Below are 72,089 nucleotides of genomic sequence, written 5' to 3'. Positions count from 1 at the left end.
AGTGGAACTGACCGGCATGTTGCCATACATGATATAGTCAATAGGACTGACCGGCATGTTGCTATATGATATATTCGGTAGGACTGACTGGCATGTTGCCATATATGATATATTCAGTAGGACTGACCGGCATGTTGCCATATGATATATTCAGTCGGACTGACCGGCACCTTGAAATAATATATTTAGTAGGGGTGATAACTGGTGCATGTTGCCATACTATTGATATTCAGTAGGACTGACTGGCATGTTGCCGTATGATATCCAGTAGCCCTGATGACCGGCATTGACTGTTGACCTATAATCAAATAATTCTTACATTATCTTTCAAAATCTGTTTGCCTTACTTGGAAGTTTGTTTGTTTTATTCGATTTATACAGTTCGTCTGACATGAAGATCTAATTGTGGTTGCAATTAATGGTAGATGTCTCTGTCTGCTCCAAGAGTGAGAGACTTGGAGCATATCGAAACTCTCCATTTCAGTACACTAATGAAACGACTGTTGTGTAAAGTCTAATGAGTAGATCCGCTCGCGCACGTACTGTACTGTACTTGTGCGTTTAATATGCAGCATGCATGCGCATACCACGTACTTGCCGCCGTATGCCGGTCCAACAGTGAACTTGTGGTATAATATCTCATTCGGACCACTAATTTTAGTGTTGTATCGATATATTTGTACTTGGTATCTGATCCAAAACCAGGCTTGATTTGCTTAGAATTCTGTTTTGAATCCTTTAAAATTGTACGGTTGCAATTATTGGTAATTCGCCGGGGATTCTACGTACGGGATCGCACTGTTTTCGTGCTTCCGCACGTCCCTAACGGACCAATGAGAGGATGGCACTCCGTCGATCGCTAACGGACAGTCCCACACAGGGCGCAGCCATCTTGACATTATTAGTCTAATATACAAACGTGCAAAACGTGAATGAACTGTTTAGTAAAAGAAATGATATGATAATGATATCATTGTTATACATTAGAGAACAAGATGTCACATTCGCTCAAATTGAATACATGAATACTAAAAATACTATATACTTTACAGTACTGTGTTTGTATAAAAATTATAGTTTGATTCCAAAAGGGTTGTGCAGACTGGATTCTATACTAACGTTAGGCATTTACTAGTAATTGACCGGACCATGGTCATTGCTTTTACACAACACGCGCACTACACTGCTGCAAACACCACGCGAGATCGACATCGCCAGCGCCGGAGGCAGGGTTAGGGCTTCATCGGTAGAGATAAGGTTATTTCGGCTGTTATTTCAATGTTCAGTTACTCCCTGATTCGTTGACTAAAGCCTACAAAGTTTGGTTGACTGTTAAAGGTAATATCGAAGAGGCTGTGAGAGAAACTATCGTTAAATTTTAATTTGATATGCAACAGTGTATGAGGATGACTATGAGGAGTATGATGAGTGTTCTTTGTGAAATTGTGTGTTCGTCCCTTTTCCCAATCCCATTGGCATTAGTTGAATTTTCTGTTGTGATTTTTTTTTTTAATGCGTGGCGTCTTTAGAAATTGTAGTTACAGTCTATACTCACTAGACAGTGCCAAAGCAACTCTACAAAACTCAAGTTGTTCACCAACCGGGAAAGGGGGGACATTCCATCAGTAGAACTAGAATTAGTATTTAATATAGTTTCAAGGAACTGCTGAAAGGGATTACTACTTCAAGGTTCAAGGTTCAAGGAAATGTATGTTCATGTGTCTGTAAATTAATTACAATTTAGGCCCTATGTTCTGTTTCATTATTCAGTCTTTGAAGAGCATTCCAGCTTGCAGGAAGAAACAGAATGTCATCAGATTCAGATTCGGATCCAGGTGAAGGCACACTGGAGGATGGAGGCGAAAAGTGTGGAGACAATCTGAATGACGACAGCAGTAAGGATGTGCCTGGTCCATCTACAAATGGATCGGTGAGTCTCACACGTGACCGGCGTGTGTAAGATAGACCAGTTTGCAGTTAGCGATAGTTTAATAGCCCCAAGTTTTAAAGGTATGGTAAATTATAAATTTACTAGTGGTATTGATTGAGGTGAAAATTCAGCTTTTAACATTTATCAAGGTAGACCTACTTAGAGACCACTCTATCATAATGTTAAAGAGGCCAAGAGCGTACGATTCAAAAGGGAATTGAAAGTTTATTTGCTGAAAATTGGTTTTGAAATGACTGAGATATCAAAAAGAAGGTAAAACCAAGACATCCTGATAAAAGTTGGGGCCTGTTATCATTTCATTAGGATTACTTTTTTTGATATCTCGGCAATTTCAAGGCCAATTTTCATCAAATTGTTAATTTCACTATTAAAAGAATTACCTGTTCTTTCATATTTCATAAGAGGTTTCTCATTATCACACAAACACATACACACACAAAAAGTTGGAAACCTACAGTCCCATCTCAACCAAAAATGTAACATCCCTTTAAACCACTGAAATGAAACAGTGATAAAGCTAAGTGATTCAACTTGATTTTGGTTTTATGTTAACTACTTTCCTTGAATGTTCGGAATTTTCTTTCACTGCAACATATAGAAACTGCTCAGCGCTTTCCATGACATTACTCATCACAACTCTGTTTCTCTATATTTTTTTACTTGACCTTTATCTGCGCATGCACAGAATGTCAATTTGAAGTGGCTTATCATCAGCCTACAAAAGAGAACTGTGGCCTTTATTTTGTTTGATGGCTATGTCATAATATGTTCATAGTACTGAATATATCTTGCTGATTTCATTCAGCTAACTTTGTTTAGTGCATGCTAAAATTACATTGTCTCCTCTGTTGCAGCATGATTTGTTTATTACCAGCAGTCATCTTGGAAAAGGAATGTTGTGTGCATTTTGTGAAATTTCCTTATAAGTTTCACTCCTCATATACAAAGTGACATAAGTCATCTTTGAAATATGTTATGATTACAATTGCTAGAGAGGATTGCATATAAACAAGAATTATGAAAGTTATATTTAACTTTAACTTTTTTTGTAGAGTACCCTGAAAACATCACAAGTGTTCAGAGACAGCAGAAGAATATCTCAAGAACACCTTAATTGTTTGCGGTAAGGCGGATGACAATTCGGTGTCTTATTTAATACAGTGCTGGTAAAGGCAGTTAAGGATTTTACAGAGTATTTAAAGTTTGAATCCTCACTTTCAAATATTTTACTCATACAGGCAGGGCAGAGTGTGTCAGAGCCTGGGACATCCAGAAATGGGCACCAGTCTGAGGAGATGGATAGCAGTGATGATGATGACGACGAGGATGATGATGATGATGATGACAGCGATGACAGCGACGACAGTGATGATGACGCTGACAGTGACGATGAAGCAGATGAAAATAGATTTTTACCAGAGGTGCAGTATGATCAAATCTATCTGAAGTATTATGTTAAATGCTGATTATAACATAAAAACATTGCGACTTTTGGATTTCCAGGAAATCAACAGGTTGGTTATCTGGTAGACTTGAAATGTATGAAGTGTTTTTGATACACGTTAAGGAAGCATCTTTTTAGTGTTCATAGATAGTGTTAGGCAATAGATTGTGTTAGGTAAGAGATATTGTTGAATAAAGAAAAGAATTACAAATCATTTTGAAATAACATTTATGCTTGCAGAAGCCAGTGATCATTTAAGTGCTATAAAGTGTGGATTATAATTGTAATGGACTATTGTTATGAGTAGCTCTCCGTGACATTTGTGTATGTAGGTAAAGCTACCAAAGACCATCACATGTGAAGAGAGTGTGACGTGCTTGAAGTTTCACCCAAAGGGAAATATGCTGGCAGCTGGCCTCATAGATGGTTCCATCAGTCTGTAAGTATGTCAAATTGTTAGCGTGGCCGTTACAGACTTGTTTGATATGTACCTATCACAAAGAGTAAAGTTGGCAGTTCTGTAGACTTTGTGACTTTTCTTTCTCTATACGTGTGTGTGTGTGTGTGTGTGTGTGTGTGTGCGCATTGTTATGTTTTTGTTTTTTGACTGCAGGAGAGATTCTTAATCTAGCGTACACTGTAATGAAGTCTATTGTATGGAAGAGCAAAAATGCCAATTTTGATTACACCATTTTACTTGTGAGTGCAAACATGTCAAAATTTTCTCGTTTGTAGACAGTCGCCCATTTGCATTAGCGTTTTCTTGTTTTAATTTTTATGCCTCCGCCACGAAGTGGTGCCGGAGGCATTATGTTTTCGGGTTGTCTGTCCGTCCGTCCTTCCGTCCGTCCGTCCTTCCGTCCGTCCGTCCGTCCGTCCTTCCGTCCTTCCGTCCGTCCGTAATGAATTTTGTGGACAGGGTAACTACCAAAACCTTTTGAGGTATCCTAATGAAACTTGGCATGTATGTGTATTAGGGGGTGAAGTTGTGCCTATCAACTTTTGGGTGCACATGCTCAAGGTCAAAGGTCAAAAGGTCAAGGTCAAATGCTTAAAATTTTACTATTTCCCTCATATCTATGCAATGCCTGAAGATATTTTCTTGAAACTTAGTGTATACATGTACTACCCAATTAAGATTCTCTGGTGAAAGTTTGGGGTCATGAGGTCAAAAGGTCAAAGGTCAAAAGGTCAAGTAAAATGTTAAAATTTCACTTTTTTCTCTGTATCTTGGAAATTGTTCAAGGTATCTTCATGGAACATAGTGTATATGCATCTACTGACTGGCAGTGGTTATCTAGGGAATTTAGGGTTCATGGGGTCAAAGGTCAGGGGTCAAAGGTCAAGGGCAATACTTCAAAATCTTACTATTTTCCTTATATTTATGCAATGCCAGCAGGATATATTTTTTTTTAAACTTGATGTATGCCTGTCTAACCCAATAGAGATTCTCTGGGATTTTTTTTTTTGCCAAGAAGGTCAAAGGTCAAAAGGTCAAAGATCAAGTGAAAGTGCTGAACTTACTTTTTTCTCCATATCTCGGAAGTGGCTCAAGTTATCTTGAAACTTAGCACATGCTGAATTTATGTATGTTCTGCCTGACAGTGCTTCTCTTATAAATCAAAGGCCAGATGAAAATGATAACAATTTACTGTTCAATACAGAAATTGCGCTTTTTCTCCATACCTTGAAAATTACTCAGTGCATAAACTTATGAAATGGTCAAAGTCAAGTTAAAGTTCTTAAATCCCCAAATACATGCTCTCCTATTCATCCAATTAAACATAGGTCAAGGAAGGTAAACATTCAATACATTTGTGACAAACATGTCATTTTAATATTTTGCCAATTTTGTGAAAATGTAATCACACATTGTCCACATGTACTATAGACCTATTAGGAGAATCATGCATTATGGCGGAGGCATACCAGTCGCCATAGCGACATTTCTAGTTTATTACTACTTTGTGACAATATGGAGGCATCTAGAAATTCAGTGCACTCACAGAATGCACTCATGGCTTTACTCACCTTTCTCTGGTCCTGTGTGTGTTTCAGCTATTCCTACTCGGCTGAGGAGCCCAATGAGGAGCTTCTACTTGAAGAGGTTCACCAGAAGGCATGCAGGGCCTTGGCATTCTCGAACGACGGTCAATGTAAGAGGGCTCTCTTCATTACGAGTAACTATGTATGTGTCTCCCTTCGGACAGGATCCTTAAACAGTAATTACATAAGGGCAGTGGGTACTGCAAAGGCGGGTGTAAAAGTAGCTGCCTAGTGCTTTTTGTTCTGGTACATTTGATCATAAGGACCACTGAAAGCTAGAAGTGTGTGACACTTGTGGCTTCAGTCAAAATTTCTTTCACCTTCTGAATATGATATCAAAACCAGATGCATTCACAAAGTTCCTCATAAAACATATTAAGCTGCAAGATCTTCTGTTTTTAAGCTGATAGAATTTGACTTTCAGTACCACCCTTTCTTAAATTTCTTTTATCATTTTCACAACGATACCTGACCATATTTCAGACTTGCAACGTCCTTGTTTTATGGATGAATTATGCTGTGTGTATACATTTGTTCTCTTTTCAGCAATCCTCTCAGTGTCCAAGGACAAATCTGTCAGTAAGCTTGACATTGCATCCGGGAAAGTGGGCCAGTGCATAGAGAAGGGGCATGAACATCCAATCTACTGCCTGGCTCTGGTTGATGAAAATCTGGTCGCTACGGGAGATGATGATGGCCATCTCAAGGTAGGGAGGAGGGATTGTTTTGCCGTCTCTAGAAATATAGACAAAAAGAAATTGACTTGATTGTTGGTGTTGTCTGAGTTTAGTCGTATACCCAGTGTCTTTTTTCTGAATTTCATTCCTTTCACTCAAATTTAATTTTAAAAAGGTGTGAAATAAGAGACCAAATCTTAGGTTACAATATATTCCAATTCAATACTTTCTTCAAAGATACTCAATATTTTCAAGTCCCATTGATGTTTTGTGTGATGAAGTTACCACTAAACATGCACACGTTTGGTAGTAGTAGCCCTTCTTTTTTTTTTCTTCCAGTTTTTTTACATTCTACAAAAGCTATTGTAGAGATGACAACAGAACAACTAATTGCCCATGAGAAACTGTGTGCCCACCCCATCCCCCATCCCCTTCATAATTTAGAATATTCCCTTGCGTCCAAGTAGCCTCTGCTGTGGGAATACTTGACTATGTGATTTCACTGAAGATATATTACTATGTTGCAATCACTTTTTATATAAACAAAAACTTCATGCCAGTATTTATTTCCCTCTAAACAGGAAAATGGACTCCTATTTTAGTGTTGCATGCATGGTCTCTGTTGATTAAGTTGTCCTCTGCAAGAAAAAAAAAAAGGAAAAAAAAAGAAATCAAATGAAATCAAATGAAATCAAATGAAATAAATAAATGAATAAATAAATTTTAAAAAGGTCACAGGGTATTATTGGTCAATTGATGAGCACTGTATAGAGGGAGCTGCGATACTAAATACAGGCGACTCCCATTGTACCGAAGTTCTCGGGACTGGCTGTTTTTCTTTCGTTAGATCAAAATTTCAAAGAATATATAAATGATCATTTCACGTGAGCATAAATTCTTACTTTGTTGTAACAAGATTTTTGTCATAGCACTGTATGTTATAATGGTAGTGCACTATATCAAATATTTGTGCCTGTCCAGGTGTGGGACATGAGGACACCAAGGGCTGTCATGGAGATGAGAGAGAACGAGGAATTCATCAGCAGCCTGGCTGTTGGTAGAGACAAGAAGATTCTCCTTGCAACAAGGTATGACCACAGTCAAAGGTCTGTCTGCATTTTATTTGTTGGTTTGTGTGATTGTTTTTTGTTTACCATGTGGGATGAGGAGTAGGCAGTGCTATTGATTTGACTATTTTGCACCCTCTGATCATCCCTCTGAAATTCACCCTCTGAAATCTGATAATACTATTCTACCTTTTTTGCACAGTGTATGAGATTATTATTATTTCTTCCTTTTTTAATCAGGCACAATGAATCCTATTTAGATTTTATGCCGTGAGCATTGCTTTGAAATACTTGTTTGTTGGTGATGAACTTGGCCTCTGTTAACGAACGACCGGAGTTTGTGCATGCAATTGCGCAATGCCAGACTAACGTGTGGGACAATGCTGCCACTGACCAGGGAGGTGAGGTCTCACCTCCCTACACTGACACACGTGTGTATGTGTGTGTGTACGCATCATACACAAACATTGGGCCGAATGCATAAACGCTAGCAATTGCTTGTGCTAGCCTTTTACTCCAATCCGTATCCATAAAAACAAGCAATTGCTTGCAAGCAGAAGCTTTTGCTAGCAAGCACAAGCTATTGCTTGTTGCCCGCAAGCAATTGCTTAGAGACCAAACATTTGCTTTAAAACGTATGCATAAAACATACCATTTGCTAGTTCTTGCTAGCAATTGCTTACGATTTTCGAAGCTCTGTAAAATGAGCTTGAGCTTTTGCTTAACCGGAACGTTCCCTTTTAAGTATCATTTTCACATTTATGAAAGAAAGACCACACTTGTGAAGGAGTGGTATAAATCTACAAGAAATTACTCATAAGTAGTGTAAGAAACTTTTTCATTTCAACAACGGGAATGTCCAGTGGTTAGCATGCAAAATGTGACGAAAAACAGGTAGGATGTCTGACTTCAGTGGAGAGCGAGGAGACCTCTCTCCACTTGCGATCTGGCAGATCCGGGCTGCTGTAAGCTGCAGTGATGGGAATCAGCCAGTAATACGTGTGTGTGTATAGATGTGTGTGTATGTGTCTGTGTGTGCATTTCATAGCTCTTCTGCTATGTCAGGAAACGTTTCCACACACACATGCCCTTTCAAATACATGCTGCCACACTCGCCTTTGTTCTTGTGTTCGCACAGGCGTGACATCCCTTTTGTTGAAATCTCAAGCAATTGCTTGTGCGGGACAAGCAAAAGGTATTGGCATAAGCAAAAGATTATGCCTATGGATTTAAGCAATTGCTTGAGCTAGACCTTTTGCTAGACGAGCTTGTGCTTTTGCTTGAAGCAATTGCTTACAAGCAATTGCTTGTTTTATGCATTCGGCCCAATGTGACCGCGAGCTGCGGTGATTGGAGGAGAGAGGCCAGAAGACGCGTGGCTCTTTTGGCCTCTCTTCATGGGCATGCCCACTGAGAGTGTGCGTCCATTCGGAAGCTCTTGTGGCTCGCTTGGACAGCCATTTTGGGTCAGGAGATTTTGCAGCACAGAACTCTTGTAGTCTAGCATGTTGTTCGCTGACCCATTGAGCCAACGCTATTCTCATTCGGGGTCACTACATTTGATACAGAATGGGAGAGGCAGCATGTTGCGTTCGTCTCCGTGCCGCACAAACCACTTGCCACGATTGTGTGTCTTTAACCATAGATCTAGGCTATCGCTCGTCTGATCACTGCCAAATTCTGCATACACATTGCGTCTGAATTGCTCTTCAAGAATGCATACTCAGATTAGGTAGAGCATTAGTGATATTCTAATTTTATAGAGGGCATTAATTAAGCAAATGTGGTGATTTTATGCATCTTTTTTGTGCTTTTTTTTTCAATTATTTGAAATAGCTTTAAAGGCAATTCCTTCTATACATGTTACTTTATGATTTGTGCACTGTGTGATTGTTTGTTGCCAGTGGCGACGGGACACTTTCATCATTCAACGTCAGGAGGCGGAGATTTGATCTGCAGTCCGAGCACGTGAACAGTGAGCTGCTGTCGTCTGCACTCATGAAGGTTTGTCATGTGACCCAGTGAGGTCTCATGCTAAATTTCTCAAGCCATGAGTGAAACAAAGCATGTTTTACATCTTCCATGACAAGTCTCTTTGGAAACTTCATCTTTATTTGTATGTTAGTTATCATCCTATTTGATTCTTGGATAATTCACAGATTATAGTCTGAAACTTCTCATTTTAACAGTTAGTCTACCAGGTAGCTTAAACTTTCTAATCTGATTTGAAAAGTGTGCTGCTACTGTAGATTTATACAAACTTTGAAATGACCACATGATTCTTTCTGGTGTGAGAGAGTCACTACAGCAGTAAAATTCTCTCTTGATAGGCCTGTATTGCATCAGTGGTACATCGTACCCACGCTTTCATAGTTCATTTGATTCACAAGTCTGCTAATAACACAAGTAAAGCTTGAAAAGGTCATTTTTTTTATTGGTTGGTATGATTGAGGTGGTTGTCTGATGTTACCATTCAAAATGGCCACATGCCTGTGGTCATGATGCTTGTACGTCACAATTTGATTTTAAGAAAATCCCCATAAGATGTGATGGTGGGAGATATTACGGAATTTTAGATTTTGACGCGCGGACGTTTGAGACGATGAGTGCGCTGGACGTTCTCCTCTCCCCTGCGTCGTGTTGAAAAATAGCTTTAGATTACGCTGGGACGCAACGTATAAAAAACAAAATCGCGCCCCCATATGATCAGTGCATGAAGAAGCTCTCTACATTGCAAACTGTGCGGACGTGAAAATAGCCTAGTACGCGTAGTGAAAAACTCAGGCAACGCAAGCTAAATAGATCGACTTGACGTGCGCTTCTGCACACGCTCAGAACATGTTTTTTCCCTCTGAACGTCCGCGCGTCTAAAATCTAAAGCTCCCTATTGCTGTGGTAAGGACTGAAGGAAAAGTTTCTTGCTAACATGTTACAAAGAGATAAATAGATGAATCCTGCAAGCACTCTAATGTAGTCCTATCTATATGTACAGTATCTGTGCTGGTATTGTTTGGTTGTTGTTGTTTTTTTTCTTTTAAAACAAGAAAACTTGGGAACATTTATTTGCTCTTAGCAGTTAAACTTATCTGAGTTTTTTTTGCTGCATGTCATGTCCTTTTCTTCTATTTTTGTGTAGAAAGGGCAGAAGGTGATATGTGGGGCCAGCGATGGAGCTTTGAACATTTTCAACTGGGGCGAGTTTGGGAACATCAGTGACCGATTTCCTGGGCACCACTCATCAATTGACTGCTGTGTGCCAGTCACAGATAACATCCTCTGCACTGGATGTATTGATGGAACGATAAGGTGAGCTCGTTGTATCATTAGGAATTCTCACAATACAGAGGCATTCACAATAGGTCCATTCACACGCAAGATTTATTGGATATTGGATTTTGATACCAATTTTAATTGGCTGCTGTTCACACATGGCCGAGAAGAACCCAAAACTTTTAAAATCTCTGACCTGAGCATGCTTAACCAATGACCAGAGCATGACTCTGGGCACCCTCACCTTGACCTAGTGAGGGAAGTTGCATGATGGGATTTTTTTTTTTTAATTAAAAAATCTGGCTTTCTTTCTTTTTTTGCATGCCGTTCACAGTGGCTGCGTGAGGCAAATTATGTTCAGGGTTTCCAAAAAAAGTCAAGATGGACAGATTTCTGCATCATGATGCAGATTGCAACAGTTCTGTGTGCCCTGCGCAAGAATTATCAGCTTCCGGTTGGAAAAACGTTAGTTTCGGGTGTGTGTGAACAGACCCAATAAGAAAGCATTCAAGTAGGGACTGTACACGCCTTTAACTCGACAGTCACTATCGATATTCAACTATGTTGTAGTGATAATGATAATAGAACAAAAGGGAGGTTGTTTGTTCATGATGAAATGTTGTTTTTTCCATATTTCAGGCCATTGAATCTAGACTTAGGCCAAGGCAATGTATTTGAGGAAAACAAAACAGCTTTATGCAGGCTAAAAACACCCTGTTAATGACACTTTGGCTTTGAGTGCAATAAAAATTCAGCTTATTTCTTCTCACATGGAACATTGTATCCAAGCTATAATGGTGAGTGTCATGATGTAACTAATAAATGGCATTCTAATGCCGAGTTTTGCAGGAACACTCTTGTATAAGGAGGATTTGTGGAAATCAGTTACAACTCAAGAGACAGTAAGAATCATTAATGAGATAAGTACATGTATATGTCATGAATGTTTTCCATGGGGAATTGGGTATTCTATTGTATGAGACACAAGCAAAATAAGTTGAGTAGTGTGTGTATGCTGGAGAATTTCAAGAAAAGCAAGTTTCTTTGTCACTCAATCTCATTGTCTGGTCCCATACCTTGCTACCTTCACTCAGAGCCGTCCACGTGCTACCAAACCGCTTCTTGGGCATCGTCGGGGATCACAACGAACTCCCGGTGGAGAGCATGGCCATCTCCTTTGACTCGGCCTACCTGGCCTCGTGCGCACTCGAGGAAAAGATCCGATTTTGGGGTGTGGAACACCTGAAGAGAGCAAACGTGGACCCACGGGGCAAGGCGGGCAAGCATGACGCCTCGAGAAGACTGACAGAATCCGGGAAAGACGACAATTTCTTTTCCGATTTATGACTGACACCACCTTCTTGGCATGAAGGGCATCACAGAAAATATTGGACACTCTGTACAGTGCAAGGGATTTTGTGTATATTTTTGATCAGCATGTGCCTAACCACCGACAATAATACTCTGTGACTGTCGCATTTGACTGTTCTGTGCTGCTTGGGACAGCAATCAGGAATCCATCAACCTTCAGTCAAACCACCCGCCACAGTCATGCTGTATTTTATGTACAGTGTATGTTTTTGTAATGAGTGAAATGTAGTACACTCTCCATTTTAATCAATGGATTTTTTTTTCATTTCATCCAATCATTCAGATAGCATGACTGTTTTGGTCAAACTCCTATCTCCCCCCCCCCCCTTGATTTTTCCAACTAGACTGTACACTCTTGGTGACTTGTAGTCGCAGAAAAACATAAACATAAATCTGTGATAGAGGGCACTACCAATGGATTCATTTTCATGATAAGTCGATTTCAGTTTGTTCTGTCAAACTGTCGGTAAATTTGCAGGGATGAGAACCCAGTTATACAAGAAATTAGCTTTCTGGAAGTGATACAGTTACTGTGCATGGGTAAATGTCTGTAATGGAAAGGAAGTACCTCCACAGTGGTAGTTTCACTGAATACTCAACCTCCAGCACGGCCAGTAACAAAAACAAAAAATCTTTTTTTGTCATCATCTATCCTACTCTGCATAAATGCCTCTGTTACCATGTCACTATGAAAATACATACTGGTCAATAAGTTTTGTGAGGTGGTGACAACAACACTTAAAGGTGCATAGTCCCGGTAGTGTAGAGGGCGCTGTTGAATGAAAGTGCCGATCACCGTTAGCATCGATACGAAGATTACCGAAATTGAGCTGTCATCAAGAGTAAAGTGTGTAGGTGTTGCTAAGTAACGTTGCCTTCGTTGTCTTCTCTGTGCATCACGCAGTCTGTAGTACATGTAATGCCAGGGTGCGTGCATATGTGCTTCTTATTATGACATCACAAAAGAAGTTTACTAAAGCTGTCATCCCCTCAGCCGAATCATGAGCCGAACTGTGATCGGACCACTGACTACAGTGGGGAAGGGGGCCACAGCGTAAGCGCTAGAGGAGTCGATAGCGTAGGTCTCTATAGGAAACTTGCGCCGTGCACCTTTAAACACTCATGTGGTGCGTCATCACATTACCTGTATGAAGTCTGAGATCAGAAAAGAAAGAAAAATGCATGTAAAGCATACTATGGTAATATAACCTGAACAGTTTTGTAACTTTTATCTTTTTATTAAATATTATCCTTATAATGAAGTAAGGCAAATTATATATCCATTCAAAGCTTAACATCCGACAAATTCACGTCTGCCAAAAACCAAAAAATTATTTTCCTGTCATAATATGGCTTTTGTGATGACGCATCACACATGTTCAAAAAGTCATTCACAGTGGGAAGAACACACAAATGCCTTTCAGAGATCTGGTGAAGTTCACTTTTATTATGAAAACTGGCTTGCTCAGTGTAGTGTATGATATAACAAACAAATTAACAAATAAACATACTCAGAATGACAAAAACCTGTAAAGTTTCATATGGTCGTTTTCTATCTTGGTATAGCATACTTTAAACACAAGTCTTGCAACAAATTGCAGTTAGTGCACTCGGGTTATGATATAGTAGGAAACCACAAAGTCAAATTTCACACTTAAATTAGATTTAGTCGCAGCAGAGGGATATATGAAATATATTGAAAAAAATGGACGACACTAGATAAAAATACTGTTGTTCTGTATCACAGACAAGTGTTTGGGCACTAATTACAGATTTTCAATGTTGATACCTTAAGCCAGCAAAGATAACCAACAAAAATGATCACACTCAAATCTACCTCTTTTTGCAGATAACTCCCAACACATAAAGACAATTTCAGTGGAAAGTGCTTGTAAATGGAAAATTACTGTACTTCTATTTGTGCACATTGGCTTTGTCCTAAAAAATTCCTATCTGTGATACTTTTTTTTGTTTTGTTTTTTGTGGATGAATAAAATATTTATTTTGTAGTACAAAAAATCACTTGGCAGTTTCTTTCAAAGTGCTGTGTAACCAATCATGACTTCAGGATTCAGGTAGATCTCTAAGTATACACAGGTTTGAACATAACTTCTGACAGTCCTGTGCAAAACATTGCCAACAAGTAGCCACAAATGCTTCTAAATGTCATTAGTTTCTACACTGTTTCTTCTTTTGAACTACACTTGTACTCGTTGGATATTGCATTACACACAAAAAGCTTTACAATGATATGGAGGGTTAGACAATGGAAGAATGCTTGGCAAAAATAAACTCCAGAAAACCAACAGTGGAAGAAGATGGAGAACAGACTAAGGGTAAGCAATAATAAATTACTGTAAAATGTCTACAATGGCTCATAAGAAGATTAAACTTTACATGCAAGGCCGTTCATTATCATTCGCTGATTGAGTGCCAACATGGCATAATAATTCAATGATTTTGTTCTCCCGATACATCTTGTAGATTATGGATGCTAAAAACTGCTGCGGCCAAAATTACTTGTGGTTCTAGAATGGGAGCCTCTTGAATGAAGAACAGCATGTTTTAATCCACACTATCCTAACAAATGTACTGTTGGATTTTCTTCTTGCCACTGGAAATAATGTCACGTAAATAGATTAAACTCTACACGGCATTTATACACACTCATACTTTAACACACAGATACATAACGAGAGTAACAATGCAACATTCAGTGTCAAACTGAAGACCAACATAAAACGTTGGCAAGTGTTAAACTGCTCCTCCGGTTAATTCAACCAAACAGTATCACTCTGGCGTGTGCAGCGACATCAGCGTTTCATCACAACACCAAGTGGATGTATACTTCATGCGGAACCACGACAAAACACAAATTTCAGAGCAATCCCTCTACACTTCATAAAAAGAATCTCCTACGCATGCCAAAGGTTCATAAATTTGAGAAGAATCTTTCATTCCATCAATAACTATTCCCACTATGCTAACTTCAAGACAAGGAATCCAAACAGAGAGCCTGTTTACTACTGTACACTAACAATGATGCCTTTTATATCGTGCATATTCCATGTACATTCATATTTGCACTGATGAAAATTCTTGCTCTGAGAAGTCACAGGGAATGGAAAGGTCCACATTCTTTGCCCCAAAAATGTTTACAATGAAAAAAAAATATATATATGACTGATTGCCATTTACAACACTTACGGAAAATTTATGATTCTTGGCATACTCGATTCAGAACAGTGTTGCTTTGAATGTAACAACGCTGAATCAATCCCATGCCTTTGATGTAGGAAAGAAAACTTTACCATGCAGATCTAAAGCTTAAGATTAAATGTTCCCACATGAATGTATGAGATGATGCGAATGCCTGGGGGGTTTCATCAACGTTTGTCAGCGCTGATAACTTGAATCACCATAGCTGATAACTTGAATCACCATAGCAACAGTCAGTGACCAGAGCATCTCAGCCAATCAAAACCAAGGATTTTGCTGAAATTGTCAGCGCTGACAAACGTTGATGAAACACCCCCCCCCCGGACTTACCAGACACAGGACGGAGGAAAAATCCTGCAAAAGAAAACGTTTCTCCAGTCGGGGACCATCAATAAAATCACAAAAGTATTGTCACTGGTCCAAACTCCTCCTGAAGAATGAGTGATGTGCCCGATGTCAAAGTTTGATAACTGTCTTCACATCTTCAAAAATTCCAAAGACCACAAAGGACAAAAATTATTTAGAAATGATCAAAACAGCTGATGGTACATGTAATCTTGAAGAGCACACAACTATTTACAGATCACACTCAACATTGCAAAACAAAGGACTCGACGATACTATAACTGAAATATTCCACTTTGCATACTGTGAATTTTCAAATTACTTCTATGAAGTGTGCACAATAAATAATCTATAATTGATGTTGCCAGCATGATAAATGGTTTTGACTTTCAATTCATAATCCATGCTGTAATTTTGCAAATCATCCACTTTGTTTTTTTCTTATCCAATTACAATTTTTACAAAGTGGGCAGCACACATTCAAACTTAAAGATTTATATACCATCATGTAATCAAATAATTGACATAATCATAAAGATTCTTATGTGGGTTATATATTTTTACAATTACTACCACATGGTGATTATAACAATATTGAGTGCGCTGTACAGTATTTAGTGATTGCTGTCCAAGTTTCAGCCGCCTTGGAGTGCCCGACAAACAGAATATAATGTCCGTAGTACGATCATGACTGCGAGGCAGTGAGTAGCAAGCTCACCGAGAAGCCTTCCAAGCGTCCTACATTACTACTGATTACGAAAAGCCTTGTCCATAGAAATTTACACTGTACAACTGGTGTGGACTGCACTCTCAACACCAACGCCCTCCAGCTGAAGGGACGGCCTCGGAGCATGAGAAAATACTTTGCAACAATTCACAGGCGACCCTTTTTTCAACGCCACTTTATTAAACTGCCCATTACACTTCAGAGTCTTATCTGGATTTCTGTACCGAGACATTCGATTTTACTGGATTACATAACCATGTGAATGATGCACATTAGAGTTTATGTATTACAAGCCAATGAGATCATGGGTCACACTTTTGAATATGACTTGATAGATACAATCCTGCAGCATACAGAACAAAGGGTCATTCTCCGCATACATCTGGTCTGATTGCATAGGCACTATAATATATAACAATAAAAATAATATGAATTTATATTGCCCTAAATTCACTCTGTAGAGTGCTCAAAGCGCATACATACTATCATTACCCCGGTGTCTGGATACCTTATTTCCAACCAGCACTGACAGTGCTCACACTCTCCACTCCCTGGGGAGCATTCCAGCCAGTCGCCATTTTACAGGCGCGCACATGCTGATAAACCAACATTAATATTCTCATCTTACCGGGTACCCATTTATACTCCTGGGTGGAGAGCAGCAATGTGGATAGAGTGCCTTGCTGAAGGGCAAATGTGTTGGGCTTCGTGGGACTCAAACCCACACACCCAAACCACACCCATGTGATTCAGAAACAAGCGCCGTTACCCACTTGGCCATGACACCTCCTATATATTATCAAGTCTATCGCAACTGCTGGGTCGGTGGCTAATACCGACAATATATTTTGATGAATAATAATAAGACTGTCAGAGGAATCCTTTCTCCACTTCTTATTTGGCATGACACATTTTAAATACAAATGCCCTCGGATGATAAGGACCAACTGGACCAATGTGCAACAATTATCAAACATATCGTTGGCTGATACAATGAATTACATAGCGCACTATATAGATCAAAGCGAACATTTATTTTACCGAAGGCATTTCCTTGTTACATAGTACTATGTTTTATAGACAAATCATGTACAGATAAATATTCCTACTCTTTTGAATTTATACTCGGTGTATCAAATATTTTAGGACAAAACAGGAGGTTCTAATGCATATCTACAAATCATCAATAGATGGGAAATGTAAATTGCATATTTAACGACAACAACAACAAAAAAGAAGCCATAACAAAGGATCCTATCGCACGATGTACAAGTGCACTGGGGTCTCAAATGTAGTTTGTTTGGAAGGACACACAGAACTTTCTCTTACCACATGACTGTGACGAATAAATATAGGGTGCACGGGTTGTGGTGAATGAAGGGCTATGGAGGTTTTCTACTCTTACATGCACATACCCTGTGGACAAAACCCTGAATGCAAGAACTCTCAGCTCATCTCTATACTCAAACAATTTCCTAGTCTTGAGTACTCAGCACTGCGTCACATCATTGAGTTTGGTCCAAGGTTACAATCAACCTCTTTAACAGTCTCACATACTTGCAAATAAATCGCTTGGCAAACTCACAGTCCATTAAAGACGTATAATAGTCTTACCTCAGTCTCCTCTTTCTATCACTTTTATTTTTGAGTGGAAAATTGAGCAAAGAAAATGGGATTCCATCGGGATTCGAACCCGAGACCTCCGGATTGCTAGCCCGGTGCTCTACCGACTGAGCTATAGAAAGCCCTAGTTCAGTGTTCGTCCCAGAAACCCTAAATTCTCAATGCTTTATTTTTGATAACACTTTTAAATGCATTTCTAAGACATACAGTGGGTAATGATGGTAAAAGAAAAAGTCTCTTGCAGAGACTAAACCTGTACCTGCCAATCATATGTATTTGCCCCGCCCAGTTTCCATCACCTAGCAACAGGTCATAAAGTTCATCATGCATCTTTGTAGAACATCATCTGTAGAAATCAGTCAGAACCCACTCAAAGGAAAGAAGAGTGCCTAACAAAATGCAAACCGTAACCTAGCGCTTGGAATGACTGTCTTCCATTCTACACGCATTTACCAACTCTGCGCAGCTGGTCTCGCACCTAACAAATTAAAAACTATGCAGTAAATAGAGACTATTCAATCTGACAACACTACTTCAAAAAAACAAACAAACATTCACAGACTCCGCATTGCCACTTTGCCATCCCCTCTCCTCTACACTAACTCTGGCCCAAGTCCAGTTGAGATCTCCCATCATTCACGACCTGTCCAAAAGAAAATTGGTTCATAAGCAGAACTGAGAACCAAAAGGAAACTGTTTTATACACAAAACTTGGCCAACCCAAAGATCACTGGACAAAGATGACCATGATGACCACTGACCAATACTTCTGACATATATACCAGTAGGTAAATGAAGAGGACACAGCACTGGTTATCTCAGTTTCTTCCTCTATCACTCAATGTGTGGCAATCTCCCCTCATTCTCCTCCATCTCTTGTATGTCTAGCTGTCTATACCATATCCTCCTTTTCTTGCGCAAGGCTTGAAAACCTTGAATCTCCCACACGACATTCCCTCTCCCTCTCTCTCGCTCTTGCACTCATGTCTCACCCTCTAAATCAATTTCCATCTCCCCCTTTCCCTCTCTCACTCTGTCTGGCTGTCTGTCTGTCTGTCTGTCTGTGTGTCTCTCTCTCTCTCTGTCTATAGCACTCTCCCTCAGTCTCAAGTCAGTTGCCTGGATGTCTGTTTTTGAAGAGTTTCATTGCAAAATGGACTAAGTGCCATTTTCAAACAATTTACACTAGGTTCATCATCAGATAGAGCAAAATAAAACTTTTTCAGTGATACCTCACTTGCTACATAGCAAGGAATATTCTTGGAGTCATGATTAGAAACATCCCACATTTTACCCTTATTTGATTTGTCTCACTAGCAGCTCTCATTGCAAATATTTGAAGTCGACAGGAATGGAGTTAGCTCCTTTTGGCGATAAAACTCTTCATTCACAGAGTCCCTTGATGATGTCGGGTGGGCCTTCACATGCCATCCATGACAGACTGGTGGATGGGGGGCTTGTAGCATCGGATCTGCTCCACCGGGGGGCTCTCCCCTTCCCCTGCCCTCAGGTACTTGTTGAGGACGGCGAAGATCTGCCCGTTCAGGATCTGGTACTTCCTGATGCGGTCCACCAGTCTACCGACCGGCTGCAGAGGGGGGCGAACGTGAAAGTAGAAGAGGAACCGTCATCAAAACGGTCGTAATCTTCAGTTCGGTCTCGCAACAATAATGATGACAGTATGTAACATTGTCTTTCTTTACAGAGCAGCATTGCAGGATTTCTAAATAGACTGGGTTTATTTCCAAAAACTTTAGGTAAATTTGACGAAGTTTTAATGTCATCTCAGAATATAATACAAATCATGGCGTAGCATTACCATGAAGATGACACACTTCCATTTTAGGAAAGTTACTAACACATTACAAACAAATTTTATCAGTTCAATTATGAAGCATCCAGAAGAACTTCTAGTAATCACTTGAGCTCCTTTGACAACTGTATACCGCCAAGTGAAAATCATGTAACATTATATGCTTTTCCATTGAACCATTGTGGCAAAGTTGCAATACTGTAAAACCAGCAATTTTTGTGTGGATGACACTTTCACGAATTTCATGAGGAGCCATGATTCGTGGGAAGTAAAATGCATGCAAAAGTGTTTGTCTACACAGTGCGTTGAATGCCACAGGCGATTTGCATATAAAGTTTCATGCCGAACAGAGGCCATCCGCTTCATTTTGTGAAAGTTTCATGCTGCGAATGTTTCAGGTTTCACAGTATAGAACAGAAACAGTGTTACTGTCGATCATTCCCGGAAAATACTGGTCTCTTCACACAAGGAGCAGAAGCCAGAGCAATGAGCTCATGTACTCACAATGCCGTTGATGTCTTCACTGACGTTGTCCACCTTGTTGATCTTCAGGATGTGGTAGCTGAAGTCCAGGGCCTCAAACCTCTTCTGCTGGTCCAGGAGGGTGATTAGTGTGCACCCCGCCCAATTCAGACCCTCACCATAGCTCTCCCTACGTTGGCAAAAAGACGTACAAGAGATGTACTCAAAACAGAGTGCTCAATCAATTTACTGGCATTTTAGTCATCACTAAAAAGGACCTCAGAGCCAGAAAGACACTAATATGAGAAACTTCGAAGCTTGATTTCTCCTACTTGTCAGCTGACGATAAACATTACTCAGTGAACTTTCTATAAAATTCTACATGCGAAAAAGGCCTGAATAAAGGTTAAAGTATTTAAAAGTTTGTATGGAACAAGACACTTCAAAAGAAATTGGATCAACATTGTCGATAAACTATATTTCCTATTTTCCTCGCATGTGTAAAGTGGGAGAAGTAGAGACAATGATAACAGCAGTGGTCTTATACACCCAGGGTAGCCTCTTCAATGTAACCACTGTTCTCCCAGTGAGATTGTCATTATTTTCACCTTGTACTGCCAGATACAACATATTTATACATACAGTTCGACCTCGATTATCCGACCTCCTTTTATCCGGAAATCTCTATTATCCGAACGCGTTCACGCAGTGAAGGACTTTTTTTTTTTCATCCAAAAATTGAGAAAAAACAGTGACTTTAAACTCAATTAAAATTTCTACAAAACTCAAACAATTTACCTACAATATTCCTGACAGAACTAACATAAAGATATACTTTATTTTTGTGAAGAAGGGACTACAATTTTGTGCAGGCTAGCATAGATTACACCACCGTTGCGGGGTACACTACCAGCCTAGCTGCCAGTGCACTGGGACGGCAGCTTGGACGGCAGCTATATACATTAACATTGTGTCTCCCGTATCCGGCCAATTCGCTTATCCGGATGAGCGCCGGCCCCAACATGGCCGGATAATCGAGGTCGAACTGTATCTGAACCAAGATGGCATATCATGTGGATATTACTTCTTGTCGACGAGTGTATGTTTTCAGCAGGGACTTGAACTCAGGACCTTACATTACAAGAGTCAAGAGCCCAATACCACAAGACCACAGTGCTCCTATAAAGAGAGAAAAGAACCAATGGGGGTGTGTGTGTGTGTGTGTGTGTGTCTTACTCTGGGGTGAAGTTGTTCTCCTTGAGGGGCAGGCTGTAGACGAACTGAATGGCGCTCCAGAGGCGGTGGAACTCGGTGCACTCGTCGATGTTCATCACTCCATTAATGGGCTCTTCCCCAGACCAGACGGGGTCGTCGAGGAAGCTGCGGATGCGGGAGAGCACCACCTCAAACATGCTGAGGCCGCAGCACAGCCTCTCGCGGGTCAGGAGGTCACCTTCCCTCGTATCAGCCAGTTGCTGGAAAAGTATGTTCAAGATGATTGGAATAGGTTTTGCGAAGTGATGTGTGAGGACTAACACATTGCACAATGATGTATACAGAAGCCATTTTTGTGTGTGTGTGTGTGTGTGTGTGTGTGTGTGTGTGTGTTAAATACACAGCATATATATGCTAAGTTTCATTTAGATACCTCAGACACTTTAATGTTTATCATCCACAAAATTGATTACAGATGGGAGGACAGACGGACAGACAAAGCAAAAATATAATGCCTCAAGGGATACTGTGGCGGAGGCATTAAAAACCAGCACAGGGAAAACATGCCATGTAATACATCAGCAGTCATAAAATAGAGTATCACATATCATTTCCAATTTACCATCTTGATCTGAATGTCTAAATGTCACAAACAGAGGCTAGCTAACCACAGCTGTTCCTCCACTGTTAACACTACATTATATCCGTATCCCTTATTCTGCACAGATGCCCACTATAACTGTGTGTTATATGGTAATTCTGATATGTGAGGCACTGTGCCTTAGACAATCATGGGCACTGGCATCACACAAATGCAAGTACCTACTAGACAGGGGTACCACGGTACAATTACTGTCAAGTTACCACTGATATTATCCACACACCTACAAGAACAAATAGGGACAAATATTTGGCTATTCCAATGACATTTACAATAACTGCAACTGTGCAGCAATGTTGAGTTTTTATGTAACAGGGCCCAGATTCCATGATCTCATCTCAACTGCACTTTGCTCGTGAAGGCTACCATACAAGCTGAGGGGTCCAGGAACTTACTTCTTGTGAGCCAAGTTTCTCAATCACTGGGACGATATGAAGGGGACCAAAGTTGACCTCCAAGCGTTTGATTTTGGCCTCCAGTTTCTCACCAGCTGGAAGGAAATACACAAACCAGATCAAAAGAAAAAAATCATGTTAATACTTTTACGCTTGATGTTTTGCTGCAATAATATGGGTCTGATACATATTTATTAAACTATGTAGTTGGAACAATTATCTCAGTGGTCTCTCCTGCTGGTTGAATTATTTGTATTGATCAAATTATCTGACTTTTACACATTTCAAGGGCCTGTGTTTATCAAATCTTTTATGAAACTCTATGTACACCAACTTGACTTGGCAGCACGATCTGCTATTACCGTGGTGTCCCGCGCATATGGTGAATGCATGATATATATCATGGCGCCAGCTCATGGGATACCACACTTGTGTTATAAACAAAGTGATCCTTGGATCAGTGTATATGCAAGAAGTGATGAAGGTTGGCAGCATACACGATGGTAAAAGGTGAATGATTCTCACTACAACAGCAAATTTAGTAATGCTACAGAGCTAAGAAATATGAAGAAAACCACAAATATTATTCTAAACATAACATTAATACTTCTACGATATCCCTTACTTGAAATATGAAATGAAATAACACATAACAAACAACAAATTTGTGCACTTTTATTTTTGCACTAGTTACATGTCATGTGAAATTCACAAAAAATTTCCAACCCTTAGAAAACATCCACTTTAACAGTACCACTCCATTCTTTGAAATAAAGGGACATGTTCTGCTGAAGTTGTTTGGTACTTATCGAGTTTGAATTGTGGGGCAGAGGGGTGCCCTCTCTCTACTCACGCTTGATGTGGGGCTTGGGGATGATCTTCTGAAAGGGGGAGGCGTGCAGGAGGTCGCACACCTCCTCCACCGCCAGCGCCTGCTCGATGAGGCGGAAGAAGATAATGGTGTTGCCCACCTCCTGGAAGTTGCGGAAGAGGTTGACCTTGAGGTCGGGGTACTGGGCAATGTCCTGGAGATGCGCTGAGTAGTAGGCTACCACACCTGGTAGAAGTTTTCAAGGAGGGAGTGAGAGAATGAAGTAGACATGTACAGTGACAAACAATGAGGGCAGCAGATAGGTCTCATATTGCACATAAGGGAGCTGAACTGAGACTTCTATAACTATTTCTGATGTCACAATAGTACAACAACGATAATGTCAGAGATGACGACAACAACAAACAAGTAGTAGCTGAGAATAATGAGGTAGCCATAATGACTGAGGCATTAAGTCCGAAACAAGTCATGGCTTGTAATGTGGGGTAGAAGGCAATATATAGGAAAGTTTGAAGACGAGGCATGAAATTTATTGTGTATGAACTCTTTAAGACACTGCAACTGCTAGCAATTGCTTCCATTGCAAGGATAACAGAATACTACACTATGAGAAGCTATACAGCCTTGCTTTTAATGTAAACATCCTATAATGTGTGCAAAAAAATGTGCTCTGCATCTGATTTGAAATGAATTTGGTTCACGTGCAATTCAGACCCCTTCCCTTCACTAAAGGTAATCCAACTGAACACAAAAACATAGATGATTAAGATCTATATAGAGGTGAAATAAATGAAGAACCTGTCTGACTAGAAACACACATACAGAGTGTGTGTACCAGCAGTTCTGGAAGAGAATTATGTAGGTCATATTCACCTTTGGTGCCATACTCGTACTTTGGCAGTTTGCACTTCCGGGGCATGACCTCAATCAGCACCTTGGTGTACTGGAGAATGGTGTTCTGGAGCTGCAGGTCATAAGGTTGGTATCAATAAATTTGTATTACAGGGATTACACCCAAGCAATCACTGATAACTACAATGGCAACACCATTGCAAAGACAATGAAACAACCACTCAAAGCGCTATACATCCCCCCACCCCATCCTTTATGAGTAATACAAAGGCATATGACAAGTTGAATATGACATAAACATTATGTCAACCTCACATTCAGATCTCGTTGCAGGCTGGTACATTTCACAAGAACCCTGGACATATTGAATTCCTAAGAGTTTTCAGTGTGCTTTCTGTAGAAAAGGGCCATTTCAGATCATGGACTGCAGATAAAAAATAAAGGTCCAGAATTCATGAAACTGGTGATGTGTCAGCTGGGGTACAAACCTATAACCTCCACATGTCAAACTGGAAAGCCAGAAGATCATGGCGTTGTGTCGTAAGCGACAAAACTGTAGAAGGTGAAAGAAGGGAGGACGTGTGATCCTTGTCACTCACCAAGCCCTTGACAATCTTCAGCAGTTCCTCCATGATGACTGCGATACCCTGGTACTCCAGCAGGCGCACCATGCATCGTATGTGGGGGATGCCCACAAACGAGGTGTAGAGGCTGTTCACCCGGCTGTAGGCATTGTTCAGGGCCTAACCATGGAACAAAGACAAGTCAAAATCACACATCATGACATATGACCTTTTGTCATTAAGAATCCAGGGATTTGGTAACAGGAAGAACCATGAAAAAGGTACAGATGATATCTTGCACTGATTCTGTACCGTTCTTCAAGGTTCGCAACCTATGGATCAGTAAATGACGTTTTCATTTTCATTTTATTTTATTTCGTTGACTCTAGACTTCAAGCAAACTTGCATGACAATCTCATTAGCTGGCACACAAACACACAGCATATTCAACAGCAACAGTTAGATTCTATATGACTTACTACTAGTAGTCACAAGATCACAGGAATGTAGTATCTTATTCAAAATTCTGCACATGTCTATACAGTAAACTTCATGTGATTTGATTTTTTTTTTGACAAAAAGGTTCAGATTTTCAGCTGTTACGACTGATCATAGCTGCTATACCAATCACATTTCTCCCTATCTATAATCATCTTGCTTTTCTACAAGGCACAGAATTCCCTGCCAAAGTACCCCATACTACTGTACATCTGTACATTTAAGAACGAAAAGCATTTCTTGAAAAGTGCGCTACTGTAAGTTCGCTGCCCCCCCCCCTATCCGTCATCTTCGTCTTCTCAGATCCAGCGAATCCTCACCTTGGAGCCAAAGAGGTAGGACGCTGCAGCAGTCGGAGGCTTGTCCCTGCTTGGAGGGTCAATGAAGGACAGCTTGGTCCGTACGTACCTGCATGGCAAACAAAACACAAGTAGATCACTTTTGGCATATCAGCATCTCACATCACATCACATATTAAGACCCCTCCAAAAAGTTTGCCAAAATTCCTTCTTTTGTGAAGACAGCAACAGCTTCCCTTTTCTAGTACTCCACCCTGAATAAGTATGACCTCAGATTTGCGTTAAACATGAAAGAAAGCATGACAAATATTTTTCTCACACTGTATGGCATCGTGAACAGAATCATTTGAATGACTGCTTATCAGAAATTAACAAAAAAAAATTCATCATTTCCTTCCGTCAATATACCCCTTTTTCATATTTCATCACAAAATGGTAGTCTTTGGTCATCTCACTTTAAATACTAAGAGAATGATGTCTTTATCATGAATGTTGGTTGATATTGTGCTAGAAGTATGCAACCCCTTAAAAAAGATTGTGTGTTACAAAATCAACCTCAAGATTTGTGCTGAGCTTTTGTCTTTGACACATATTGTATTCACTCATTTAAATCCAACATTCCGTATGAAGAGAGAAAAGAAATGCAGAATCACATATTTTCGTTTTGCCGAGGTTACTTGAGGTCGGCCTACCTCTCAGTGGAGCCGTTGTAGCAGAAGTTCGGGATGAAGTCGTAGTAGAGCTCCCAGAAGACGTGGAGCGTGATGCGGCCGTAGGGCGCCATCACGTTGTGGTTGGCCTCTCGCAGCATGGAGTCAAATTCCGACATGGTCAGGAACTTGGACAGGAGGTTGTGGGTGAGTCGGTTGACCTCTATCAGCTGGTCAAGTTCCTGAGGGTCAAAAAAGAACAGAAAACATCTGGACCATTTATTCACATATTCCACTACTACCAATGTTACTGATCTTATCTCAGACGAACCAATGATTGATCGCACAGGAAGAAAAATAATTACTCACTCATAAACAGGGGTCACTCTCTTCCAATCCAGCCACACGGCATTGTCAACATTTATGTCAATACTGTTATTCAATTTTCAGCAAGTCTAAAACATTAATTTTCAATCCATTTTGCAAATTCTTTGATATCTTTATATCTTGATCTCTGCATTAGTTAATTAGAATTATGCATTTCCAAAAAGGAAGAGAGATTTCCTTTTCCATTCACCGACTTTAACCTTCTTACTCAAAAGTTTAATTACTACATGTCATATTTTTGTCTAGTGTGAGTGTCCCCTGCTGCGTAAGTTGCTCAAATTCTTCAAGAATCAAGCTTTCCATTTAAAAACTGTGTCAATTGGGGCATTGAGGTACGACAAAGAATTCTCTTGACCCTGATACAGCAGTGCCTGAGATTTACACCTTCCTAGATTGGTCATCGTGGGACAACGCACTCCATGCGCAGTGTCCCTCGCCATCCTGATGAACAATGCTGGGATGCTATACAAGTAGGGCCCTCTAGAAAAGCGGCATTAAAACTAATGAAGCCAATGCAAATTGGTGTCACATATCTGAAGTGAACATTAAAACTTTTTGTCTCGTCTTTCGACCTCCCTTTGACGTCTTGTGTAGATTTACAGCACGCGCAGTTCCACAACACTGGAACAGCCATCACTGTGGAGTGACTTACCACGATGGACGTGAAGTCGCTGCTCTCGAAGCGCGCAATGGCAAGATCCAGGCTGCGCTGCAGGGAAGTCCGGACGCGCTGCGAGATGAGTCGGTTGAGGTCGATCGATCGGCCCAGCAGCTACAGGAGGAGAGTGAAGGCAAGATATTCACACACTTATTTATGTAACAAAACATTGGTCACTTCTCTACCATGTATTGGTACTCCCCATAAGGCCACATGTGGGTCTGAGGGGTTATCAGCTCTTTCTCAGTGCAACAATACAACATTCATAGTATAGATATACGTCTGATATCAAAAGTTATGAGAATTTGATGCTCACGTTACACATGCATGTAAACACCCAAAAATGTGCCGAAACAAACTTTTGCTTTTCATGTAATGTGTGCTTCTTTACAAGTATGCATGTCCAAACATCAGCTAAATTGCCATCGACAATATTGTAACCTTTACATTTACAAGATGTGAGGCGAATATTTGAGTTATCGGTATGACAAGCATAAATATTGTTAAAACATCATGAACGCATAACAACAAGTGCCATTTTGGTCTCGCACTAACAGGTTCCAATCCAATTTGATTATACTCTACGTGTATCAAGAAGAAACCCCGAATACAACATTCATCTGAGAAAGCAATGCACATCTGGAGAAAAGACTGTGAGGGGCGTCACATAAAAAAAAAAAAAATAATCAAACATCAAGGGCTCAATCTCCAACATGCTTTGTTCGGTGATTGGCATGTCCACTGGACTGCTTCTTCGATGACTGACAGGCATGTTGTTAGCCTGAGTGGGCCGTCTAGCTTACAACTAGGTCAAGTGTGCAGGATTTTTAACTTAATGCTAATGAAAAAGCACAGCGAGTTTCAGCTATTCGTGCCTGTGCAAATGAAGGGTTTAAGGAAGCATGACTTCACCCCTCTGGATAATATCTTTCTTTCATTTATCCTATGCCCTGTCCGCCTTGGACTACTGTAACATAACAATGTCGGAATTTTGGAGCTTGGGTATTTGTTCCATGTTCATCGTATCACTGCCGGCAACCATGGACAGCCTGGTGGTAGTGTCGCTGCCTGGAAAGCAGTAGATGACAGGTTCGAGTCCCACTGGTTTCTTTTTTCCGACTGTTTGTTAATTTCCAGATCAGCAGTTGCGATCTTAACAAATTTTCATTTGTAGAGGGAGACAAACTGAAGAAACTCAACCCTGAGCCTTCACCCCTCTGAATAAGATCTTTCTTTCATTCATGACTGACCTCAATCTTTCATATAAAGTGGTGCATTCACCATCATGTGTTCATAGATTGCAAGCAAATGAAACCAACTTTGCACACCCTCCGCTATGTCAGGCATGTGAATTTGGTATCCAAAAGATTAAGAGAAAAGTGTCAAAACAACCCCTCTTCTCACCTGTAGATGCCTCTGTCTGAGAAGTGTCTCGTAGCGGTTTGGTGGTGGGTACGGTATATGGATCCCAAAGTTCTGGCACTCCGTCCTGAATCGCTTGTCCAGAAGAATGCTGTGTGAAAAGAAAGAAGAGAAAGGGCAGACGCTGGATGAATGATAGCTTCACGATCAATCCTCATTGCTACACCACCTATCACCTCATTCGGGGGGTCACAGTATATGCATCTAATGTGACATCACTACAAGACCTCTGCTGATTGTCGTATGACAAATCTCAGTATCTTTCTCCATTCTCTTAATTTATTACTCATTTTGACTCTCTGTTATGTACAAAACTTTTGAGACTTACCTTTGGGGCAAAGAAGAAAAGAGAAAGGAAATCACACAAATAGTGAACGATGTGACAATTTTGAAGACTACACTATTCAACATTCTGTGATAAATTAGCCAGTTCAAAGTTACATTCTGCCCATGAGCAGATCAAGGGTCATCTGAGGAAAAACGACATGAGACAGAGTTGTAATGATTATTGTCATGGACAGCATCCTGAACAGTCTCTTTTTGATATGTTGCAGTGAAATAACATTTCTGAACGTTCAAGGGAGCTTGTTAATATGAAAGCAAGTTGGATAACATAAGAGGGAGATATCGGGCTTTTCGACTGTTTTGTTTAGATGGTTTCAAATTTTGGGTCACTTGAACCATTGCTAACTGGGAACTGGCCTATTGGAGCAACACATTGTGTTTCAATCGACAATGAAAATGACATACAGCAAGAATCAAGAATAAACACCAGGCATTACAAACATAAGAAAGAGTCTTAATACTGTAAAACGAGAAATGTTCGCGTGCATTTTAATTTCGCGAATTTCGCGAGAGCCAAGATTCACGAAATTAAAATGCACGCGAAATTTCTTATCTACATTATATGCATTGAACGCAAGAGGCAATTCGCGAAAATTTCTTGCCGCGAAAAAGGCCGTCAGCTCCAATTCGCGAAAATTTCGAGCCGCGAATATATCATGTTTTACAGTATGCTGTGAATTCGGAATGATACGGAGAGGAATAGATACAGCAGTTTGTCTCCCCTCACCTTGCTGCCAGAGCCTTGTAATATGCAAAGATCTGTTCACTGAGTTTGTAGACCAACTGATCAAAGCACAAGTTCACCTAGATGGATAAGGAAGAGAACACGGGATAAGCCAAAAAAGTCTTCTATTTCCACTTCAGCAGTGTAAATATCTCTGTCAGGGAGTATCACACAACTAATTTACTGCATAGAGAATCAACCTTTTTTTTTTTTTTTATAACTTTATATGGAAATTAGATAAATCTCATGTAATGAATGAAAATTCTTTGTAGTGTTTACACAAGAAAAAGAGCAAATGTATGACAAAGAAAATATCAGACTGGCAAAGTGAAAAATATGGAGCAGTAATTTTCTTTACTGGAAACCTAGCAAATCAATTTTGGGCAGTTGACATCAGTGTACCCGAGTGGTATACAATTGCTGTCTTTATTGTATTCTTCAATATGACTTGGAATTGCATATCATGGGAATTTTCCTTACGACATATCATATCTCAAGCATTGGTAGCTGTCACCTTCATCCACTAAAAACATACACTGATAGGGTGATTACTACTTAGAGCCAGACATAGCACAGTCTCACTTTTGGAGGCGAGTGGCCAAAATTTGCCCTGGCTGATTGATGGTGGAAAGTCTCACACAGTCTCAATCATAACTACAACTGTACCAAGATTAAAGACAAAGCCCTCTCAAACCATGGACTCTGAACAATACAAACACAAATATATGTATGTGGGACATCACACAAGACTTCAACAAAACACTTTGTTAGTAATTCCAGTATCAAAGCTTTGGTCAATTAATGCTTTTCCTAGTCTTTAACAGTGGGACATACATGTATTTATGAATATTTTGGTATTTTCTGTTATTGTTCAACTTCTTTTGGATTTATTTCATCGTTGTTGTTCTGATCAGATAGACATAAGCTTTATGACTTGCTCACCTCTGCTTCAATCTCATCATACAAGAACTGCTTCTTGAACTGGGTCAGGGCATACTGGGCACTGTCACTGTACAGGTCCAACGGGTACAAGATGTACCTACAGAGGGAACAAACAGAGTCTAGGAATGAAGACTAATCACAAGCAATGACACACCCACCCTTCAAGTCTTGCAGGGCACCCACTCTTTTGGGTTAAAAACAATCATATATACATGTACCAAGTATATTCCTCAAAACTTGGAAGACAGTGCTTACTTCACTTGCATCAGTCAAACAGTACCTGGTAGGTCATGAATTTTTCGTTATGGTCTGAACACCCATTTGACTCTTTGGAAAGATTTCTTTTTCTTCCATAAATGACAATGTTTATTCCGTGTCGGCTGCATAAAGCATGTACATGACTACGAAATCACAGCATTAATGTATTCATTTCAAAGGCAATAGCAGAAAAACAAAGCAAAACAAAAACAGAAACATTCTGAGCTGCACTGCACAGCATATCATCATTAGGGAGACACCCCCCCCCCCCCCCAAAAAAAAAAGTCAAAGTGAAATATACTGTAGCTGGTAACACAACATTTGCTCTTCTGCCAGTTGCTCCGGACTTATTTTCTTCACAGACTTAAGTAGAGTTAGGTTGGGGTTGTGACAGGGTTTTGCATTTACTGTATACACCATATATTTCGCGAGTCTAAAATTTCGCGAATCGGGAATTCCTGACAATTTCGCGAGTGGTTAAATTTCCGCTCGTGGAGACCTGTACTGGAACGGAGAAGTGTACACGCGTATGTTGTACATTCACATCGGGATCAGAGTCAATATTTTCATGTGTCTTTAATTTCACGAATAGCACCTGACTCGCGAAATTCGCGAAAATATAAACCTCGCGAAATATTCGGCGTATACAGTAGTTTGATGTGAGGATTAGTATTAGGATTAGGGTTATGTTTGTGGGTAGAGTTCATGCTTGGCTTAGTGTGCAGATATTTCATGGGAACAATTGTTGCAGAAGCAAATGCTATGGAACCACTGTAGCTATACCTAAATGAGAACCAACTGTCCAATGTACTCTAGCAAACAAGATTGAAATTTGCACTGTTTTACTAACAGGAGTTGAAGGAGATAGGTTTAGTACATTTCTCGGACCAAGTTTCATTTGGATGGCATACATTTTTCAGAGTGTCCTGACACTGAAAAAAAAAATGATAACAGGGGATTTCTTGGTCTCTTCACAGAAGGAAAGATATGACTGCCTCTGTCATAAGAGGCAGAGAAGCTTCTTACTCCATCATGGAGGGTTCTTTGGTCTCCAGGATGTGATCAGTGAGGATCCAGGGCATCGACATCTCAATGGGAAACTGGGTCAAGCATAGAGAAGAAATGAGATCAGACACTTAGAATACTCAATTTCTCAGATACTACCTATTCTCACATTACCGTTTTTTGTCGGGGACCAATGTGATATTTACGACGGGCTTATCACTGAAATCTGAGTGACGTTCAACTGTAAATCTACACTTGACGGCCACAGAAACTGAAAGACACTATCAAATCCAAACTTAATTGAATTTTAAAACTTGCTTGTAAGGGTTTGACAAAAGTATTCTGATGAATTGTCTCTTCACCATGCAAGGAAGCGTTTTAGAGGACATGAGATCACAAGAGTTCGCTGATCTGTGTTTTACTTCAAAGTCACTCACAAGGCAGCAAATACCAAAAGAGAGTTATGACTACACATCATGTAGATCTCTACAAGAAATTCTGAGAGTCAATTTGGATATGAATAGCTGACTTACTACATTTTTTTTCTGTAAAAAAAAAAAAGAAGCCACATGAATCCCACATACTAACATACATGTTGGTAACTACTCTACACACAAGACATCCTGGGTACCTTTCTTGATTTGGAGAAAACTTTGACGGCCTACACACATGATGCATAACATGATGTCTTGCACAACTTTACATTACGCTCAGCATGTGTGGCAATAGTATGTTTTGTTAATTCCTATATTCCCGATTCCAACTTTGTTTGACGGGGAAGTCATGACGGCAAATTTTGTTGTGACATTGTGACACCATCAAGACTGGAACCACATTTAATGTTTGTGAAAATCGAATGAATGTGATAAGTTTACCTGAATGCGTTCTCCCATCGTCATCTCCAGGAAGAATTCTCTGTACCACAGCTGAGACAAGTCACAGCACTGCTGTAACGTTTCTGTACAGAGCAAAGATAAAAACACAAGAACATGTGACTAGATGCAATGCAATAGAAATTTTACCACCTGCCTGGCATCATGCTGATATGTAGTACAGTGGAACCTCGTTATGAGGAAGGTAGTATATGCACTAAAACCTTCTTGTAATAATATGATTTTGCAGGTCCAAACTTTGTTATATTTCTTTGTGTTTGTACCAAGATATAGTGAGAAACCTGATGTAACAAGGTAATTGTCCTGAATTTTAGATCCTCGTAATGAGGTTCCCCTATACATATCACAAGAGCTGGATATGACCCTAATGGTTTTAACTGAAGGTGCTTTCATTCATTCAAATAATTTTGTTCACATTCGTTAAACTATTCAATTCCAAGTATTTCTAGAGAGCAAGAGCGAAATTCCATTACAGCAATGTGGTGCACGTTAAGAGCATCTTGATGATATTTAGCACTTTGGATCTACCTGGTTAAAAGCATTTCCAGAGCAAGGCAGTCAATGTCTGCAAATCACTTCATACGTTCCTCAAAAATTAGGAGGAATTTATCATTTAGAGCATGGATGGAGAGACACAAAAAGTTTGAAAACTCAAAGAGGCCTCCTAACATGGATAAGGAAGAAACATGAACTCACAAAAGAGTGCTCAAACAGCTCATGCAATACAAATAGGTTACATGCTCTACAGTTTTTCAACAAAATGACCAAACGAAAAATAAGAGTGAATTTATGAATTTCTCCTCTGTCGCCCTCACCTCCACCCCCCCCCCCCCCCACACACACACACATATATGACAAGGTTGTCTCAAGTTCTTGAGAGGGAGGGCTCACCTGAGAAGTTGAGCATGCAGGTGAAGAAGTAGGTGCGTTTGTGGAACTTCTCCAGGGGCTCGACCGTGGAGATACTCTCCAGCTCCTTGCGCAGCGTCTTCCTCCCCGTCCCGCCCTTGTCGGCCGTCAGCGACTCCAACATGGTTCGCATCATGTAGAGCTGAGGACAAAATCATCGCATACAGACCCAGACTTTGATTTTAAGGTGCGAGCACAAAAGGATTACTTGTGTGTATGGATGTTTCCTTGACGGCCTCTAAGGCTGACCCACAACAGATTGGTTTTAAACCATACTTTAAGTGTAGTAATTCCTGTTCCTTTCTCAGTTTCTTTAGTTGCTATGTGAAGAATACTCTCATGGTGCTTGGAACATGTAGAGGTAGATTTGGTGCAAAGTTAGGAATCATCATTATTTCGATTAATTTATTATCATCATCATTATCATCATTATCATCATCATCATCATCATCATCATCACTGTCATCATCGTCATCATCATATTCACTGTCACCATCACTTCCATCATCATCATCGTCATCATCGTCGTCATTGTCATCATCATCATCATCATCATCATCACTTTAATTACCATTATCATCATTGCTGTCATCACCATTATCATTTGTGTCATTTTCTTTATCATTTGTGTCATTTTCTTTATCATGTTCATGGTTATCATCATCATCGTTAGTGTCAGTTAGTGTCATTATCGCTATCATATCTTCATCGTTGTCAGCATCATCATCTTCATCTCTATTCAATCTATTACCATACCTGGGTGCTGGAGGGTCCAACTGTTCTCCTGGGCACCTCGAAGGAGAAGCCATTCTTGGGGTCCTTCTCCCCCTTTAGGGCAGGGTCATCGGGCTCCATTCCCCTCAGCCAATCAGCACAGGTCTCACGGACAGCCCTTATGATGCTGCAAAGTGGGGAGACACAGAAAAGAGTTGGTACTCTATCATTCTTTTTCAACGAGAACAGATCCAAAACACTTACATCCAAGCTTTTCATTCCTTTCCTAGTCACATTCACAATGTTTTGTTGTTGTTTTTCTTTCAAAGGAAATTGTTGAAGAAACATTTCCAACTAAATAAGATGATGGACCTCTACAGCATTTTCAAACACGACAAATAAGCACCACTAAAACTATCAAGGTTAATCTCTGTGACTTGCCATTTGCATTATGCCATATGCAACGATTCAAACACTCAGTGGATATTTGGATAAGCAGAGCATCTCTAGAGTTTTGTATTCATTTACAAGAAGCCTATCAAATGTTTTGTGATAATTTTGTGGCACTCATTCATTCAGTCATTCACAAAAATTAGTTGGCTTCAAGGTGAAGAAATAACCCTGTAAAATATCCTGGTTGCTGCCAAGAAGCACCCCAAGCTCTCCCTCATTTACATTTCAGTGTGTGTACATTGTACATGTGAAGGCCCAAACCAAAAGCAAGCCATCTGCGCCTAATCCGTGTGTGGTTTCAGATGATTCAATTGTAATGCAGTGTAACTAATCTTACATACAGTTTTATTTAACTGAAATATGAGCCCATCATTCATGTGGCCAATGCATATACATTGCTTCAAAAGGCAGTCTTCTCGTTACAATAATCATTGTCTCTTTGTAAGATCATAGTCTCGCTTCCAGACATCACACCTGACGACCAGTGTCTTCTTTTTCTTGGTGGCCACCCGCAGCGGCTCCCTCAGCATCAGCTGCACAAAGTCCTGCATTTCGGCGTACACCGTCCGGAGGATGGCCTCGGAGAAGACGCTCTCCATCCGGTTCATCAGCACCTGGAGACCCTTGATCATGGCGATGACTTCGATCAGCGCAAACTTCTCCTGGCTGGTGTAGTTGTACCGCGTGGCCTGCACGATGAGATGGGGCATTCAGGCATTAAATCCAAAACAAGCATACATTGTGGGGCAAAAGCCAGTTAATGTTCTACCTACCCACTACTGAATGGGAAGGGCACTTCAGGAGTAAAAGTTGTGTACTATGATCAATTATACAAAATCATGAAATTCTTTTATTGATTTGTTTTCATTACAAGTGATTAACAAATTTATGTTGATGTAGGGCAATTTGTTAATTAGTTGCGATCAAATTATATTACATGTGTGTGATCAAAATACTACAAAACAACTCACTTTCCTGGCAAATCTCATCAGCCAGATAAGTTGTCTGATAGACCTTTTCGATGCATTGCAAGCAAAGTCCAAACGGTGGAAGATGAATTTTGAGCCCTTCTGAGAACTATGTTTTGAATTCTATATCCCAACATAAACTAACTCTGCTACAAAATGTTTCAGAAATCAACTTGCTCGTATGAGAATATGGGAAACCTCATAAATTTGGGTGAATCTTTTAACAAAATAAAGTTGAAACCTGGTAGATGAATCATCTCGGGCCACTCACCCTCTCGTATTCCTCTGCTTCTTGTGCTTTGATATCCCTTGTGTCGGCTGGGTGAAAGAGTTTCCACGAAAACTGGTGGGAATAAAACACACACACACATACACATGAAATCATGACATGCTGGAAATATCATTTACGGTAATTTGATTATGGATTGTAACTGGAAAATCATCATATCCATATATCTGCAAAATCATTAAATTCAATCCAAACGTTGTATACTGAAGTATTAAAAAAAACAAACACCATGATAAAGATTGAAGCCATGATCACAGATCATAATAGTAGGATATCCTTGATAAAAAAAGGGGATCCCTACGTCAATATGACCGGAAAAATCATATTAATTCTGATTTTACAAACATCAAAGGCATACAGATTCAATATAAATTCAATCAAGCACAAATAATCTCATATACCAGCATCACTAAACACATACTGTGAAAGTGGAATTTTTCGAGGTGTTGAATTTTTCGCGCGTTTCACACAACCAGAAACTAGCACAAAAAAAAAGAAGCACATGAATATTCATGCTTGCCATACATGTTCCATCAGTTGATGTCTTGATTTCGCAGAATTGAAAACACGCAAAACTCATTTTGCCCAGGTGAGCGCGAAAAATTACTCGCACAAAAATATCCACTTTTACAGTATGTGTTTCATACCATCTCATTTACAACATTACAACAATTGTATCATTCTTTTCTTTCTCATTGCAAAACTGCCATTTTGCACTAAAAGTTTGCAAATACAATCCTTCTCCCTCCATACACACACACACACACACATACATACACACACACACACACACAGTTGATACATATTACAGCAATATGTGTCTGCAAAGGCCTTAGGATTACTTAATCAAAACTGAATTAACCCTATTCTAACTGGGCTATTTGAGACCAAGTTTTTACTGAGGGGGGGGGTCAATTTGATCCCCCCTTCAGATCTCGGCCGCCGATCGCGCGATCGCCGCGAAATTTTGCGTGAAGATAGAGCTGGATGTCAACTACAAGATTACATGGTCATACAATAGAATTTTATAATAGATTAATTATGCAAATTTGTGCATGAAATCATATTTTCACCTATAACTCCATTAAAAAGACGGGAGGATTGCTAAATTTTTGAGTCAGAATTCCTCAAGACACATCAAACAATTTTCGTGTAAAAAAATAGCACAATCGAAATCAATTTCTTTTGTTTTTTATTGTTTTGTTAATTTCTTATGTATTCTACTGTTTTTTCGACCTTTTGTTTTCTATTGTTTTTTTGCCAAAATTTGTTGCAGGCACTTTTTCAGGCTTATCTACACTAGAATTGATTAATTTCAATGGTTAAAAGTTGAAATCATCTAATTTATATCAATTTAACCAAAAAACATAATTTGCGTTGGATTTGCACACCATATCATAAATTTGAGCTGTTTTTTGGTTGACATGCATATGCAAAACATTACGTAACTTCAAAATGGTGCACCCGGACGTCGCAAATTTGGTCTCAAAATATGCGGGAGACTTAAACGAAAAAAGTCGTGAAACGACGCAGCAAAATCTTTGCGCGGGTTGCGAAATCGTGGCGCGAAACGTCGAGGGGGGGGTCAATTTGACCCCCCCCCCCAGTTAGAATAGGGTTAAACAAATAATACACACAGAAGCATTATTCAATTCACTCCTACTGCCCCTCTTACCAGTTCCGTCACAAGTGATGTCCAACTTGAGAGCAGTCGTAATCCACGCAGGGCTATCTCGTACAACACCTTGTTCTCATCCTCAGTCCGACCTGTGTCTTTCTGTGCGGTTGTTACTTCCTGCAGACACATTAAAAAGCACATCCTGGCTTTTGATAAAGTTCTTCACAAGGCACAGTTAAAACAGCACTGTTTTTCTACTAGCGTATTGGTTATGTTATCAAATAGGTGTACTTCTTCTATTTCCCTATACTTCTACAAAAGACCACTTTGATATAAAAACATTGACTGCAGATACAAAATCCTCACAACCTACCATCACATGTAAAGTTTGAAAGTACTAACAAGCCTCCCAGTAGTTCACAAAACTTGTATCGAATTGTCACCACACAGTACACATGCCCATAGATTGAGACCCCTCTTACCTTAAGGAACATGACAGCAACACCCAGTGGCATCATTACATCTGATGCTTTGAAAGAACTTTCACAGATACATTGTATATTTTGAGTTAATTGTGGAAGATGACCAAATGAACCTGATGATGACAACAGAAAGACACACATCATCAAGTTATCACCTTACCTTGTTGCTATGTCGGGCAAGCTCGCTGATGTACCTCATGTGGCTGTCTCTGATTGGCTGGAGGTGCTCCAGGAGGTTGTACTGGGCACCCGACGAGATCTCTGAGTTCCAGAAGGACTTGTGCGACTCATAGTTGGTGCTCTTCTTCACATACGTGAAGACTGGGATCTGGATGTCACCGTACAGGGGAACGACCTCTAGTTGCTGTTGAAAAAGAAATTGCATGGCAGCCATCACCGACAATTTCCTTTCATTATATTCTACTTCTTGAAGATTTGATGTCACAAATCTCCTGTTGAAAGCAAATTCAGGCCAATATTTCATCAATAGCAGATCACATCAATTATAGAAAACATATAGATATTCACAATTCATCTCAGTGCCTACGAAACATGTATAGAATATTTGTTTCAAAACTTTCATAACACTGAAGTACAATACTACTTCCATTCATTTTTTTTTTCTAAATTACTATTTTGTTGATCCCCAATGAATAGATCAAGAATTCACAGGACAAAACAAAGATTTCCTTCAAGGATGCAAAGCTGATTTTGAGGTGATGCCATTAACATTGGCAGGTTAAAGAGGTCATGTAATCACACCCCTTCCCCCTCCCTACCCCCCCCCCCCCCCCACCCCCCAAACCAAACCCCAACCCACTACCATCACCACCAACACATCCCCTAGTACTGGGACCATTCTATCAGGCACATACAGACTGCACTTGCTGAAAGAGGATATTTTTTTTCTTTCCTGAACCTACCTTGAATATCCTGTCCACCTTGGAGAGACTGATTCTCTTCTTTTGGTCCATCTTGTAGATGTTGTTCTCCTTGCTGTCAATCAGGTACAGGCCAAATCCTATCACCTGTGGAAAAGCAAGAAATTGCTGAAGTTTTGAAGAACTCACATAGGCACCAGCTTCCTGCACAGTGGGCACATTTACAACTTGAGAGAGGATCTCTACCAGACACTATTTTATCAAACAAAAAATTATACACTGGGCAAGCATCAAAGCCTATAAACTGATTGAAATAACCAAATTATTCTAGATCCATTGCTCTCAAAAATGATACAGAAATTATCACAATATGTGCTACCCTAGTTTATATCAATACTTCCTCTTGAACATCAATGGCATTTTCCTACAACTATTCACTCATCATTATTACCATCCCCTAATATCAATATTATAATCATCATCATTCCTGTATCATTGTTATTATCATCACCATTACCACTAACACCACTTATGACATCATCATCAATATCATCACCACCATCATCACTTACATGTATGACCTCAACTATCAAAGTCATGACCATCATGCTGACCATACAAGCCAGGATCTATCTTTATGTCTCTGTGTATGTACAGTTCTCTCTTATCTCTCTCTCTATCTATCTATCTATCGATCTATAAATCTATTTATCTTGTTATCTATCAATCTATCTATCTATCTATCTATTTTTTATCTATCTCTACATCTATCCATCTATTTTTTAATTTATCTATCTCTATATCTATCTATCTATCTATCTATAAATCTATTTATCTTGTCATCTAAAGATCTCTCTATCAATCTATCTATTTTTTAATCTCTCTATCTATATATCTATCTATCTATCTATCTATCTCTCTCTCTATCCATCTATCTATCTATCTATCTCTATCCATCTATCTATCTATCTATCTATCTATCTATCTATCTATCTATCTATCTATCTGTCTATCTATCTATCTATCTCTATCCATCTATCCATCTATCTATCTATCTATCTATCTATCTATCTATCTATCTATCTATCTATCTATCTATCTATCTATCTATCTATCTATCTCTATCCTTCTCTCCGGTCTCACCTTGAGGAGCATGTGCTTCTCACTGGGCATGACATACTGCCTCTGCTCGAAGAGGTCGGCGCACAGGTTGACGATGTCGGCCAGGAGCTCCTCGTAGCCCTGGATCTTCTCCAGGTTCTCCTTCAGCGTCCGGGTGATCTTGTCATTGTTGGCCAGGAAGAGTACTACCTCCTGGGATTCCCGCAGGGCCTGGGGGTCTGCCATCACCTTCAGGAACTGGGCCGCTCTGGAAGGGCACAAGATGGAAGGACCTAGTTATTACAGGAACTTTAATAAACCCTTTAAATACCAATTTATCTCCTCAAAACTACCACTACAGGGCCCTGTTTCATAAAAAGTTGATATGATAGCAACTTTTGCTGGAATTGCAATTGCCATGGTAACAAGAAGAATCCAGTTACCTGATTGGCTGTGGCTATGGGAAGTTGCCATACCAGCAAGAGTTGCCATCCTAATATTTTTTATGAGATGGGGCCCTGGTTTGTTCATCAGAAACAGCAAAAGTGACAATAGTAGACAGATGGAAGCAATCAACAAGGGACCATAAAATGTGTTTTGTCCCTCATTTTCTGTGGAGGAATGCCCGCAGTGGCCACTACACAAAGGGAAGAGGTTGCTTCTAAAAGTATGATCTCATTTCAGTCCTTTTTTGTTTAGTTTTTTTTTTTTTGCCATTTCATTGCTGTCATGATGGATACACAATTCAAACCTAAAGAAAGCCTTGCAGTACAATCTCCTCATATTCAGAACATTATCTTCAGAAGGGGGAAACATGATTAATCAAGAAAAAAATGTTGTAAAGTGGGAAGTTCATTTTGGGTTTTTTCTCTCTTGTCAAAAAAAGCCTCTCTTCCTTGATCATTTGACACTAAATGTACAATGGGAAGTTGTAGACTTGAGTATATTTTGCTATAAAGGCTCATTCCTGAAGAACAATCTAAACTGGACAGGCTTTACAAATGTAGATATAACAACAGCGTGATGTATTCATTTTTATATCTTTGACTGGAAATGCTGCCAAGTGGAAAAAGGTGGGGGTTAGAATTCAGGGGAAAGACTAATTTAGTAAAAGAGCACATCAACGTCTGTTGCGTCTTTCTGGTGAGTGCTTTAAAAGAGCAACCTGACCACACATTGTGTGGGCTCTCACCTCCTGTAAGCGGCGTAGTCGTTTTTGATGCTGGCCTTGACATTCTTGAGAGCATCCAGGACGGCAAACATGTTGATGAGGCGCCCCAGTGTCAGGAGATACGCCTCGGAGACAAAGTCCTTCTTCTTCTCCGCATGACACAGCCGTTTGACGTCCCGGCAGAACACGTCAATCGCCCTTTGCTGTGCCGAGGACAAGCACAAATGCACGGTTTAAACGCAGTTCATTATTGGCACATTGCCACAAAGTTTCTAGAAATCCTTCATCAGCTCAGTCCACTCCCTGGCAGTGCCTTACATCTCCAGTTACATCTACTAGCAGCAATAATTTCCTTCTCTGAACAAACCTGCTTTAGCATTTTGATCCCCTTGTACAACCTGAAGAAGCAACTACAGTACAAAATCAACAAATTTGAACCATCTAGGGTAGAGTGTATTACATGAGGTCATGATGGTTTAGTAACTTGAGCATTCTGTCGCAGTGACAGACAACTTTAGATCGAAATTTTCTACTTCTTTGGGGATGCTCTGAAGAGAGCTTTGTGTGGAATGTCAGTGGTGAAGCAATGGTAATCAGATCATTGACGATTGGGATGAAATCACAGAAATTTCAACATTTTTTCGATCACTGGCATGAGTTGCCTATCTTGGCGATCTGCAAGCAATTTAGATAAGCTAATAAGAATAGCACTTCTTCATGTCACTGAACATGAAATGCTATAGATTACAAATTTCCGACATTGGAAGTCTTCTGCTTAAGTGGCTTGTAGTGTTTTGTGGTCATGCAGTTCTAACACAGTCTCCAAGGAAGAAAGTGCTACATTATGAATGAAAATCTGCATAAAAGTCATACACTCTTTTGTTTTGTTTTTCTTGTTGAATAAGCACTACTCACTGAGCAACAAGTATCATCGTAAAATGCAGAGCGATTTAAGTTGATTCACTGGCATTCAGATGGTGAAAATTTATTAAATATGTGGCCTGCAAGTAAGTACTCTCTTTCTTCGCCACTTCCTTTTTGGGGGCCATGGCTTCTTTGAACCCAGGAGGATTTGTAATCAATGTTGTACAGGTGTCTCAGTCGACTGATTCCTAGAGGAAATGCCTGTTCGCGATACTTTCATGTTACATTCATTGTGATCAGAGTAAAACATCGGCAGCACTTGGCTCACAGATCTCAGGAGGAAGCCACGCCTCACCTGAAAGTACATGAAGTTCACCAGTTTCGTGACCTCGGGTCGCAGCACATCCACGAACGTCTCGTAGATCTGCTTTCGGTTGGGCTGATTGTTTGATTTTATCTTGAAAGAGGAGAAAAAAGAAAGTGAAACACATGTCTGTTAAAAAAAAAAAAAGTAGTCCCTCTCACTTTTCATTTCCATTCAAGCAAAAGCAGTAAAATTAATATATAATTTACATCACTTAATGCAACTACTGAAGACATGCTTTCCGGCCACACCTCCCATTCAATTCTATATTAATCACACTGGAGGCGTATCATCTTTCAATAAAGCATAGTGCTTTTTCAAAAAGTTTTGTTGCTAAATTCTGATATAAGAGGTGTCACACATCCTTGCTATTTTTATGTTGAAACAGAAATGACTCACTTACTTTTTTTAACCAAGAGTATGATTGAAAGGAAAATAAAGAGGGCGAGAGAGAAAAGGTAATTTCTACCAGCGCACCAGTGTAATTTCTGAAGTCTGTCAAATCGCTTCCTTTCATTATTCATCTTGTATCTTGTTTATAGATATCTTGCAGAAATTCTGAACTTCTCTCAGTAAAATGCTAATATCTTGATGTGACCTTTACCTTTAACATGAGCTCAGATAAAACCTATAGGATATGAAGTGCAAGTAAAATCATAAATTGTTCTGTATTTTGTCAGGTCCTATGACTTTTTGTGTCACTCATCTTGAATCTTGTTTACACATTTCTTCAACAAATTCTGACCTTCTCATAGTAAAATGCTCATATCTTGTTGTGACTTTCACCTTTAATCTGAGCTCAGACAAACTTATGGGATATATGTGGTGCAAGTAAAATCATAAATTGTTCCATATTTTGTCAGGTCCCATGAGTTTTTGTGTATAAATCAATTGTGTTGCCATTAATACCTAACACTGTTCAGATCCACCAACACAAGCCGCACCATACACTCGTGACCGATGAAAACACACCCAGCCCTACTTGGTAGACTTCCTGATACTTTGGCATGCTTGCACAATCCGCAGTATATAACTCCAGTACTGCACTTTGAGACGCAATCTGTTCTAGCATTCACAGAACTACACTTACCTGTGGCATTGCTCTGGAACAGCTTCTCCATGTGTACAGTGTGACGGCGTAACACTCGCCCTCCTCCAACAGCTTGTTCTGTGGAGAGCAAACACACGGTCGTAATCATAATTCAGACTAAGACAGTGATAATGGTGCAAGTAAACCAGTAAGAATGCACATCACAGAGAAACAACAGTTTGTATAAAAGTGTGATGAAAAGATGAAAAAATCAAAAACTGTGCGATGAAAGGTAGAGCAGAATCTAATGCCTGTCACTACATGGTGCATGCATATGAAATATTTATAGCTGCATCTTCTTGTTGGCATAAATCTATGCTGACCCTCATTTTGGCCATTGTTGAGTGCTTGCTGTCATTTCACTGCTTGCTTACCTGAACACATCAATTCTAAAAGGCTGACAACCAGTTGGTTCAAACATGGGAGGCAAGAGAAAATTTCACTTATTTTGAAAATGAAATACACAAATAAAGAGAATGTCTTCAAATTTCCTTGTTCATTCTCACTGGTTGGTTGTCTGATAATGTGCACCACAAACTTGATCACACATTTTCCCCTACTTCAATGCACACACCAAATTTGCTAAGGTTTTCCAGTTTTTTTGTTTTGTTTTTTGTTTGTTGTTTTTTTTACAAGGAATATCATATCCAACTAAGACATGATATCAAGTCATCAGATTTCTCTTTCCACATTCTCATTCTATTACTTTTCCTCTTCATTAAAAGCAACAGATGTTTCTTAAAAATGCAGGGGGCGGGGGTGGGAGGGGGAGATTTCTTTTTCATTTTGTCAAGGCTAGAGTTGGTGTCTGCACAAAAGTGAAATGAAGCAGGCTTTTCCCTCGGCAGAAACTAGAGCTGTTGTGATTTGGTGCTTGCGTGCCCTGCCGGCCTGGTTTCAACTGAAACCAGTTTTGCACAAGAGACACCGACCAGACTGGAGAAACGCTGCCACAGGAACTGGCAGGAAGCGAGAAAGAAAGCTCCGTTGGGATGTGTGTTCCTGACAAACAGCCCATGCAACGGCAGTTCACGTTATATGGTCGGCAGTGTTTGCTCTGATGACATTTAAGGATCTGGCGCTGTAAGTGATGCTCTAAATTTGTGAATGTGTACATCAGTGTCAGCTGCATGTGACTGATTTGTTTTGACGGCACGACTGAAAATCAGTGGAACCCCGCAACATGACAACATTCAGAAAACCACTCACAAATAATTCCATCTGGATGGTTCATGCTTTAAATTGGACAGTTGGCGTTCAATAATTTTTGATAGTTCTAAACAGGAAGAAAAACCCTGATGATCAGACATGTCAATATCATATATTATATAGACATGAGTCAGATGACTGGTTATGATATACACAATTATGCAGGCCATAAAATTTCATGAAATTCCTGTATTACCTGCATATATTCTATAAGACACATTCCAAAAAAGACCAATTTCCCCATATCTTTTTCTCTTAAAAAAATGATAACAAGGAAAAGTAGAAATTACGCGGTGCGTAATATATGTCCCCGCCGGAAGTAGCATTTTGTAGCAAAATGTGCAATATAGGTAAAAAATCAAGGTCAAAGGTCAAAGAAGTCAAAGGTCAAAATTCTGTGTAAAAGTTTTGAAGCCCTCACCTAGTGCCATCACATAAAGCAAACGGAATCGAAATCGGGTTAGAAATGGCGAAGGAGTAGCATTTTATAGCCAATGTACAATACAGGTCAAAAATCAAGGTCAAAGGTCAAAGAAGGCAAAGGTCAAAATTCTGTGTAAAGTTTTGAAGCCCTCACCTAGTGCCATCACATAAAGCAAACAGAATCGAAATCGGGTTAGAAATGGCGAAGGAGTAGCATTTTGTAGCCAATGTACAATACAGGTCAAAAATCAAGGTCAAAGGTCAAAGAAGGCAAAGGTCAAAATTCTGTGTAGAAGTTTTGAAGCCCTCACCTAGTGCCATCACATAAAGCAAACAGAATCGAAATCGGGTTAGAAATGGCGAAGGAGTAGCATTTTGTAGCCAATGTACAATACAGGTCAAAAATCAAGGTCAAAGGTCAAAGAAGGCAAAGGTCAAAATTCTGTGTAGAAGTTTTGAAGCCCTCACCTAGTGCCATCACATAAAGCAAACGGAATCGAAATCGGGTTAGAAATGGCGGAGTAGCATTTTGTAGCCAATGTACAATACAGGTCAAAAATCAAGGTCAAAGGTCAAAAAAGGCAAAGGTCAAAATTCTGTGTAAAGTTTTGAAGCCCTCACCTAGTGCCATCACATAAAGCAAACGGAATCGAAATCGGGTTAGAAATGGCGAAGGAGTAGCATTTTGTAGCAAAATGTACAATATAGGTCAAAAATCAAGGTCAAAGGTCAAAGAAGGCAAAGGTCAAAATTCTGTGTAGAAGTTTTGAAGCCCTCACCTAGTGCCATCACATAAAGCAAACGGAATCGAAATCGGGTTAGAAATGGCGAAGGAGTAGCATTTTGTAGCAAAATGTACAATATAGGTCATAAATCAAGGTCAAAGGTCAAAGAAGGCAAAGGTCAAAATTCTGTGTAGAAGTTTTGAAGCCCTCACCTAGTGCCATCACATAAAGCAAACGGAATCGAAATCGGGTTAGAAATGGCGAAGGAGTAGCATTTTGTAGCAAAATGTACAATATAGGTCAAAAATCAAGGTCAAAGGTCAAAGAAGGCAAAGGTCAAAATTCTGTGTAGAAGTTTTGAAGCCCTCACCTAGTGCCATCACATAAAGCAAACGGAATCGAAATCGGGTTAGAAATGGCGAAGAAGTAGCATTTTGTAGCAAAATGTACAATATAGGTCAAAAATCAAGGTCAAAGGTCAAAGAAGTCAAAGGTCAAAATTCTGTGTAGAAGTTTTGAAGCCCTCACCTAGTGCCATCATATAAAGCAAACGGAATCGAAATCGGGTTAGAAATGGCGAAGGAGTAGCATTTTGTAGCAAAATGTACAATATAGGTCAAAGGTCAAGGTCAAAGGTCACGACTGAAATTCTGTGTAGAAGTTTCAAAGCTCCCATGTAGTGCTATCACATAAAGCAAACAGAATCAAAATTGGCTCATAAATGACAGAGAAGTAGCAAATTGAAGATTTTGATCACACACGGACGGACAGACGGACGGACGGACACACACACGTACGGAGCCCGTTTCATAGTCCCCTACTCGAACTCGTTCGGCGGGGACAATAAAATCTATTCTGGCACTTGGTTTGATTCTAGCTTACATAGAAAGTACCCAGTAACCTGAACTGCGTTATACATTTTTGCGACATTGCAGGTATGACATTTCATTACAACTATCCATGATAAAACAGACGAATACCAGTTACACCAATACATACTCAGAATTCTCCCGTCAATAAAAGAGGATCTGTCTGTTCAAATCTATTGAAAACAGCTTTCACACCATAAAAAGTGATTTTGCACCCCAGACAAGAAAATGGACAATAGCTGCATTCTTCTTCTTCTTCATGTTCATGAGGCACAATGCGCCTAGTTGATACTGCTTCACCCATTTTTCTAGTGTAGGTACATGTAGGTAGGGGTGGACCTCTAGACCGGATTAGCTCCCATTTCTGTGTGCTACATGCATCCAAGGGATAGAGTGTTCACCTCTTACTTCAAGGGGATGGTATGATTGCAACATGCTCATTGCTCAGTTAGACTCGTGAATCGAACCCAGGTCATTTAGATTGGGATACAGACACGCTACCGACTCACTGAAATCACCATCCAATAGAGCTGCATTAAAGAGATTCTAGTTAGTTTCCTCAAACTTTAGCTGCACACGGATAACGGAAAACAATATTAGGGAATAGAATCATTAGAAATATTACAAGAATCAGTCTGATTTGAACAAGACTTCTCATCCTTTGTTTCTTTCATTTGACTTGATAAAAATCAACGTGCACATAGGATGGTGATAGAGTGGCCTTCCACTTTAAAGGACAAGTCCACCTTCAAAATAAGGATTGAGAGAATGCAGCAATATTAGTAGAACACATCAGTGAAAGTTTGAGGAAAATTGGACAATCCGTTCAAAAGTTACGAATATTTTAGGTATCTGTGCAGTCACTGCTGGAAGAGAAGACTACTACAGTGTATGATGTCATATGCGTACAACTATATAAGGAAAATAAAAAGAGAATTTCACAAAACTTTACTTTTGGAATAAAGTGCACATTTCTTCGACTTGCTACTGATGTATGTTAAGGGTAATATTATTCCCCTGCCTTCTGAAAGAGAGAAGTCGAGTGTTCTTTTGTTACACGAGGAAAATGGAAATATGTTGAATTTTCTTTATTCATCCTTTATATCGTTGTACTCATGTGACATCACAAGCTATAGTAGTCTTTTCATCCAGCCGTGACTAAACAGAAACTTCAAAAATTCATAACTTTTTAACGGATTGTCCGCTTTTGCTCAAACATCTTACTGATGTGTTAAAACTACTAATATTGCTGCATTCACTCAACTCACATGTCTATGAAGGTGAACTTGTCCTTTAAAAGCTGCTCCACTGCTATTAAAGTGAAGACTGGTTTAGAAACCTATTAAAGATGCATGGGAATTCATTCTACACAAGCATGACAACCATTTGCAATTGTATCCCTATCCTAATCATTTCCTGCTTTGAAACACCAACCTTTTCCCCTCCAAAACACCCATCTCTTCCTGGTGGAGGAGATTTTGACTATTTTGAGCTCACACATATTTTTTCAAAGAGGGCCATTTACACAGTGTAATGAACTCTTTAGAGCTGGAGCTGAGCTCTAAGAGTTTGTTAAAGATAATATAAAGTTTTGGTACCTCAAAAGTTTCCCTGAGTTTCCTTGTCTTAGTTTGTTTTTCAGGTTAAAGTACCTTTCATATAACTAACACTGTGAGACTTACTCGCCCCAAAGTGCTCTCATGTCTTAGTAATCATGCAATAATGGTTTCGTACAATACGTGTATATTGATTCTCGCTGTACCGCGTTGAGTCAAACTAACGGCTCGTTCGAATTTTTCACAGCCCGCACTGCTCAGGTACGAAACCATTATTGCATGATTACTAAGACATGAGAGCACTTTGGGGCAAGTAAGTCTCACAGTGTTAGTTATATGAAAGGTACTTTAACCTGAAACACAAACTAAGACAAGGAAACTCAGGGAAACTTTTGAGGTACCAAAACTTTATATCATCTTTGAAGAGAGCTCTCTAAGAACCCTCGGAGCTGGATTGATGGCTTATGATGTGGACAGACATTTCAAATTGAATAGAGTGTTTAATAGCTCTCAAAAGCTCTCAAAGTAACGGTAGTGAACTTTCTTCTTGTGAGAAACTGAAACTCTTTCAAAGTACGAGTGCAGTCCAGTATGTTCTTCCAGTCACCTGTCTATAACAACCACCTCTCTACATGCAACCTGCTCCATACAGCCATCACAAAAATAACCCAGTTGCAAAGAGAAAGTTCTATAATATGTACCATATTAAAAATCTGATTTGAAATTCAGTTAATATCTTTGATTTGCTTTAAATTGCTAAGCTTTAGGTTTATTTTTCTTTCTATTTTTTCCAGGGGTGCTGCTTTTGCTTTGGTTTGATGCTGTTCTTTAAGTTGTTGCTGTTTTCTTCTTCTTTTTTTTTTTTTTTTTTTTTGGGGGGGGGGGGGGGGGAGAGGAGGGGAGGACATGCATGTGAACTCAATTATAGATAATTGTGACAAAAGTAAATATGTGACCCGCTACAACAAAAAGATCCGAAAGTCGGGGGAGGACAATTTTCTGAAAATGGCATGATCTTATTCCCGTACTCTTCTACTTTAATTTCATATACATAGTAGCACAACTCATAAAAATACTCGGTTGCGGAGATATCGATGATTTCATCAGCGCATGTCAAGTGGTTAAGGAAATCAGAGTTTCGAGAAAAATGCCGTCAAAGTTGTCCTTCCAACGCTATCATAGTCATGGGGAGGAGAGACAGTTTTCATCGCTTGACAATAGAAGGCACGCTCCTAGCGACCTCCACCATGTTCAGTCAAGCTTAGCACCAGCGGTCTACGCACGACCAATCGGTAATCAGGATGCAACGCACTGACCAATAAGATCACTCCCTCGTTGCTAGGGGCGGAGTCTAGCTGCGGCACTAGATCCAAATCTTTGGACACGTTTCTCTTACATTGAAAGTCGGAAAATCATGGCCCAGAAAAATGCTAATTTCTTGCATTTCCTTTGATCATTTAACTTCGAAATTTTGGCAGATGATGGATAAAACATTACACTACAAAATTATGCCAAAATCAGAAATCCGATTGTTTGGACCAATTTTGATGATATGACTTTAAACTCAATTTTCTTGGCTCGGCATTCAGCGACTTTAGGACCCTTTTGTTGTAGCGGGTCACATAGATTGGCTACAAGTATACCTCTAATGTTTCCTTTGGGTGGATGATATCATGTTACAATCACCTGATGCAGATTATCTTATCATATTTCATTCACAGAAAGAACATGCTGTTGAGTTGACTATCAACATTTTGGTCAATGGGGCTCTGGCACTTTTCTCAAAGCTCGTGTTACATGCTCTCTCCTGCATCCGGTCATAAAAGAGGAAGAGGGTAACATTTCATGTCTGATCGTTTTCCAATATTATGAATACATGTTATCATCTAACAAGTTATCATTCCCCAAGCAAAGCTCAGATTAAGCAGGTAAATGTATGTAGCAGATGTACTCTCTACTTTTGTATATTTTCACACATTTTACTAATTTAAATGAGTATTATATATATCTTTTTTTTTGGGGGGGGGGATTGGAAGGGACAATGGGTTCTTGAACAGTAATGGGCCTACTGTTGGGCTTACTATTAAAATGACTCATGCAATATTACAGTTGTAATCAGCATTCACACACAGGACTTATTGGTTTTTCTATTCTAATTGAAAATCAAAGTTTTCTGCCCCCATTCACACAGAATAATAATGATGATGATAATAATAATAATAATAATAATAATAATAATAATAATAATAATAATAATAATAATAATAATAATAATAATAATAATAAAATATCACTCAGCTGAAAAATGAAGCACTTTGATTCTCCAGACTGTGCATGCCTAAACAATGACTGGAGCATGACTGGGTGTGGGACCCAGTGTTGAGGTTTGAGGTTTTGAGGTTTATTAAACACTTCTATAAAACAACATATAACAGAAACCCACAGCATTACAAACAATAAGCATAAAAGCATTAACACAAGTGTGGCAAGTTGCATTATGGGATTTTAAAAAATTGATGGTTTCCTCGCATGTATTGTATACCTTTCACACATGCCGCACAGGCAAAATTATCACGACAGTTTCTCCCAAAAAACAAGCTCCGTTGTATACCAATTTTTGCATGACAATGTCTATGGCGAGAGTGAACAATTTTCTTTTTGTTAACACAAAAGAATTAAGGGTTTTTGCATGGCATCGAAAGACTTAATTTGCAAAACAACACACCAGCATTTTTTTTTTTTTTTTTTTTTTTTTTTTTAATAAAGTGAGCACTGGGATTAAAACATGGCATCCAAGGCAAGATCCAGTCATTTGGAAGAGGAATAAAATCTGGTTCCCAAAACAGCTCTGGACATCACATGATTGTATTTAGAATCTACCACATCTACCACACACATGTACATGTAAGTATAGGAAAGACTAGATGATGCCTTCCACATTGGAAGAAAAAGACACTGGAAGAAGTTTGACAGCTTTCATCACACAGTGGGTGTGTGGTATGATAATCTAAGACTTAATGATTGATCTGATTCCAAAGGCCATCAGTTTAGAAGTAAATACCAGTAAGTATGACGAATCATCAGACTGGCCTGCATCGATGCATGGAAGGTTTCTACCTGTACAGCATGTGTACAGTATCTCACATTCAAAGTGAACCCCAACTTCTCAGCTCGCGCATCACCAATTTTCTAAAAACATTTTGGTAATGATCATGGGCATCTTCAAGTCTATGTACAGGCAATGGTTTAAAATTCCTCACGAAAACTTTACACATGTAGTATCCACTGTGTCTCTCACTCCACCACCATATCCCCAAACAATGTACCAGTAATTAATTTTATCCACCACCACTTTGCCGTTCATTTACCCCCAAGGATGCAAGCTACACATGCGGCCCACAAAAATTTCAACCAAATCAACAGATCACAGGGCTGCCAACCTTGAGTGAGAGTTTGGCTTGAGACACTGCGAGGGAGCGGAGCGACCCCCTGACTAGCGCCTGGCGGCCTGCTGTGCGGCCATACATACACAGTCAGTGTATATAAAGCGATGTAAAGCACACGTCATAGCCATACATGTACTGTAATTTGCCAAAAGTACAAGCTACGCTCACGTGGTATAGGTAGAAACCAATCGTAATCCAATAGCTCATCTTTGCGTGCGAACCAAAAACGATTATTATTGGTTAAGCTTTACACCCGCGCGGAAAAATCTCTAAATTTTGAGCTTGGGCATATCGATATTCGGAATATCTGAGAATTTAGAGATCTATATTTATTTTTGTAGTCATGTACATTCCATTTTGGGGGTTTAGCGTTAGATTTCGTTTATCAGAGTGAGACAGTCAAAATTGGTGGAATAGCGTGAGTCTCACGCTCAATGTGTGAGAGTTGGCAGCCCTGAAAACCTTATGAATTCTTTGGGAAGATATGAATGATATTTGTAGACTGTATCGTTGTTTAACTGACATGGCAACACTGTAAATTGCCATGTTGAAGATCCCCCTGCCCCCTTCCCCCGAAAAGGTATGCCATTAAACTGGTACATACTGCTTAGCTCTTACAGCTACAGTGTACATGCATATTTTCCTTTCACTTAATACTGATTTAACCCTACAATTATGTATTTACCTTGAGAGGAACTTCTTCATTTCAAAATCTTCAATAGATATCACTCACTAACTGTCAATTTGAATGATAATTGACCAACTAAAGAATACCTCATCAATGATTTTTCTGTTTGCAAAATTGTATGAATGATGAAAACTACAGTGTATGAAGACGGAAGACTACCAATAGCAGTGTAAGCAAATTCAGATCGTATACATTATTTCAGTTATCTGCGATTTCTGTTTCAACTGAGGTAGAGTACAACACAATTTAGTTGTCAAAAGTTATACAACTTTTTTGCACCAGAGGCAACTTTACAGGCATTTTGCTCTTGTCTTTTAATGATACACTACACTGTAATTACCAACAGCCACAAAATCAAAGGCATTGTTGTATGACAATCTATTAACTCACAGAATAATGAGCGTATCAAGAGATCTATTCCTGATATCCCTTTATAAGCTATTATATCTCAGCTATGTGATTTAATATTGAAACTCCACTGTTGACTGCTACAAGCAATATCTTGTAGCATCTACACTTGTGGACCAACCCTTCGGATGCTCACGGTCAAAAATATCAACTTACTTGTAGTTTTGTGAATTTCCTGGACCAGGGCCAAAATGAGGGTATGTGATACATGTACAACCCGAGCAATCATTTCAATTCCCTCATAAAAGATATCAACAAACAAACAAACAAATAAAAACAAGTAAAAGCAACACCAACTGCATTTTCTCTCCTTAAAAGGAGGCCCGAGCGTGGTCTAGACCAACAAACATTAGTCTAGAACCATCTTTTCTGATACCACATGCACCCTCTTTTCTTGTTCCTCATGCAATGCACCCTTTAATCACCAATGAATGTGCATTTTTACTTACAAAAAAGACAATCTGTGAGACAAGAATAAAGAATAGGGTTGATAGGTACTTTGTCTGTGCATGTACACATATCTACACAATGATATATTCATCTTTCATTATCATTTAAATGTTAAATGTGAAATCCAGTGAATAATATGATTCATACACATTGGAAGTGCCAGCACTTGCTGATTATCTTGACCATCATAAAACTCCACATCATACGTTTACCAGCAATCTACAGCATTGCTCTATTATCAAGACTAAAAAAAAAGAGGAGAAAATCCTGATGTTACCAATTGATACAAATGTAGTGGTACAGTACTTCGAGAAGAGTATTAAGAAGATTGTGCAGTCTTGCATCATTCACAATGTATCACCTATTACAACAACAGCTATCTTTTACTCATCACCTGTGATCAATTCAAATTATGAACTTAGTAAATTGACAAACATACAGGACCACACTCTTGTTACTGCTCTTCCCTGCTCTCCTTTTTGAAAAGTACAATGTATACTATGCCACTGCATTTGTACAGGTACAATCAGGATCTTCTCTTTTTCTTTCTTTCTTTCTTTTGTCACTGTCTTGATAATACTGTAAACGTCAATATTTTCGCGCGATTAATTTTTCGCGCTGAGCGGCTCGAAAACATATTCGTGGGTTCTTAAATTCGCGCTCCGCAGCAGGTTAATACGCAGTCACAGTTTTCATCCAGTGATGCCAGTGTACGATAAGCGACGTAGCAAGCGTCGCAAGTGCGAGTACAAGCGCTCAACTACGTAGTACATGTATTTTACTCGATACATGTACTGTAGTACTAGTACTGTAGTCGCGGGGATGTAGCACACCAATCGGCCGTGGGCTCGGTGCGTGCGGTGCATGCGATGATACTGCTATATGCGTAAACATGTCTGTACTACGTACATATGTAGTAGTATCATCGACGAAGTGCACACGATTTAGGCTGTTCAAAATGTGCATAGAAAATTGCGAAGATATATTCGCGCGTTTTTGAATTCGTGCTAGCCGAACGTAGCGCAAAATCCGCGAAAATTAATGTACCGCGAAAATTTCCACGTTTACAGTAGAACAATGCAGTATATCAAACAGTATGTATGATACGAAGTCCTACATGTACACTGTACATGACCTAACATAGTGTTCTTAAAACAGGTGAGTGCTTCAGGTTAATTGGTGCCCTTGATGTCAGTGTTTTGGTATCAAAAGTACAAAATATGTACTATTTATGTATCTGTATAGTCCATTTGATTGTTTGCAAAATCAATCATGCATTGTAAGGGAATAAGCTCCTTTAACCCTGAAAAATAAAATGATGATTACACACAATATTAATACACAAATAGGTACTGTACCTTTTCTTGAAAAATTAACATACATTACAGTATGTAAATGTCAATCATATTCTCACATATAGTGAGTTTGTTTGCATACTGAAGTACACTGTAAAACAAGGAATGTTTGCATGCATTTCAATTTCGCGAATTTCGCGAGCACCAAGATTCGCGAAAATAAAGTGCACATTAAAGTTCTTGTCTACACTATATGCACTGAATGCAAGTGGCATTGCGTGAAAATTTCATGCCGTGAAAAAGGCCATTGGCTCCAATTCGCGAAAACTTCGTGCCATAAATATTTCATGTTTTACAGTAATCACAACCTTATACGACAGGTATCCTGAAGTTAATAAGGACACATAAGTTCCAGCTACCCACACGTACATTGTATACCTACACTTTTGGGTGCATGCTTGATATCAATTGAGTTCACAGAAATTACACTGTGACATCTTGCAAACAAAATGGAATCCACTTTGAGTGTATATCTCATACACACATTGGAGATGATGATTAGAAATTAGAGAAATATACATTTATGACCATTTCCTTACTGGTGTTTCCATCATGTATCAATTCTACACTTAACAACAAGATGCTAGTATAGGCCTGATGCATGGTGGAAAAACAAGAAATGTGTGGTATGTAAAATCAAAAATTAATTAACTCTTGTCATATCATAAACAGGCCTCGAAATAGGATTTTGGAGGGGCACGGCCATTTAGAAAAGGGCACTTTTTCCAAGAGGCCAGGGCACTTAAGTCAGTCAGAGGGGCACCAAGGCCACATTGGAAAGGGCATGTTTGGTGTTTATGAAAAAAGAAAGAAGAAAAACAAACCGAGAAAAACAAACAAACACACACACACACACACACACACAAAGTGCAACACACAACAAAAACCTCTTCCCTACAGCTGTAACACATTCCCGATCTCCGCGTTTCTATCAGTGAAACAACATTTTTTTAAACAGGAATAAAACAACAGTAGGTATTGATTGAAACTCGACACCCTTTCAGGCCAGCCAGGCTGCCATGAAACTTCAAAGCACATTCCGACAGCTGGCTGGCAAAACCACAAGGCAAAGGAATTTGTGTGCGCGTGTAGATTGCTATGATTAGTCTGTGACAGACAGTTCATGACCTCCAAGAATGCGCCAAGTACGCGCGGTTTCTTCTGTTGATTGGTCTCTCTCTCTCTCCACCCCTCCCCATTCCCCAGTCTGGCACACCTTGGCATCGTGGGATTTTTCTTTTTTTCTTGGTGAACTTGGGAGTTCACTCTTCACTACTCTATCTGAATATGCGCTGCCTAGCTAGTACATACTCGCGGCCGCTGCGCTGCGGAGGCAGTCCACTAGTCGGGACGGTAAAAGCCGGTCGGGCGTACATGTATGTACACGTCGTCTCGTATCTCGGAAAGATACTTTGAGTTTGAATCAGATATATCGGGACGCGAGTGAACTGAAGGTATGATATTTGAGATCAGGAAAGTTGTTCAAGCTTATTAAAGAGACTTTGAGAAAGGGCATATCATACGTCATAAATAATAACTTTCATTCTAAAAGGGCACCACGGCCCCAAGAAAAAGGGCACATTTTTTTTTTGGCCGTAACTTTGATCAAAAAACAAAAGGCATTGCGGCCAACGAGAGGGGCACCGACGGCCATGGCCGTCGGTGGCCGTCGGTTAATTCGAGGCCTGCATAAACATGATCAAAGTACATGTACATAGAACATGTATAATATTACGCAGTTAAGTACTTCTCTTTAACAAGGCACATTGTACTACTGTAGGACTATGTTTGCTAATTCCTATTGTAAAAAACAGATATCTACAGAGTATGACACATTCTCTTTCAAAACTGTAATCATCAATGACCCTATTGATGTTATACAGTCATCATTCAAGCTAATGAATTGTCCCATTTATGTTCCATATATCATAAATAATCACCAAAGAACATCTATATTACACTAACTATTTATTGCTAGGGCAAAAGACATTAAAGCTCTTCACACAGTACTGTAACATGTCAATTTGCAGCTATTGAGAGGAAATTTACACGGGGTTAATTGAAAGTGAAACTTGTTACTTTTTGGAGTATAATGATGTATGAGCATTGATGTGTAATCTAATTTCCTTTACAAGTCGACTTGAAGATATTTGTAAAGTGTACAGGATTGGTATAGTGCATGTCATGCCATGCTAGCCTCCATGGTCCGTGACTATCATTCACGATGCTTGCATAAATGCAACTGTATAATGTTATCTCATTGTTTATGATTTATTTCATTGCCAGGTCATGAGCAACAAAAGTTCATCTTCAGTCTATGATCAGCCAATAACTTCATATGTGATCAGCTGTATGCAAAATAAATGTGCCCTATATTTACAAAATTCCAGGGGTACACATGTACCTTAAAAGGTGAGGGTAACTAAATCTGTCATAAGACTTGAAGGTAGACTAGACCAGGAAATACGTACACACCTTAGCCCGGGCTTAATGACAGACCATCAAAGGCATTCTTGGCCACTTCATTGTGTAAAGACATGAAAGGGCCTTTTGGGAAATGGAATGCTAAACCGGGCAAGACTAAAGCAGGTAAACCATCACACCTTAATGACATCATCATTAAACCATTGCTCTATGCTCTCATTCAAATACAAGTTTGCCCGAGAGAAAAAAATTGAAACATAATTCCATCATGATGTGTTTTTGCTACATATCATGCTTGCTGTGTATGTATACACAGTCAATAAATGTACACACAATACATTACAACTCACACTAAAACGTACATTGTACAAACGAGTTTCATCATTCTCTTGGTCTGTCTAATGTACAAACTCTGTAGGATATCATGTGTCAAACATAACATCGCCTGCTAAATATAGCGGGTAAAATGAACACGAAAACCAACATTCACTTTTTACATTCCATGTACAACCAAATGAAAAGTTAAACTAACTCATGAATAGCAATTACCGGATGAAGGTGTCTGATTTACTTCAAGGTAATATGATGTACCGGTACATCATACACATTTAAGAAAATTATATGCTCTATGTGTCATAATAACCAAGCATCAAATCTCAACAGCAGTTTCACACGGAGGCCTGAAAATCTTTGTGTAATTTTGGAAATTATTTGCCTTGTTACAGAGTCTGACATTGAGGTCCTTTAAATGCAAGCATTTTGGTGCTTTTGTGAGTTTACTTTCATTTTAAATCTTTAAAGTGGATTACACACCATGTTTAAAAATGGCAGCCAGTCAAGTAAATTAAACAAAGAGAAGAACAGAGGTGTCCTCAAAATCAGGCCTCAAGTATTAAAGAAAGTTGTGGAATTTGGGATTTCACATGCTTTCACAAAACCGTGGCATTAGTTAGCGCAACTGCATCTCTGCAAAATAAAATGAGGTGATAACTTTATCACCATACAGACCTCCCATCAGGCTGTACAAAGTACATATACATGAATGAATCTTCACTTTTTTTGTGTGTGTTTTTTTGGGGGGTTTTTGGTGGCATGAAATCTACAGCACTCAATAAGTTGTATCCTTTGTATCAAATCATTGTAGTCATGTAATATCCCCTCAGCAATGATTTTGGGCAAGAAAGGGATCAAACATTAAAGGGATTGTATAGTTTTGGTTGAGACCTAACTTCAAATTTCTAAAACATTTTTTGATGAGATAATGAGAAACCTCCAAATGTAAAAGAGCATGTAATTCCAAGACGAATTCAACATTTATTTGATAAAAATTGGTTTTGAAATGGCTGAGATATCCAAAACAGATTGACCCTAATAAAAGGTGGGACCTACCTTTTATTACAATTTGTTTGTTTTACTTTGTTTTTGGATGTCTGTGGCATTCCAAAACCATATTTCATCAAATAAACTTTGAATTCCTCTCAGAATGGTATGCTCTGTTCTATTTCATAAGCGGTTTCCTGATATTTCGCAAAAAGTTAAAAGCCCAATCCTCACCTCATGCGATACTATACCATCCCTTTAAAGTTGGTAAATTATCGACCAGAAGAATACTTTTGATGATTTTCTTTTTGTACAAACCAATGGGAGGATTCTGAGGTTATAACATCTTTGCCACTTGAAATATCCCTATTTGGTAAAATGTGTGAAAAGTTAGAAATTGCTAAATTTTATATCTTGTGTACAGGGGCGTCACCAGCTTTTTTTCAAGTGGGGTGCGTTTTGACACTAAATGTACCTGTGAGATTCTTTTTTTTTTAATTTGATTTATTGGTGCCTGTATCATCATATACATTTACATGATACACTGTACACATGTATACACATACATTGTTAGTGGCATGTATACATAAGCATAAGTTAAACATAGTGGAAAAATAACTGTAAAGGACTATGATTATAACATACGGGGGTAGTGACGGTGTGAGGTCCTCGGCGAGGGAGCGAAGCGACCGAACGGGGGAGATTGTGGGAGTGGGATACCCCCTACCACGGTAGCTACTTTTTGTAAAAACAGAGTATAAAAGTTCCGTTTATAGGGCATTTTAAATCAACATTCTAGGGAATTAAACATCACTGTGAGGGACTATAATTATAACATGCGGGGGTACATTACTGTATGTGACGGTGTGAGATCCTCGGCGAGGGAGCAAAGCGAGTGAGCTTGAAAATTTTGACATTTTACAGTCCAAAAAATGCCGTTTGTAGCTATATTTTATCGCTTTGGAAATTAAAGGGGAGGGGCACACCAGGCGCAACTACTGGCAATTACTGGCAGTAACATCAGGAGAATGGCATAGCGATTAAATGTGAGAGAGCAAAGCGAGCGAGCTTGAAAATTGTGATATTTTACTGTCCAAAAACTGCCGTTTGTGGCTATATTTTTTCGCTTTGGAAATTAAAGGGGAGGGGCACACCAGGCGCAACTGCTGGCAATTACAGGCAGTAACATCAGGATAATGGCATAACGATTACATGCGAGAGAGCGAAGAGAGCGAGCTTAACAATTTAGACATTTTATAGTCCCAAAACTGCCGTTTGTAGCTATATCTTTTCGCTTTGGAAATTAAGGGGAGGGACGCACCGGGTGCAACTGCTGGCAATTACTGGCAGTAACATTAGGAGAATGGCATGACCATTAAATGCGAGAGAGCTAAGCGGAGCGAGCGAGCTTGAAAATTTTGACATTTTACATTCCCAAAACCGCCTTTTGTAGCTATACTTTTTCGCTTTGGCATCAACGTCAGGAGGATGGCATAGCGATTAAATGCGAGAGAGTGAATCGAGCGAGGTTGAAAATTTTGACATTTTGTAGTCCCCAAACTGCCGTTTGTAGCTATATTTTTTCGCTTTGGAAATTAAGGGGGGCGCACCGGGCGCAAGTGCTGGCAATTACTGGCATCCATGTCAGGAGGATGGCATAACAATTAAATGCGAGAGAGCGAAGCGAGCGAGCTTGAAATTTTGACATTTTACAGTCCAAAAACTGCCGTTTGTAGCCATATTTTTTCGCTTTGGAAATTAAGGGGGGGGCACCGGGTGCAACTGCTGACAATTATTGGCAGCACCATCAGGAGAATGCCATATAGCGATTAAATGCGAGCGAGCGAAGCGAGCGAGCTTGAAAATTTTGATATTTTACAGTCCAAAAATTGCCGTTTGTAGTTATATTTTCTTCGCTTTGGAAATTAAGAGGGGGGGGGGCGCCCGGTGCGTCCCCCCCCCCCCCGGATCTGCCACTGGTAGTCAAGGGTGTCTGTTTGATTGGAGAGGTATGACCAGCGAGGGGGCGTCGAAGTGACCAAGCGGGGGAAAGATGTCCAAAATCTGCACTTTAGAGCATCCCCTAATTGTGTGTGTGTGTGTGTGTTTGTGTGTGTGTGTGTGTGTGGGTGTGTGTGGGTGTGTGTTTTATACACGTGGAAAATTTAGGAAACAGACCAGGTCAAGTCTTATTATTAGCAATGCAAGGCATGTTGATATAAAACTTGTCTGTAAAGCAAACTGCAAAATCAATGATCTAGCTTTAACGAAGCGCTACGTACAAAGGTGTACATTCTACAATGTACATCACATTGCGCAACACAGCATGAGACTCTTTTTGCCGTTTATGTTCTTAGTACACTGCACACATCCTGCTTATATTCAGAATGCCAACCAGGAATCACGCTGAATCACAATCCTTTGTCGGCTCCGGGCTTTTTGAACAATGTTTTACACTATATACCTCTTTAATGATGGTTAAAAGAAATCTAAGAAAAATATCTTATTTCTTGATCATCCTTTCATGTCGATTTCAAAAGCAGTTTACTAAACCTTGAATTGCCATTTTGATAAGTTTCTTTTTTCCTTTTTTTTTCCAGCGGATTACCCCAACCCCCCCCCCCCCCCCCCCCCCGGTAGTTACGCCACCGGGATGAGGGGAAATATTTGAAATCAAGTGACAGATATATATCAGACATGTTTTTTGATGAATTATTCTGAAATTTGTCAGTCCCCCAAGTTTTCTAAGTGTATGGAGGAGGGTGTGTGAGGGGTAGCCCCTCCAACACGACAGAGATTTTGCATTTTCAGAATTGAAATTCAACAATCCATTGCAGAATGAAATATTTGGACAAATTTCTATTAAAAAAAGGAAAAAAAAATCCTCATTTCGAAAATTTGATAAGGTGACGTTTGCCCCTTTGTCCTCCGGGGTTGATGATCCTGTATACTATACGAGAAAGCTGTTGCACGCAAACGTGAACGTGCTCCGTACCGTACGATTATGTACTGTACGGTCGATAAATAGTGAAAACTGCAAAATGAAATCAGTGCTGTCAGAGCCCGGGGTGCGATTTTTTTTCCTTGTCTTCCTGGTGCAAAATAAAAAGAAAATAACAAAAAGAAATAACCAAAAAAAAAGGAAATCATTTAGCGTCCGGCGTTGAGATCGCTCGCAGAGAGAATTTTTTTTTTTTTTTTTGGTCTGAAGGGGGGTGCGTTCGCACCCAACGCACCCCCCTGGTGACGCCCATGTGTGTACAATACTGATCAAACTTTTATCAATTTGGTTGTCGTATTTTACTCCATACAATCAACTTACACATTGTTTGGAATGGCACTTTAAGATGAAAATACTGATGTGCAAAGGTTAGGTTATTTTATTATTGATATCTTGTGCCCACTGTTTTTATTAGCCACTGGATATAACAATAAAAAGTAAAGAAAAAATAACAACTTATGGATACAAAATGTGTACAGAAGCTAAGTTGTGTTTTCATTAAACTAATGGCTAGAATAAACTAATGGGTGTCACTGACTGCATTTATGTTTGTGGGTGAAACTAGAAGTGCTTGCTTGTCTGTTTGTGTGTGTGGGTGTGGGTGTGTGTGTGTACGACATGTAGCTACGCTATGCGTAATATGATGAATTAAGTACTGAGACAGTGAAGAACCACTTTAATTGTTCAGTTGATGTGAATATGTTTAGTTTTACAATTTCAGTAAGTTTTCCATGCATAATTAGTTGTCTTCATTCTTGTCCCTTCCGCTAAAAAAAAGAAAGAAAGGAATAAAATCCAGCCATGAATTCTGGCAAAGACGCACATCATCAATACCTACCAATTCAGTATGAATTTCTCCTTCTTCAAAATGTTTGACTATTTCTGTGAGCTGGAGAAATTTTCAATCAAACAGGGTTTGGCTGGTAGGTTGTGTTATACAACAAAAGGAATGGAGTGTAGGCAGTAATGGACAATTATAAAGGCAAAATTATTAATTCCATCTATGGCAGAAAACAATAATGATAAAAACAATAATGATTTTACAATATTAAATGCCTTGTTATGCATAGATGATAGTGATGAACAGACTTGTAAAGACAAAGACATATTTTTATGAGAATATGACTGCTGGCAAAGGGCATGATATTCTTCACTATAAAAACAAAATCAAACAAAACAAAGAAGTGCATGCAATTGCATTTTGTTTTATGATTTTTTGGAGTGTGTCCTCTAAAATGGTGACTAAATGGTTTTGCTGAGAACCAAAGACCCTCATCAGAGACAATGACGATAAACAGATTACATTATATCTCTGCATACCAATGTGGGAATGATGTTTCACTCATGTGCACACCACTGCAAAGTTCTAAAGCAATATGGTAAACTTGGAACCCATGATACATCAGAACTCTTCAGATTTATCACTTACCACAATATACATGTATTGATATCACATGTGTGATATTTACACGTTTAGTGAAAACATTCAGTAATCAATATAAATGCAAAACATATTACTTATTCCAACATTATTGTATAGTGTCTAGAGGAAATGTTTTACTTGGTTGATCTTTTAAATGCTTCGCTGTGACTCACAATTGAGCGATTTTTCACAGACTATTTGAAAATGACATATTCACCAAATTTGAACATAATCTACAAAGTAACAGGCCACTTTCAACATTATTCACAGTACTTGCACCGAATTATGGCAAACTATGCTAATTCCTAACTGCATGACTGAACAATTGGGCAAGTAAGATATAACTTTTCATAAAGCAGGTATTGCCCTAACATAAACTGCCCAAAGGCCAGTTTTCTGTTTCCCTGGACAAGTACAATACGTAATGTGTACTCGCAGCATGATGCACCCCACAGAGTATCATCATCAGTCTATCAATCCTATGAACGAAACAGTGCATAAATTTTACGACACATCCAGTTGTAAAGTGTGTTTAATTACAATCTGTAAATATATCTTTTCATGTGGTGACCACCGCCATCTTTCTATCACTCCACAAATTGCTGATTTACTAGCAAATCATGCCCTACAGATAGTTCATCCACAAAATATATTTTGAAGCTTTTATAATGTCCATGCAACATATATGACCCTTAGGCAACTGCCAGCATTAAAACAATTGATCTCAGTCTGGACACTCACCAGTTCTGAATGCACAGTAGCTTCTTCGATGTACTTGGCAATGCCGGTGACATACGCTGTGCGGTCCTCAAAGTTTGTATCAAAGTTGGCCCGGTAGGTGAGGGAGACTGCAGTGGCCTCGATGCAGGGCTGCTGGTCGGGGAGCGGCAGCTCCTCCAGGAGATCCACATTGGAGAGGGCATCCTCAAGCGTTACCGTGACGTTGTGAGACATGGCACAGGATGCGTGCTGGACTCACTTACAAAAGGGGGGGGGGGACCTACAAATAGGATATATGGGAAAGTCATATTAAACTTTGAAGTTTTGAGGTTTGTTCAGATCATCTTTTACACCTCTCTTTTCCTTTGACAATCACAAGCAGCTCTGCACTACACAAGACCTGCACAATACAAGCTGACTGTTTTTCCAATTAGTTCAAATTTCTTACTCAGTATCACCACAGAATTATACAAAAAGCTGTGATGTAAACACTTGCCTGATGAATATGTTGGCTGAGATAGGATCAGTTGTTTGGTTTGTTTGTTTTTTACATACATGCCTAATCTTCAGCAATTCTACCAAACTCTAAAGTGACAGAAGGTAATCATGAGTTGTAGCAAGACTCAAATAGGTACAAAATGTTTAGCTTTACTGCAGAACACCCTATCATCATAATGGCAAACATATGCACACTATAAGTACTAGCATGCACCCACACTAAGTGCAACAACCAGCCAACCATGTGGTGGATCATTCTGCACTTGTTAAATATTTTTGACTAATGTCAGACACAGCTTCTTTTTCTTCTTGTTAATCTTCAAATTCCTTCTTCCTCATCACCATTGTTCATTCGCTCACTTCTGAAGCTTCTTCATGGAATACTATTTCTGGTCATTTGTAGGACAGAAACATTAATGTTCTCACACACCCTGCTCTCATGTGAGAAGTGAAGCTTCATCTTTTTGAGGGCATGACAAGGTGAATGGCTGCCAATGAATGGGCCTCCATTTCATGCTCTATCCAAGGTGAGTGAGGAACAGACAGCTCTTACTATACAAACTAGGTTTACGGAAAGAACAGTATTGCTCAGCTGAACTCATAGAGTCTAGTAATTACTGAATTAAAGCCTCTCAAATCTCAACTGCAAAGGAACGCACACCACTCACCAGGAGTACAGATTATGGTTGGGTGTCAAACAAATCGACACCCTAATGTTTTTTTATCAATAGAATATTTTATAGATCTATACTTAAAATACCTCACAATTTGCCTGAAATTTTACTCACATGTAAAGAAAATACTCTGAATTCACAAGAGCACATTGAAAATGTGATTTGCGGTACACGTTCCAAGATAACTGCTTCGAACCCGTGAGTTATTTTGACGTGCTCAGTTGCGCTGTACTTTAAAACCAACATCCCTACCCTCTATTGACAATGCGTTTGAAATGCACGTACTGCTTTTCCTACATTGTATGTGCCATTTATATTAATCTACGGTATCATTGTTTTGCTGTTGATTTTGTTTATTATCGTTTTTTTCAGTAATATTTTGACATCATCAAATCCCAAGTTAAAAATGCAAAACCATGAGTCTCATGAGTGAATGTTCGTCCTGTATGCGCAATGCAGCAAATACAGCGGGTCGGTTTCAATGTACAGGCTGTTTGACACATCTAAGATTTTGGTCAAATTTTTACGGAAAACGACACAGCTACCAGCTCATTGACACACTAATTTACGAATTACATGCAATATTAAACACATGATGATAACCAAAGCGAAGGTTATAAAACTTTGAGCGCTTCTATACTCTTTGGTGATAAACTGATGATAACTGACCACTGGCAAATCAGTTTCCGTGCTATAGCATTCCCCTACAGTATCCCGTAATGTATCACGTTTCACAGCCTTCAATTCTGTCTCAATGTCTGTATTAAAGGCGCTTAGTCCCAGTAGTGTAGAGGGCGCTGTTGATGATACTGCCGATCACCGTTAGGATTGATACGAAGATTACCGAAGTTGAGCTGTCATCAAGAGTAAAGCGCGTAGGTGTTGCTAAGTAACGTTGCCTTCGTTGTCTTCTCTGCGTATCAAGCAGTCTGTAGTAATGCCAGGGTGCGTGCATATGTGCTTCTTATTATGATATCACAAAAGAAGTTTGCTAAAGCTGTCATCCCCCTCAGCCGAATCATGAGCCGAACTGTGATCAGACCACTGGCTACAGTGGATCGGACTTCTTCAGACTCGGGGAAATGGGTCACAGCGTAAGCCTAAAGAGGAGTCGATAGCGTAGGTCTCTATAGGAAACTGGCGACGTGCACCCGCGTACGCATTTGACTAAACCACCGGGACCATGTGCCTTTAAGTGTATAGAAGGGCCACATTCCATGAAGCCAGACATAGAAGTCTCCGTGAAACATATTCTTAACGATCATATGTCTAGATCATAGATGTCTACAGACTGATCTTTCGGTCGACTATTAGTATTAGTAGACCCACACAGACTATTTACCATTACCAGTTAGATTAATTACCACGTTTAATACCATCTCTTCATTTTTATTCACGCCACACACTTGCACACAGCACATCACACACACACACAGGACAGTCAGCAGGAACAGTGACAGTAGCTAGAAATTGTAGGAACTCTACACTTTATTAATTATGCTGCAGTAATTTCTTACATTCTAACATCACACTGATGACTTGTCAGTGAACAGGTTAGACAACAGAAGATGCATAACTTCATTTGTAGACACTGAAAGTACGTAAGGCGGCAAACTAACCTCCAGACTGAGCGTGAGCTTGCAGTTCCTACTCATACTCACAAGCCAGACAATTCTATAGCACTACATATAATCAAGTATGTGGGGCTATGAAATTACGATCAATGTTTCTACCATTAATATCAAATCGTATAGGAGAAGGGCAAAATAACGATGTACAGACAGTACTGTTGCCAAAATCATGACAAGAATCGGCTAAATGACAAAAAGGGAAAACAAGGTACCAACCTTCTAATTTTCTAAGAGCTAGGCACGTTATAACTGGACTATCTTGAGATGTTTCGGATCGTTATGACATGGTCTCCCAGTCAGTCCCCGGAAGTTACTGCCTAGCCCAACATGGCGAAAACAAAACAGCGCGCGTCACAGATCCACAGTTACAGCTTGCTCCAGTAAAGACAGCAGCACTTGAGTTCTGTGGTCACATCGTCGAATTATGCGCGCGTGCGGACGGTACTTCTTGCGACAAACAGCACGGTGGCGCGTATCATGAAATGTTTTTCCCGACCAATTGCTAGTAAAATTATTGTTTTGTCGTTCAATTTTATGTCAGAAGCATTCGAAATCGAAACATCATCAATTCAAAATCGAGGTTTCTCTCTCTCTCTTTCTTTTTCTTTATTTGGTATTCAAATTAAGTAATGTGGCAACCATCCTCGCATTTGGGAATTCTAAGTTCATTGATTGCGCATGCATTTTCGGCAATTGGTTATTTAACATGTCAGATTAAGATGAAAAGAAGGATTTACATTGAAATCCATATAAGGTGTTGAGTAAAAGAAAACAGAGCTAGATGTTCAAATAGAAAAAAAAAATGCTGATCGCAATGACTAGATATTAGAAAAAGTAAAAGTTACGTTATAACGACATTGAATGATTAGTTGTAAAAATCAAAAACAAAATTGCCATCAAACCCATTTAACTACTGATTCATTTGCATGCACAGATTTGAAAATTCATGCCCATAAGTTAAACACCAATTTAAAGCTTACATCCAAATATGACCATTCTGTGATGCCTGAAAACAAATTTGAAAACGCTAAACCTGAAATCATTTGACCAAATTCACTTGAGTCCATTGCTTCAAACATATACGAATTTGAATGCACATGAAATGAAAATGGATAACAATTTTACAAAACTTTGGCCAGGAAAACCTTCTCTACCATAATTTATATATTTGCCGTGAAGTTTCTGGTAAAAAACTATGGGTGACTCCAAAATAGTATGGCTACTATTCACTGAGGGCATAAAGTGAAGGGGCGACCCGAATACTAGGGCCTACTATTGGAGGCACCGAGGCCCATACAAAGTTTTAACCAGAAACTCGAAATACTAATTGTTATATATTTGGATGTAAAATGAAACCAAAGGAGGGGAAATTAGGCGAGAACTCATGTGGTGGATGCGATGTTGTGGCTTGACAGTCACCAATCATCCTAGGCAGGCACTTGACCGTACGAAGCGGGGGGGGGGGGGGGGGGGGGGGGGGCGTGATGTCACTTACGAAGCAGCGCGCGATGTCAGAATTGCTTTGTTATGTCACAATATTGTTTTGTGACTTTTCATGAAAGTAGGAAGCAGCGCGCGATGTCATAAGTGACTTGTGATGTCATAATTGCTTTGTGAAATCATTTCACAAACACTTTGGAAATGTCATATAAAAAGTGACGTCATTTTCCAAAAAGGATTTATGGAATGTCAAACATGCCAACATTTTGAAATACATGCAGTCGCAAATACACATAACCGCGTGAAGCTCTTTCAACCAATCACTAGAGGATACATTTTGATCCCAAATACAAATGCATATGATAATGTTACAAACTTACTTGTGTTCCTGCAGGGCCATCAACAATGTAGGTAGAGACAAGATTAGTTTTGCAAAATTTGTTACTCGACTTATTGATCTGTTTTCATTCCTTTGCCAAGATTAAAAACGCCAGTATTTTCGGAAGAGCTGTTTTGTGTGGCTTCTTTTTATATGGAACATGATTGTAATTTACTGCCATTATCAATAGGGCTTTTTGATGGACTGAATTATAATAAATGAATAAACATACAAAAAAGTCCTTTCACGATGGCCTAGAAGTTTACAGAGTCTTCACCCTGATTACAATTTCTATCGTTTTTTCGAAGTTCTCTATACTAGAACATTTACCGTATGAAATTACCAATAAGCTGCAGGGGTCTAACTGATCTTTTTCGAGAAAATCGATTCTTACAACTTCCAAGGAGAATTTTATAAAAGGTTTGAAAATTGTGGGAATAAGTTACTTTCAAACAGTAGAAACTTTGGATAATCCTAGTTTGACAAAGCCCCTAATTGGTTTTGTTTTTGTATGTTTTGTGCTGTTTGTCTTTAGTTTGTTTTTTTTTGGGGGGGGGCATCTCGAATATACATCACTGTTTTTAAAATCATGATTGGTTCGTTTTGTGGCAGATTTTGATTTCCAAGGGGAATTCTGATCCACCAAATGGTCCATGTATTACTGTAGCTGCAAGGAGGTATAGGTCCTACTCATTCGCCACCGCAGGACTTATTTTTTTTTTATATAATCAAGCAGTCATCCTATATAGTTTTCTCAACAAAGTCACTTGTTAATAGACTACGAATGAGTATTCATAGTTGCAACGAGATAATTTTGGAAAATAGCTTACGTCATCAGGAGTCTGGATCATGAAGACGTTTGTAATCTCATTTTCAAGTCTCAATATTCCAGTTCCTATCACTGCAAATATACGCTATTCTAATTTTTTTTGTACACACGGTTGTAACCAAACTGTTGTCACATTAACTTCTATCATGTTTAGACATCGGTCTGTCGGTTTGAGTTTGATTTCTCAATTCATTCTGACTTCCTATAGTTCAAATCTATCGTTAAAAGCAGATAAGAGTATAAGAGTGAACCTTTATGGAGATGAAAAAAGTGACATCACGGCTTGTACATGTATAAACATGAAACGTTATGTAGTAATCTAATATACAGAAAACATCATTAAGTACGACGCAATAGACCAGTTCGTAATTCCACTTTGCGCATGAGCAGAAAGAGGTCATTATTTTTGTACCAACATCAGGCATTTGTTTTTTCTTAATTCACTGAGATAAGCATCTGTGATGTGATGATTATTCATGTGATCCTTATCTAATTGGTGCTTGCCAGCACATCCACCTTACAGCAAGCCTGATATTTGGCGATATCGAAAGAACAGGTTGTTATTGCATTCAGAATGTAACAATGAAATGGAAGCCTGCTAAAATGTAATGTTAACTGATGTATGGACTATTCTGGTCACCTGGTCTACACGCAAGTTCATTATTTCTTTGGACACGAATTCAATAAATTGTTACATCGGGCAAGTTTATGCATTATGCAGCTTTGAAAACGAGTGAAGTGCCTAACCAACTGAGAAAAAAGAAAGGTCATTAGTTTTGTACCAATGCGTACATGAGCTAATTACGAACTAGCTTAATACAGATTACCTCCAGCGCTTAATGGATTTTTGCATGCAGATCGTAACAGCGCCAGCAATTGACCGCGTGCTGCTAATTAGCGTGACAGTGTTTCGTAATTGAATTGATGGTCATGCTGGTACACACATCTAGCAGGAAGGTAGGTGGAGGAACCACAGGTTTGTACCGATGGCGATGAAGAAGGCCTAGCTGTTCCTATGCTGGAGTGTATTTTTGACATGTTGTCTGGAAGCCTATGTGTAGTCTAGAAAAAGAATTTGTTTGGGGCATCAATTAAAAGCATCATCATACATCTTTTTTTTCCTTTTTTCTTTGATCAACTCGATAGCATGCAGAGTACTGTCCGACGCCCTCAACGTCTTCCAGAGCCACGTGATCAGTCATCAATCAGATGTATTACCCAGAAGTTTAGCAACAGCTGGGTATCATTTACAAGGAAGAGCAAACCTGAGTTCTGTTAAACATTGTTTCGAAAGACAGGTTAGGAATAGAAGAAAAATATAATTTCGAGGAGAATTTATCCTTTCATCAATTCATTCAAAAGACATAAACACAACGAACGACCCAATCAATTAAGGTGTAGGTGGGCTTACTAAGTAGAAATCTGGTCATGACACTTAATGCGATGACTGTATTACTGTTCTTTCGATACGAGATTGACTTGACGAATAGACAAACCAAAGGGAACCCTCCCTGACCTCAGTAATAATGATGGGATTGACTCGTTATACTGTGAACCTGTCACAAGGAAATGGCTGATGAACGACAGTGTATGTTTATTTGTTTGTTTGTTTTTTTGTTTTTCTAACAGAAATACTAAGTAACTAGTCTGTAAGATGTCACTACGCCGGCTTCAGTTCGTGCCAGTTATTTGAGAGTAAACTTTGTTTCGCAGAGGGCCAACAAGCCACTTACCCGATTGTTGGTCCTTATATCCAAAGAGGCGACAATGGCATTTATGGTCTCATATTATTTCCACTGGTTTGTATTTATAATGACCACAAACTCTTTCTTGTCAAAATTTCAGGGTCAGACCCCTCCTGTATAAAGTCGTCACTGCTAAATATTGTTAGCACTTCATAGAAAAATTAAACGTAAAGAATTATACATTTTATAAACCCTTTAATTCATACAAATCTATAGTGAAGACTTGTAAGGCCTTGATATCATTTTCTCAGGTAATTAGCATAGCATCTGGACTGAATTTCAATACTCTGTATTCATGGGATAACATGTGAAACCTGACAGTTTAAAATATTTCTCGTCTTTCGTCCGATTTTAACTTTCATTGCTAAATGTTTGATTGTTTACGTCTTCATAATAGTCATCTCTACACTGCAAAAAGTACGGTGTTAAATAGTGAACACTGAGCTGGTGTTAAATGTTTGGTGCTCATTTATGGTGTTAAATCAACACCTCCGGGTGTCATTTCCCAATTTTAAACTGTTTTTTTGAAGAGTTTCTCAGTAACTGCACTTCTTGTTGATTTTTGATTTAAACAAGACGATCATGAATTTTACATTAAAATACTAGATTTTTGAAAAAATGTGAAAATAAATTTACGCCAAAGTAACACCAGCTGGTGTGGTCTCTTATTGAAGCTGGACGGGTGTTAAACCATTGATATTAACACCAACAAATATCAAATCAACACCATGTGGTGTCATTTTTGAATTAACACCAGTACAGTGTCAAAATAACACCAGGTACAGTGTCAACTTAACACCACGAAGTGTCAGGTGAACACTTTTTAACGCCATCACAGTGCATTTTCAACACCTGTGGGTGTGGTCCTCTATTGAAGTTTGATCGAAGTTAGATCTAACACCCGTGGTGTTGAATGTAACACCGATGTTTTTACAGTGTAAGCACAGAATTGACTTTCACCGTACAGATTGTAACGTATTATTCTACTCTACATTCCTAAGAAAAATAGCTTCAACTTTGCACCTGTGTGGGTGCAACTTGACACCTTTCAGACCAGTGAGCATCTTTAAAGGTGCACCTTTGCACCTTTCTGATCTGTAATGTGCAAAATTGAACCCATAATGGTGCTCCCAGTGTGTCACGTAAAGCAGTGAAGTTGATCCTATTTTTCTTACAGTGCACAATAAAGGACCAAAACGGATCTTCAAATTGACTTTCCTCTTTCTGCTGGCATTCAAATCGTCAGAAGATAGATATATCCACGCTGTATAACGCTGATACAGACGAAATGTTTCTCACAGTATTATAACTACATGTATTATTTTTTGCTTATCAAAATTTTTCATTATCGCATGGTC

The 72,089-nt window shown here is 39.3% G+C and overlaps 2 protein-coding genes across 2 annotated transcripts; one reads left to right on the top strand and one right to left on the bottom strand.

Moving 5' to 3' along the window:
- Positions 1-1,197: 1,197 nt before the first annotated feature.
- Positions 1,198-12,039, top strand: LOC139722237 (WD repeat-containing protein 55-like). The gene is made up of 10 exons (XM_071633548.1): positions 1,198-1,338; positions 1,771-1,930; positions 3,190-3,372; positions 3,728-3,834; positions 5,454-5,551; positions 5,988-6,148; positions 7,100-7,206; positions 9,090-9,189; positions 10,322-10,491; positions 11,550-12,039. Exons 2-10 carry the CDS (start codon positions 1,808-1,810, stop codon positions 11,800-11,802), a joined length of 1,302 nt encoding a protein of 433 aa, XP_071489649.1. The 5' UTR covers positions 1,198-1,338; positions 1,771-1,807; the 3' UTR covers positions 11,803-12,039.
- A 7,003-nt stretch (positions 12,040-19,042) lies between these two features.
- Positions 19,043-63,805, bottom strand: LOC139722280 (cytoplasmic FMR1-interacting protein 2-like). The gene is made up of 27 exons (XM_071633591.1): positions 63,557-63,805; positions 43,519-43,596; positions 42,420-42,521; positions 41,222-41,403; positions 40,072-40,297; positions 38,971-39,075; positions 38,208-38,411; positions 37,623-37,742; positions 35,930-36,001; positions 35,165-35,379; positions 34,280-34,424; positions 33,506-33,665; positions 32,597-32,679; positions 31,743-31,816; positions 30,459-30,555; positions 29,520-29,596; positions 28,430-28,538; positions 27,020-27,139; positions 26,023-26,222; positions 25,352-25,439; positions 24,570-24,713; positions 23,992-24,082; positions 23,140-23,343; positions 22,287-22,381; positions 21,252-21,490; positions 20,058-20,205; positions 19,043-19,328 (listed from the first exon to the last, which is right to left on the bottom strand). The coding sequence occupies exons 1-27, from the start codon at positions 63,767-63,769 to the stop codon at positions 19,161-19,163; spliced, it is 3,759 nt and encodes a 1,252-aa protein (XP_071489692.1). The 5' UTR covers positions 63,770-63,805; the 3' UTR covers positions 19,043-19,160.
- Positions 63,806-72,089: the final 8,284 nt, after the last annotated feature.

This window comes from Diadema antillarum, unplaced genomic scaffold (assembly GCF_040938485.1).
Source record: "Diadema antillarum isolate AM-2024a unplaced genomic scaffold, OU_Dant_1.0 scf00000162, whole genome shotgun sequence".
NCBI classification, from domain to species: domain Eukaryota; kingdom Metazoa; phylum Echinodermata; class Echinoidea; order Diadematoida; family Diadematidae; genus Diadema; species Diadema antillarum.
This window is presented reverse-complemented; position numbering and strand designations above follow the sequence as displayed.

Excerpts from the sequence above, each read along its gene's own strand:
- LOC139722237 (XM_071633548.1), top strand. The coding sequence starts at position 1,808 with ATGTCATCAGATTCAGATTCGGATCCAGGTGAAGGCACACTGGAGGAT. Across the intron at positions 1,931-3,189 it reads GTCCATCTACAAATGGATCG|GCAGGGCAGAGTGTGTCAGA; the intron begins GTGAGTCTCACA and ends TTACTCATACAG. Across the intron at positions 3,835-5,453 it reads ATAGATGGTTCCATCAGTCT|CTATTCCTACTCGGCTGAGG; the intron begins GTAAGTATGTCA and ends TGTGTGTTTCAG.
- LOC139722280 (XM_071633591.1), bottom strand. The coding sequence starts at position 63,769 with ATGTCTCACAACGTCACGGTAACGCTTGAGGATGCCCTCTCCAATGTG. Across the intron at positions 28,539-29,519 it reads TACAAGGCTCTGGCAGCAAG|CATTCTTCTGGACAAGCGAT; the intron begins GTGAGGGGAGAC and ends CTTTTCACACAG. Across the intron at positions 19,329-20,057 it reads GTGAAGACATCAACGGCATT|CCGGTCGGTAGACTGGTGGA; the intron begins GTGAGTACATGA and ends CCCCCTCTGCAG.